At 41.4% G+C, this 71270-nt stretch overlaps 6 protein-coding genes across 11 annotated transcripts; 4 read left to right on the top strand and 2 right to left on the bottom strand.

Moving 5' to 3' along the window:
• The first annotated feature begins 20514 nt into the window (after positions 1-20514).
• LOC141652685 (pentatricopeptide repeat-containing protein At3g20730) lies at positions 20515-28376 on the top strand. 2 transcript variants are annotated; one of them, XM_074460256.1, is made up of 3 exons: positions 20515-20608; positions 26222-26942; positions 27286-28376. In XM_074460256.1, exons 2-3 carry the CDS (start codon positions 26294-26296, stop codon positions 28374-28376), a joined length of 1740 nt encoding a protein of 579 aa, XP_074316357.1. In that variant the 5' UTR covers positions 20515-20608; positions 26222-26293. The 2 variants fall into 2 exon arrangements, with proteins under 2 accessions (XP_074316357.1, XP_074316356.1); XM_074460255.1 differs by lacking the exon at positions 20515-20608 and having other exon boundaries at positions 26211-26942.
• On the bottom strand, positions 20654-24598 carry LOC141650968 (uncharacterized). The gene has a single exon (XM_074458701.1). It carries the CDS (start codon positions 24596-24598, stop codon positions 20654-20656), a length of 3945 nt encoding a protein of 1314 aa, XP_074314802.1.
• A 1049-nt stretch (positions 28377-29425) lies between the features above and the next one.
• Positions 29426-41817, top strand: LOC141652684 (protein NRT1/ PTR FAMILY 4.6-like). 4 transcript variants are annotated; one of them, XM_074460254.1, is made up of 7 exons: positions 29426-29512; positions 35076-35205; positions 35631-35840; positions 37318-37423; positions 37880-38097; positions 39503-39943; positions 40677-41817. In XM_074460254.1, the coding sequence occupies exons 5-7, from the start codon at positions 37951-37953 to the stop codon at positions 41628-41630; spliced, it is 1542 nt and encodes a 513-aa protein (XP_074316355.1). In that variant the 5' UTR covers positions 29426-29512; positions 35076-35205; positions 35631-35840; positions 37318-37423; positions 37880-37950; the 3' UTR covers positions 41631-41817. The 4 variants fall into 4 exon arrangements, with proteins under 4 accessions (XP_074316355.1, XP_074316353.1, XP_074316352.1 ...); XM_074460252.1 differs by lacking the exons at positions 29426-29512; positions 35076-35205 and having other exon boundaries at positions 35776-35855; XM_074460251.1 differs by lacking the exons at positions 29426-29512; positions 35076-35205; positions 35631-35840 and adding an exon at positions 36682-36749.
• A 2111-nt stretch (positions 41818-43928) lies between these two features.
• LOC141650970 (uncharacterized) lies at positions 43929-44863 on the top strand. The gene is made up of 2 exons (XM_074458702.1): positions 43929-44239; positions 44392-44863. Exons 1-2 carry the CDS (start codon positions 43929-43931, stop codon positions 44861-44863), a joined length of 783 nt encoding a protein of 260 aa, XP_074314803.1.
• A 1415-nt stretch (positions 44864-46278) lies between these two features.
• LOC141652686 (uncharacterized) lies at positions 46279-54568 on the top strand. Of its 2 annotated transcripts, none has more exons than XM_074460257.1 (13): positions 46279-47755; positions 48416-48590; positions 50247-50359; positions 50445-50540; positions 50692-50761; positions 51087-51142; positions 51831-51881; positions 52168-52272; positions 52372-52416; positions 52565-52661; positions 53252-53457; positions 53801-53887; positions 54156-54568. In XM_074460257.1, the coding sequence occupies exons 1-13, from the start codon at positions 46439-46441 to the stop codon at positions 54324-54326; spliced, it is 2589 nt and encodes an 862-aa protein (XP_074316358.1). In that variant the 5' UTR covers positions 46279-46438; the 3' UTR covers positions 54327-54568. The 2 variants fall into 2 exon arrangements, with proteins under 2 accessions (XP_074316358.1, XP_074316359.1); XM_074460258.1 differs by having other exon boundaries at positions 53252-53431.
• A 1451-nt stretch (positions 54569-56019) lies between these two features.
• LOC141652687 (pentatricopeptide repeat-containing protein At3g48250, chloroplastic-like) lies at positions 56020-58346 on the bottom strand. The gene is made up of 2 exons (XM_074460259.1): positions 58166-58346; positions 56020-57836 (listed from the first exon to the last, which is right to left on the bottom strand). Exon 2 carries the CDS (start codon positions 57782-57784, stop codon positions 56348-56350), a length of 1437 nt encoding a protein of 478 aa, XP_074316360.1. The 5' UTR covers positions 57785-57836; positions 58166-58346; the 3' UTR covers positions 56020-56347.
• Between the last annotated feature and the right edge of the window lie 12924 nt (positions 58347-71270).

The raw sequence follows: 71270 nt of genomic DNA on the forward strand, positions 1-71270 counted from the left end.
ATTCATATTAAGATTTGAGTAAAGTTGAAACAAATGAGCCAACTGATCGATGGATAGTGGCGGCAAAGGGACGAATGGTGGGGCATTTCCGAACTATCGTGACTATTTGAGAATAAGCTAGGAGAAACGAGGGAGTGGGGATGACGACGGGAGTAGACTCTCTAATGACTCCTCTAGACTCGACTCGACTCCGACTCGACTCGATTCGAACTCGTCGTCTTCGGTTCTTCTTTGAACATCTCTCCTTCTCCAAAGTGGTGAGCTTGAAGAGTCTTCCTTGATTGTTGGTCCATTTGATAGATTTCCTCCACCCATTCTGCTGCTTTGTGTCGATTTCCGTGATCAAGGCGGTGGGGTTGAAGCGATCGTCTTGAAGTATCGTAGTAATGATCTCATCCTGCGCGGCCCTAACAAATCGGTCCTCTCCAAATAGGAGGCTAACAGCTTGTTCGTCTAAGCAAGGTGCTTGACGGGTTTTGACGGTAGGAACCGTTTCTGGAGGGATGAAGTAGCAATCGTGAAAGATCTCGATTCCGGCTAGCTTCCTCTCAAGGTAATGCCAAGGTTCGGGAAATCCATGAAAGAGTTCCGAACTTCCTTCTTGAACGAAGTACCCATTCAAGGTGGGGAGATATGGCCTCATTTGGACTCCTACATACTTGCGATTTTGGACTTGGGCAAGCATTTCGAGGACTTCTTCTGTTGTGGGTTTGTACCCTAGTCCAAGTGGTATTCTCGATGAGTTGCCTTTCTTGTATGGCGCGAAGGTGTTCTTCCGAATTGGGTTCAAGGGCATTCCAGGGAAGTATCCCTGATTTTTGAGTATGTGGTTGACCACCAAGTTAGAGTAGGGATTATAGTACAAGGGTGCCAACTCACTTTCTATGACATTTACACTTTGGAAGCCCCCAAGTTCGTATATGGGATCCGCAAGGACTTGATTGTTTGATTGCTTCTCGATTATGGCTTTGATGGGTGACGAAGTGATCGTCACAACCTTGCCATTTAGTGGGATCTTGATCTTTTGATGAAGGGTGGATGTTACTGCTTTAGAAGCATGAATCCAAGGCCTTCCCAGAAGTATGTTGAATGAAGCTTCGATGTCCACTATTTGGAAGTTGACCTTTCGTTCGATTGGTCCCGTTGCTATGGTTAGGTTAGCAAGTCCTACCACTTTTCGTCGTGTACCATCATATGCACGTACACCTTGATTTGTAGGGGTCCAGTCTGACTCTTTCATGCCTAGCTTATATGCCGTTTTGAGGGGTATGACGTTGACCGCGGAGCCATCATCTACCAAGGTCATTGGCACATTCTTCTTTAGACAAATGACGGTGATGTATAGAGCAAGGTTGTGACTGGCGCCAAAAGGTGGCAAGTCTTCGTCTGAAAAAGTAATAGGGTTACTTAGCTTCGGTGATTCTTGGAAGACCAAGTTGACTACATCTTCGGGAGTAGAGTTATGTGCCACATTCAATTTGGCCAAAGCTTGCAGTAAAGCTTGGCGGTGTGGAAATGAGCTTGCCACTAGTTGCCGGTGAAAGATCGCCTTGGTTCTTTGTAATTGCTTGAGCAAATGATCAGTGGGGTCATCTTCGTTGTCATTTGGTGTGATGACATTGGTTGGACCGTTTTGAGTGGTGCTTTGGTATGGACGACCCGAGCGAGTTAGGTGATCCACATCTTGGTCTTCGCCATTTTGGACTATTTCCTTGACTAAGGAGTTTTCGATGAGATACTCGTCCTCGTCGTCATCGGCCCAAACCCCATTAACTGCAGCTAGTTCCCTCATTCTCATGATGTCACTTTCTAGTTGTATGATTTGATCGACTAGCTTGTCGACCATGGTGACTACTTCTTGCATAGTGGCATTTTGAGAGAAGATCAATGGTGCGCGCTTTTTAGGTGTTGCCTTGGGATCGCGTAAGGTCGTTACCATGTTTTCTAGTTCCCACACTTGTCTATCTACACTCCTTGCCCATGCGATGAAGTCGGAAATGGCAGGGGAGATGGTAGAGTAGAGTCTTTCCTTCTCAATCGCATGGATTTCATTTTCGGTGGGAGAAATGAGGTGTGAGCAATCTAAGGTAGATTCGTCACTTGTAATCACTAGAACTCCAAGAGGATTCTGAGTGTTGTTGGGCTTACCTCCTGGTGGAATTGGAAGTCGACCATCTTCAATCATATCTTGAAGCACGTGTTTCAACTTGTAGCATTTTTCTGTGTCATGCCCCTTGCCCCTATGGTATTCACAGTAGGAATTTTCATCCCGTAATTTGGACTTCCTTTCGGGTTCGGGAGTAGGCCCAATGGGTTGGAGTTTACCTTGCTTCATTAGCCTTTTTAGAGCGTTGGAGTACGTATCCCCAAGGTTTGTGAACTTCCTTGGTGGGCTAGTTTTCTTGGATGGCTCGAGAAGGTTAACTTCGTCGGTCTTGCTAGTAGAGCCGTATGAACGCCTCGTGGACCCTTGATATCCTCGACCTACCGTTTTGGACAAGAGTCCTTTACGGATGTCGTCTTCGATTCGTGTCCCTAGTACAGTTAAGTCCTTGAAGGTCTTGATGTTTTGATATCTCAAATGGTTGGCATATATGGGCTTGAGATTGTCCACAAACTTTTCCACAAGAGTAGCCTCATCCGGGCGTTCAACTAGTTGAGTACTAGTCTTCCTCCACCTGCTTAGAAAGTCGGTGAATCCTTCCTTGTCATTCTGGGTAAGAACCTCTAGAGTGCGCATGTTGACTTGGATCTCGGCATTATCCGCGTATTGTTTTGAGAACTCGATGGCGGCGTCCTCCCAAGTAGCGACCTTTTTGTGATCTAAAGTGTAGAACCATTGCTTTGGGATGGTGTCAAGAGATGAAGGAAAGATCCTTAAGAACATCTCGGGTTTGATACCTTTGATAGACATGTAGTCCTTGAAGGCGCGGATGTGGTTCAAAGGGTTCTCATGTCCTTTAAACTTAGGGATATCCGTCATGCTAAAGTTAGTGGGCAATTTGGAATTGACGGCTTCATACTTACGATTGTTCTCCCTGTAAATGTCATCCCCCTTAAGGTACATCAATTGCTCCTCTAGGTATTGGAGTCTTTTTCTCATTGCGGTTGTTCTAGGACAGGATTCTCACCTTTAGACTCGTCATCGGAAAATTGTAGTACTTCACCTTTAATGGGAGGTAGCTTTCCCTCTACATCAAAGATGCGGCCTTCGATAAGCTCAAGGCGGTCATAGGTTTGTTCTTGAGTGATTTGCATTTGGGCTATCGCGGCTAGGATTCGATCATTACTCTCTTGAATTTGCTGGAGGTTCGTATCATCACTTGACCCAGGCATCTTGAAAACTGGATAAGAGACCGGCGACGAATCAAAACACGATCGACCATTCTATCACACTTGCTAAAAGAGGAAAAGTTTTGACTCGTGAAGTGGGTGTGTGCCACTTGTGTTGAGTGAGTTTTGAAGAAAGACAAGGTCTTTGAAAAATGTGTGTCCTAGCCAACTGTAGTGTAGTTGTAGGAGTGGACTCGAAGTGAGGTTTTGAAATGGGCTTGTGGCCCGAATTTTGACTTGACAAACGGACAGAGTTTTGACCGGATTTTGTACTAATTAAAGGCCCTATTTTCGAAATTCTTGATTGAAAACGGGTTTTGATTTTTTTTTTGAAAACTCGTCATGGTTTTGTTTAGAAATGGTGATCACATAAGGTTTTACATATTTATACAAGCATTATAACGGGATGCTGAGTGCATTTAGAAGGGTTTTGGTTTAAAGGGTGGGTTGCCATACCGAACCATCAAACCCGAAGTCGTGGGAGAGGCTCGTGCCAAACAAGAGTAAGGCCGATTCTAGTCCATTTCCTCAAGTAGTGAAGGCCCTTGATACAAACAAGAGTAAGCATCATGGTATGGATGACGTCAATCGCTATTCATCCTTAGGCCCAAATAAGAATTAGGACCGTTTAGACGGGACGATTGGTCGAATGGGTTGGGTTGGGCCTAGGAAGGCCGAATTAAACGGTCTAGGAAGACCGAGTTATGAAAACCGACAATTGTCTTGTACAAACTTATTCCCTAACCTTGTTCAAGTTTCACCCTTGGCTACACGTAAGTGTATTATCCCCCGGAGTCGCCAAGCGTGGACGCGGGCCGCCACGGGGCGCTTGGATGAAGGGGCTCGAAAACAAGCGTTTGCATTTTGTATGGAGTCGCCACCAATTTTTATGGGAAATTGGAACCGTTCGAATACCTCGCGTCACGTCAAGACACAAAGTAGTGACATGAACACTAAGCAATCGTTACCCTTAGCATTCTATGTCTAGAATGACTCTCGTGGATGCCAATGAACACGGGTGCTCACGGAGATCTGGAGTAAGGGGTGAGGGTACGTATTAGGAAGCTCTTTTGATCGAACACCTAATCCCGCCCGCCTCGATAGCGGCCTCTACTAATGATTGGGGAAGTTATTCGTACTCGATATATCGTCGGCTATATGCATGAATGCAACATCCATAGATTAATCCTAACATGTGAAGATTAGACTAAGTCGGTGAAACACGTAATTAGCATACAATTGGGTCGAAGTAGGATTTAATGTATATTTACATGTGAGAACATACAAATGATGAAAGAAATGCAATAATTATAAACTACAATAAATATAAATTACAATAATTACATTGGATTAGGCGATTTATGTCGAAAATACCTTTAAAACGGATAATTTAGGAAAAAGGAAATAAAAGAATGAAAGAATAAAAATTACTTAACAGGAATTAGCGTGATAATACGGATATTAGTTAGTTAATACGTAATCTAAACAAACTAGGTCAAGGCAGAAAAGGGATTCGGGACAGATTCACTCGAACAGCGCAGCAGACATCGCGCCCTTTGGAAGAGGCGCACAATTCTTGCGTCTCGTTTCCAAGGGTGAGTTCAGGCCGTGAAGTTTTGAATCGCAAATCGTTAATATTAATTGGTAAATTTTAAGGATTGATTAGATTATTTACTCGGATGAAAGTTATTAATGAATTATTTACATATGATTGAGGTCATAAAAACAGTAAAACATGAGTGAGACGGAAACAAGACAGATTAATCATGTGAAGGGTCGATGTTAATGAACGATTAATTAGTGACATCGGTGAAACAAACTAAACAATGACGAAATATCAATGAATATGGATGCAAATATATCAATGACGAATCTCAGAAACTCAATATGGACAGATTGAATCCCTAAAAATCCGGGTTTGAACATTAATGACGAAAAACCCGTAAATATTGATTATCTAGGATTTAAGTCGGAACAACAATGAATAAAACATATTAATGATGAATGAATAATTTATTAATGATCATGTGAACGAATTAATGTAAAAACAAAACAAAAGAAATTAATTTGACACGAATTACGAGAGGACGGAGGAAGAAGAAAAGAAGGAGCTGAATCGGCCCCCTCACGAAGAGGCGCAGCAGATCTTCGCGCTCCTTTGAAGAGGCGCAGCGATTCTTTGCGTCTTTTCTCGACGTCTGTCTACTGGAAATCCGCAAAAAAGGGTTTTAAAGACGGTTTTAGAAATCGGTTTTAATGGTGTTTTTCGACATAAATCTTACAATTGTTATACGAAAAATCAAAAGTACAATAAAATAAAAGGATTAATACACCCTCAGACTTACATGTTGACGAAACGAGAAGAACTAAGAAGATCGATTAGTGATGCTCGACGCGAATGCAAGGAAAGAGTGCCCTCGAAAGAGGAAAACGATTTAACAAATTGATTAATTAGATTGATTGAGTGTAGTGGTCAAATTGGTCGGTCATGCAACGGAGAGGCTGGTACCCGGAAGGATCCGAGCTTACGTGGTCGAATGTTCAAGCACGTAGGCGCCAATTAGTAAGAACGAAGTCTAGAATGCAAAGGGAGAAGAGAAGGGCGGACACTCGCGTGAGAAATATGAGGAACGAAAGCTCCTATTTATACTAATCACGTGAAGGAATAGGGTTTCGGAGACTCTTTGGAAGTGAATCTCGGAAAGATAAAAAAAAAGATACGTAAATCATGCAAAGAAGGGCCTGGGAAGAGGCGCAGCAGCCACTGCGTCTCTTGGAAGAGGCGCAGCACCTGCTGCGTCTGTTCCCAGGAGGTTTCCTCCTGTTTAAGAAAGATTTCCGTGTTTAAGTTATGGTAGGACGGATTTAATTCGATTATCTTTTGAATATTACGGGATATTATTTGCCAAAAGATAAAATTTGTGAAATATGGAATAGAAATATCCGGAATATTCCAGAACATTCGACTGGATTTAACAAACTATCGGAAAATGGAGACGGTTTTTGACCCGGACTCGAATGTACTCTAATTCTTGCCAAAACGACCGTATCGGCACGTAGATGACAACTAAGAGGTTGACATTAATATTTGAGCAATCACTTGACGATAATCTTACGAACTGTCACTAATCGTTCCGCGAATCAAACATGCGGCCCAATCATCACCGGGTGGTTTGCGAGGGGTGCAGAAACGAGGTGTCTACACTTACCGATGAGACATGATTCACACGTGCCAAATGATTGAAAATCAAAGGCCGAGATAGCTCCATGTTTAATGAGCTGTTTTACGCGTTTCTCATTAATGTGTCCCATACGGCAGTGCCATAGATACGTTTGATCTTTGTCACCAACCTTTAACTTTTTATTCATTACGTGTAATATTTCCGTGGTCTGATCTAAAACATAAATTTCGTTCATGGAGACTGCCTTGCCATAAATCATATCGTGTAATGAGAAAATGCAAGTATTATTTTCTATTACAAATGAAAAACCAAGTTTATCAAGTGCGTAAACCGAAATAATGTTTTTCAAACACTAGGTACATAATAGCAAGTCATATAATGACAACTCAAATCCGCTAGGAAGCTCGGATCACATATGTCCCCTTTGAGATGGCAGCCACTCTTGCTCCATTCCCAACACGCAGTTCCACCTCACCCTTTACGAGGGGTTCGATGTTTCGGAGCCCCCGCACATGATTACACAGATGAGAGAACCACAACCAAGTATCAAGTACCCAAGTTCCGTAACTTGCGTGGTTAATCTCAATCATATGAATAAAAGTAGAAGAGAGAGAAGACATACCAACAGGTTTAACACGACCGGCCTTTAAGTCCTCATGATAAACAGGACATGTACGCCTCCAATGCCCATCTTGTGGCGGTGATGGCATTCCATGTTTTCATTCTTGCTCTTTGTCGTGCCCGATGAGGTGCTCGACTCACCAGGCCCACTCTTACCTGAACCCGACTTCTTGAACTTCGGTTTACCTCATCGCTAGGTTTGCTCGAGCTTTGCCCTTACCTTTCCCTTTGTTTGACACAACGAGAACATCCTGTTTCAAGCTCCCACTGAACTTCATGTCCTTCTCGGTGCACGAGAAGGAGTGCAGTTCATGTGGGGTTTTCTTCAAATCATTCATATAGTAATTCGCTCTAAATTGCGAAAAACCATCGTGGAGTGAATGAAGCATGCGGTCGATAACAATGTTCTCGCTGATGTTACAATTAAAGGTCTCGACTTCTCGACATTCTCAATCATTTGAGAATGTGTGGGCTAATGGTTGGCCCTTCCGGAGTCTCGCGTCAAAGAAGCGAGTGGTATGCTCATAGGTCACGATTCTCGGTGCTTTCGAGAATTCCTTAGTGAGCGTGGTGAAAATCTTGTTTGCACCATGGGTTATGAAGCGTTTCTGCAAATTGGATTCCATTGCAAAAATGAGTACGTTTTTAATCGCACCCGCTTCCATACGTAAAATCATTAAACTTGGTGATTTCAAAGACTCTAGCCGTGGGACCTGGGTTTGCGGGATGGGCTCCAAGAGATATTTGAGCTTCTGTCGCCAGCGGCAAAGATTCCGTAATGCCGCCTCCCGGTCGCGAAGTTTGATCCATCATTCTTGATCGAGTAGACCGATTCATCCGATTCATGAAGATCCGAAGCCAGGACTCACGGTCCAATGTGGCACTTGGCATTGGGTTATCGGTAGAACCAGCCATTTGATATTAGCAGTTTAAAAGTTCGTGATCTACACTGAAAAGAAAGAAAAACAAAACGAAATAAGCAACTCATCGAGGTGATTTAAGTCTATTTTAAAATTCATTTTAAACATGTAGACTCTCGCACTTGCATAATTGATCTCCCTCAAGAATGATACAAGTGATCCCAAGATTCAATTTGAAGAAATTGATAAGCCAACTGTTTAGCTAATTCTTCCGTAAGAACTCTTGGTCGATAGATTTCCGTAAATCCTATCTATAGTCCACCATAGTCACAGGATCGTACGAGTGACCATAGTGTTGAGATAAAATAGGTCAATCGGTTCCAACTTACCCGACGTAGAAGGGGTCATATTATGCCTACCGACGAAGAAGGGACTCATTGGAGTTTGACCTATAAAGACCGTTCTCAATTTTTGTTTATACGAGGAAGATCCCATCAACTAAATTATAATTCATATTAAGTGAACGAATAACTAGCGTCTGCGTGAATGAATTAATTTGGGTGATGGCTTAAAAATCGTGTGACATGAGAATGTCAATGAAAACTAACTCGTGACCTCTATATGTGTCAGTTTTCATATATTGGCGGAATATGATGCATACTATCGTAACGGAAAAATAAATAAAAGAATGCAATACGTAAATAAAAATTCCTAGTGTGGCCTATCCTAGTAAAATAAAACATAAAACAACTTTGGAATCCACCGTTGGACCCGAGAAGCTTGTCTTGATGTTCCATCTTGATCCAAGTAGCGGGAGTGAGCATCCGGTCTCCATCTTTGGTCTTCTCAAAAATTACAATTTAAAATTACAAATATAAACCTATTTACATTCTAATTAAAAACTGTAATTAAAAGAAATAAAATGGAGATACGAGATCTCAAAATACAACCAAGACCGTGTTCCATCATTACGGTAACACGTTCTACTAAGGCCACACTAAGTTACAACCGTTTGCAAAAATAAAAAAAATACGTAATAAAAGGCATTCAAGGCATTCAACAAAACGATAATTAAATGCATCAACTAAAAACAAATTCATTCGTGACATAATTCTGTAATTATGTTAAATTTATCCAAACCACCTTTTAATGATTAAAATTCATGTGATAAAACTACTTCTATCAATTTAATTTTAATCTAATACGATCCAGATTACTTTAAATACGCTTTAAAATAACTTAATGGTACGTGTGTGAACCGTTTCACAATCATAGCGAGTGTACAATATCCGTATAAAGTACATAATAAGGCCAAAAGAAAATTTAAAGCAAAAAGAATAAATTTTCAAAGTCGCTTAAGACAAAAATCCTCGATCCGGTGGACAAAAGTGTTCGATCGAGGAACTACAGGGCTCGATCGACTGAACTGCGAGTCGATCGAGGGGTATGCCAATCAGAAAGTACTCGATCGACAGTACTGGAGGTCGATCGAGAGCTTTTATCAGCAAATCTGCTCGATCGAGTACGAGGACAACTCGATCGAGCAGAGGGGTTTTGAAAGTGGTCGATCGAGTACAGCTAGGACTCGATCGAGTAAAAACATGACAGAAAACCTCTCGATCGAGTAAGAACATGCTCGATCGAGTGCAAAAATTTCTGGAAAAACAAAACCCTCGTGAAAACAGTTTTGACGAAACAAAACAACCTCAATTTTTGATCAAAACCGCATCAAATCAATTTAACAATTGACAAAACATGACATATTTTTATAATCTCCGTATAAAATAACAATATGCAAAAGAACAATATGAAAATTGAAACAAAAACAGCCGTGTAAAGCATGAAACGGCACACGGTTTTGAGACAAAACAACAACAAGTGCAACGTGTAAACGGACACGGTTCCCAAGACACAAAATTTCAAAACAAAGCCGTGTGCAAAAAAAAAAAATCACGAGAGGTCGCCGCACGGTTTTTATGACAAAAACAAAATCGTTTCAAATCGATTTATGAAAAATCACAATGAAAATTTACGTGGCCTCGCTCTGATACCTCTTGTAGGGTAATATCCGTATAAGACCCTTTAAATTTAGGACTATAACGTAAATTTAACATGTGAAATATTGTCATAAACGAAAAACAATAAAGAAACAATAAGGATTAAGAATCAACCTCGGGTCCTTTATAGTGCGGCGTAAAGAAGAGTAAATCAAACGAGATTCCTCCTAATTGTTGCACCCAAGACTTGTCCGAGAAATGCCCTTGTGCTAGAAGGTGTTCTCCGATTGCCTTGCAATATTGGGAGAACTTGATGTGAGTTTTTCTCGAGATGTGAGATCTCGGTTTCAGAGAAAGCTTGATCTCCAAAACCCTAGTTTTTCTGTAAATGAAAATCGCTAGGTCAAAAGGAGAGGGAGCCTCTCCTTTTGTTGCCTCGGTCCGCGGGTCATGAGAGGGGGGAGTGGGCTTTCCACTTTCTTCTCATTTAACTCGTGATCCGATTGAACCGACCCCACTCGCTAAAATGTATATGACGCGGTTTTTATTATAAATCGTCATCGGTTATCGGCTATTAAAACATCAACTAATAACACGGGTTAGTTGAAGTATTAACACATGTCCGACAAAGACGATATTGTATAATTAAATTCAATATACATTAATCAAATATAAAACGCTTATATTTAATTTTACGAATTAACTGGTTAATTCGCCTTAGCCCATAATATTTAATCCGTATTAAATATAATATCTCAACATCACATTTTGACTAATTACTAGTCAAATAACTCGGACTAACTGGTTAGTCAAATTTGGCATCTACATGACTGTATTTTCATACCGTCACATCTCTCGAACGTATCCTATAGGTGTGACTTTTAGGGATCAGTTGATCACCGCCATCTGTATGACAATAACGTCAAACTTATCTAGCAAGCCAACCGTTATTGATAAACGTGGATCAACTGATAATAATACCAAAAGTATGCCCTTTGATCCTTTTAGAGGTTTATAAGTCCTTGCACTAACTGTTAAGGACACCAACCCCAACATCTACCTCTTGGAGTGACTGCCGTAGCGTCTACTACTTGGGGTGACTGCGACGGCGCCTGCTTTTTGATGATGACTGCCGTGGCGTCTACCACTTGGAGTGACTGCTGCGGCGTCTGCTTCTTGATGATGACTGCCGTGGCGTCTACCACTTGGAGTGACCGCCGCGGCGTCTACCTCTTGGGGTGATCGCCGTAGCGTCTACTACTTGGGGTGACCGCGACGGCGTCTCGCTTCTTGATGATGATCGCCGTGGCGTCTACCACTTGAGTGACGCCGCGGCGTCTACCTCTTGGGGTGATCGCCGTAGCGTCTACTACTTGGGGTGACTGCGACGGCGCCGGCTTCTTGATGATGGCGCCGCTCTTGTCGGTATGACAGTGTGAGCTAAGACTGTTTCGATAGTGACTATTTGGGAAATGAACACTTTGATGGAGAACTTGGACGATTCCTCATTAGATATAAACATGTGTCGGGTACCCACGATTGTCTTGGGCACCTCCGCACTTTACAAGGTACTCTCGAGATCGTCGTGTTCTAACGGCTTATTAAAGGCACACCTTCCTAGTTAGCCGTCGGTTGCATCCATGAGGTCGCCCTCCTGTTGTAAGGATGGGCTTTTCCCATTCTCTGACTTCTTTGCCGCTTTGAGGGATTGCAAGTTGCATCCTCTCGCGGATATCGGACGTTGACCACCTCGTCCTTCTCGTCCTTGGAGACGAGCTTATGCGCTTCCCCCGGTCCGAGACATACATCGTGTCGTGGCCCGTATGGACATCACCGCGTCGGCCTCGCTCGCAGTGACTCGGCCGATAAGAACGTTGTAGGCGGACGAGCCGTCAATGACCACGAACTCGGCTAGGACATTCTTAGCCGTACTCCCTTCACCGAACATCACCGTGATCGATTGACCCCGGGGTACTAGGCCGGCCCTGGAGAAGCTGTACGGTGCTGGACTGGTGCAAGGGCTTAGGTCCTTGACTTTGCATCGAGGTTGAGGAAGCATTCCCCGAACATGATGTTCGTGTAGGCGCTGTGTCAATCGGCACCTCTTGACCAGTGTGGTTGGATATGTCCAAGTGGACTATAAGTGGGTCATTTGTGAGGGGCGATGACTCCTCGTAGTCCTTCTTCCCAATAGTTATATCGGGGATGTTGGAAGCGGGGGTCGCTGTGTTGGGCACAAAGTTGATGGCCTGATATAGCTCATTCAGATGCCGTTTGTGCCCATGAGCGGACCCACCGTTCTCGTTGCCCCCGATGACCACGTGGATGACCCCTATCCGTTCAAAGACGGATTTCTTGTTTGAGCCGCCAAATCGTTTTTGGCCTTTGGCAACATACTTACCGAGGCTCCCCTTAGGATCGCTCTTCAATGGCATTCTTCGATGCGGCAGCGATGGTTGTCGATAAGGTGACCGGTGTGGCCGTGGTACTCGCAAAGATCGCTCGTGTCACCGTCCCCCCAGCTTGGGGGCCTTTCCCATTTCTCGCCCTCGCCCTTGCTCGGGCGAAGATCTCGGCGCAGATACAACCAGGGGGTGTGATCACCGCATCGCCTTTGGTGGTACGTTCCCGAACTCCCCCGGGCGCCCGCCGAGCTCGCTTCCCGGGCAGATCTATCGACCGTGACCTATTATTGTCACGGCGTCTTTCATCCGGGTTGTCCTCCCGGTGGCTCTTCTTTCTCGAGTGCCCGGCCTCGTGTGCCGAGCCAGTCTTGTGATAGTCCTCTACCTTGATGGCTTGGTGGCCATCTTCCCGGCGGCGTCTAAGCCCGTGCCTCCGGACTTGATGAGCTCGTTTTTAAGTCTCCCCTTGGGAGGCCTTTCATCGCAAGGCCGCCACTCGGGATTAATCTCTCGAATCTGCCGAACCTTGGCATCGAACCTCTTCACATAGCTTCCAGAGACTCGCCCCTCCCCGCCTAATAGTTAGGAGGTCCGATGTCTCCACGGCCCTCCTCTTATTGCAAGAGTCTTTGGGCTAGGAAGGCGTCCCTTAGGTCGGCGTAATAAAGATACCGAGCCGTCGGGGGCAGCCCTTTGTACCAACTCCGAGCCATCCCATGCAAGGTCGTTGGGAAGACTCGGCACCGTGACTTCATCGGGTTGTTCCCACACCGACATGTACGATTCAAAGACCTCGGCATGGTCGGTGGGGTCGCTATCCCCTTTATATGTGAACGCCAGTTTTTAGTTTGGTTGGCACGGCGGTGTCAAGGACATAGGCACCGAGGGGTTTGCCCGACCACGTGTCGAATGACACGCGGCGATCGGCTCCTCGCGTTCCTAGTCCGACTCCTCTCCGCATCGGGTGGGGCTTCTCCTCCGACTATGGTAAGTCGGGCTTCTCCTCCGACTCTGACGAGTCGGACTTCTTTCACTTCTCTGAGGCAGGCCTCGTCGGTGCCGCGGCGAGCCGTCCTCCGCGGTGCGGGAAGGACTTAGGTCCACCACCGGCATCTTTGGGCTCCTCAAGGCGTCTTGAAGGGCCGACTTCTTCCGTGCTCCATTCAAGTCCCTTGGAGTCACGTTCGGGCCTGGTCTCCGGACGGGTTCCGCCGCTCTTGTCGGTGTGACGGTGTGAGCCGACGTACTACTAATGAGGTCCGGAGTAGCTCCGGTTTCGCTACATCAACCACATGTCCCATGATGGTGACCTGGTTGGCGAGGCGTGGCGTATCTGTATTATTGGCATCCGTACTCCGGTGAATTACGCGGCGGTGGAGGGCCTGTGCGACTCGAGTTATGGACGGTATCGTCTTGCGCGTAACTCGGTTTCGTCGATTCTGAATACCTCTTGTTGTTTTGACATCTTCTTACCTTTTGGGGTGGGTTTTTGTTTTGTTTCTTTTTTTTTTGTTTGGGAATGAATGTGACTAGCTTCTAGTACTTTTTTCCCACAGACGGCGCCAATTGTTCCGGGTGTAATCCAGAGCAGTTATTTGTTACCACCCGTGCTTGTAGAATGACGTCTTTGGTTGACTCCTCCTTGCGGTCTCCTGAAACAATGAGCAAGCGAGGCTCGGCTCGGGCCGAGCGAACTCACTCCGACGCTCAAGTCAGTAAACTTAGAAAGATAAGTTGTTGTTACTTGACGAAGTACGTATTGTAGAGAGATAAGGAAGATATTACCAGATGAATAGTGATTCTTAGGTTAAATTGTGGATCCCTTACTCAATGAGAGTTGAGGAGTATTTATAGGCTTTCACCTTTTGTCACGTAGTGGCCAAGTGGCCAAGTGGCTAGCAGGTGGAAAGACTGAGCTACCCTCGGCCGAGGAGCCATGGCAGGCCGGCGGGCCCTCTTGACTCGCCGCCGAGGGGTCTTGGATATGAGTTCGCGGATGTGTGCCCCCCGCAATGGTTGCCCGGGCGGGGCCCATCCGACAGCCGACAGTGCCTCGTGTTAGGGCCGCCTAAGCCGTTGACTTGCTGTGGATATCTTTGACCTTGCTCAATATGTTGACTGGTCAGCGGGTGCAGAATATGCCCCATAAACATCCATTGTTAATACTATTACGTTCACTATTTCTTCGGTTACTGTTGTTTATTTAACTACTCCTGCTATTTTTACGATTAACTTGTTAATTTTGTCAAAAATAAATTAACATTTTTCTAAAATCGAATTGTTAGTTAATTTTTCATACTCTCTCCGTTGTTTTTACCGTTACTTTTATTACATGTGTTATGACTGCAATTACTTTCACTTCTCAGCCGTCATTATTTTTTCTTTCACTACTCCTACATTTATTATTGTTAATTTCACTACTCCCGTTGCTGCTAGTATGACTTTCAGTATTACCGTTGCTATTATTGTTGCTTTTAGTACGCACATGGGTGGTTACTATCATATTAGTTTATTATCTAGTTGTATTAGAGTTACATATTTAAATAAATCTGAAATATTAGATTAGAATATTATTTAAAACCAACCATTATTATTTACTAATTAAATTACAAATCATAATGAATTATGGAGTATTATATTTTTTGAAAATATAGATTGTTTTATTTACCTTTTAATAGTTTCCAAAATATAACATACTTATATTATATTTGTGTAGGTTAAGTAATTAACATCTTTATACTAATTAATATCATATAAGTGGAGTCTATTTATTTTAAGGAAAATCACCATATTCTGGTATTTTCTAAATTTATACATCAATCAAAACTATATAATATTTACATTGAACTCCTTTATCAGACGCATCACACAACGCTACGATTTAAAACTATATAGTATAATTAATTTGTATAGATTTATTTAATTACATAGAAGTCCCTTGATTTTTGGATGATTTTTTTTATTATAATAATAAAATTGGTATTAAACTATAGATCATCAAGTTGCTAAATTTTTTTATAATGCAATAATTATTATTTAGAAAATAACTTGACACACACTTACTATTAGGTTCGTGACAAAAAAATTCAATAAAAAAATCGGAGAAAACTATAAAATGAAATCCGTAGTTTTATGGTAAAAAGATTATTTTCATAAATATTTCATAATTTTACTCAATTTTCTTTGATTAATTTTCATTTCAATCTCTTTCTTTTTTCATATCAAAATACAATGGAGTGAAATATTAAATATTAATGAGGTGCCGATTTGAGTAATACTCTAAAAAATAAAAAACCTATAAACACCGCGCATTTATTACGTGGGATCTATACAAGTTATAATAAATATGGAAACTCTCAAATGGTGAAGAGGTGACAATTAAAAAGCTCGCAAGAAACTCTAAACAAGGGATAGATGAATTCAAAAATGAAGGCGCGTTACTCGCGAGTCTACAACATAAGAATTTGGTGAAGCAATCTAACACCGACAGAATCGCAGGGACTCCGTAAGCATTGACATTTTTTTAGGGTTTGATAAATATTTTCTTGAATTTGATTAATTAATAATATTTAACAGTTTTTTACTTGTTTGCAGAGGCTACATGGATCCGGAGTACACAAGAGAAGGCAATATCTTAGCGAAATCTTATGTATATAGTGTGGGGATCGTGATTCTCGAAATAATATGTAGTCAAATAAACGACTTCTTTGACTAACAATCTAACGAGGAAGGTCTAATATACCCCGCATGAGCAAGGTCGAATTTTACCCAATGCAGCATGTGCGGTTAGCCGGTTACACTGAGCCCAAAAACAAAAGGGGCCCGTAGGAAAAAAGTTTCATTATTTATATGTATATTCAATTGCCACAATATATATTGTCACAGTATATATAGACACAATATATATACAATATATATTCCCATTTTACTAAAATATATATTAATCTTATGCCACAACTATCGTTATTATTGTTATTGTCGACGTTTTTCTTTTTCTCTTTCTTTTTCTTCGTTCTATTATTATAGTTATTAATAACATAAATAAATTCCCGCACTGGGTCTCTTAATTACAAGATTCGATTCCGCCAGTGAGTAATCTTAACTCGTCCAACAACGTTATTCTGTAGAGATTTTGACATGGAAATCGCTTTAAAAAATATTGTTCACCCTAACTTGTATTGGATTATTGTAATTTTTATTTTATTAGCTCATCATCGTCATTAAAAGGATTATATAACCATAACATAAATAATCCATCATAAAAGTCTACAAACATAATAAAGAGTTTAAAAATACACAACATAGTCCATAAATGACAAATACGACAATTCTCCTCATAACTCTCATTAGGACTATCATAACCATCGACTCTACGCTGCACTCGATTGATTACCAGGTGTTGGGCCTTTACCCGGGTTTCGCCTGTTTTGACGAGTATCGATTAATGGGCATATGCTTTTCATCATGTTGCGTAAGAACTGAAGTTGTTATCTGTCATTCGAAATCTTTTTAGCGGTAATAAATTGGTCAAGTAAGTGTAGATTGCTAAAATGAAAAGGTAAAGGAGACATTGAGAAGTGACAGTAAAATAATAAATGAAATGACATTTATAAAACATTTACCTCAACTCTGACATCTGCATCGTCATGTGGTAAGGAGGTATCTCGATTATCGGGGTCAATGATGAGCGAGTGAGTAACGCCTCAATACCAACCCTCGTAGTCTCGTACAGGCTCCCCGGGAAAGAAGCTGGGCTCGATCTCTCACAAAGGTGGACTCGGTGATCCTTCAAAGTGTCCCATAGATGATCGCCTAACAGACGGGCCTATGTCTATCTCATACGGTCATACCTTATTACATAAGATGGCCTTTCCTCTTAACAACGGGCCCCGTGTAACACCCCAAGTTATTGAGATTAAAGTTGTCCTAAATCGGGAAATTGAGAGGCTTGTGATATGTTTATAAAGGATTCCACCCACCACTTAGTAACAAGACCTTGTGCTTTTAGGCTTAAGTGAGGAAAAATAATGGTCCAAAAGTGCACATCTCATCTTATTGGGGTTGTGCTACGACGGTAGCGTATCAAGTTATTATAAATGGTATCAAAGCAACCCTGCAACCGTGTTGTGAGCCTGTGGTCAGGAGTACTCGAGTCACCCACTTAGCGGGGGAGGATTTTGAGGTTGGTTGTGGTCAGCTTTAAGTGTAATATTCCACTGAAACGAATACATTATTCGGGTGGGGTATCCTCTTGAATGGGTCTATTAATAGGCTTAAAATCTGACTAGTGCTTAAAGGAATTGAAAGTACTACTCATATCAACAAAGTGAACTCTCTTTTATGGTTATCCATGCGAAAGAACTCCAAAGTTAAGCGTGCTTGTCTGGGAGTAGTCTTAGGATGGACGACTTCCTGGGAAGGTTCCCAAGATGCGCATGAGTGAGGATAAAATGCGCTGAAAATGATCTATGTTGATTTGTGGGCCACATGTACACAGTCCGACGAGCTATCGTGAGTGACCGCTCCCGACCCAGGGTTTGGGCCGGGGTGTTACATTAAGGCACAACGAGGACGTTTTGTTCTTTAAGTGAGGAGTTTTCAACACCCAAGTTATTGAAAGTAAAATTGTCCCACATCGTGAAATTGAGATGCTTGTGATATGTTTATAAAAAATTTCATCCACCAGTTAGTAACTAGGCCATATATTTCTGGGTTTAAGTGAGGACAAATAATGACCCAAAAATGCACATCTCATCTTAATGGGGTTGTGTTACAATGGTGGCGGGTCGGGTTGTTAACCCGGAATCACCTGCTTGTACCCAAACTGACGTACACCGATCGGGTTACTATGTCTCCTGGATGTTCATGAACCGTACACAACTGGAAAAAAGAATACGAGGGTACAAGTGTACAACTTCTCCTAACCCGGATCAAACGGCTCCCACCTAACAGAAGCCGTCATAAGACCGTCTAGCAACCTCCGATACTCCAATAACTTCTTCGGAGTCTGAAGAAAAGGACCAACAGATTGCCAACAATGAGCCATACTATTGAAGTATTATTCACAATTTTATGAAATATCCTTCAAACATATATCTAAATTATAAATGTGGTAATTAAACAAATCAACATAATTAGTTAATACATGTTTTTAGCATTGAGCACAAAATATTTTAAATGCTTAATGCTAAAATATCCTACATGTAGCTCTTGAGTAAGTTTATGTACAGACTGAAAAATGGATTGGATTGGACTATTTGGTATGAACCGAACCCGAACATGATTAATTTAAATCCAATCCTTGGTGCACACTTTTTGAAGTTTTGGTTTTTGGTCAAGTCCGATCCAGGACCGGTTAATTTTGGTCCAGACCGAATGCACGGAAATTTAGGTGTTTTGTAACCAATTTTCGTAACTTTATAATAAAGTAATCAACTATTTTATCTTTAGCACACTATTAAAAACTTAATAGGGTAGTGCTCATTCATGTACGAGTTTTACTCATTCATGAACGTAAATGACCATAATACTCTTTTATTTTAATACACTTTTTCAGTCTCTCTCTTCTTCATTTACTCTTTACACTCTCTAACTACAGCCATTAATAACCACTACCCGACAGCCACCATCCACCATCCACCACCCACCATCCACCACCCTCACCGTCGTCTCCCTTGCGCCACCGGCCGGTCTTGGCGACCTCCTCAGACCGGCCATCAGATGATCACACGGATCCGCCTCCCAACGAGGATCCGCCACCCTAATTTAATTAGCGAAAAAACTTGAAAATTGAAATAACATAATTAACAGAATTAAGAATTGGAATTATTACTTGATCAATACGAGAATTAGCATCCATAATTGTGTTATTTGACGGAATTTGATTAATTTTTTAGATTTGATTAATTTTGTAAGGGAGAGAATTAGAGAGACCTAAAAGAGAATTAAAGAGAATCAAAGAGAATTAAGCAAAAGGTATATTATGGAAAAATAATGAAAAAAAGTCATAAAAGAGTAAAATCCGTCCATAAATGAACAGCTTCGTCGCTACAAACTTAATATTGGTGATTATTTATACTAAAATATCCAACTAGTGTATTTATTTTAAGGAAATTATATTTTAATTATCATATACTCCCTCCTATTCAGAATAAGTGTCCCATTTGGATAATGACACGAAAATTAAGGAATATAGTTAAAATAATGAAAATTATTGTATATGGGTAAGAATATAAGAGTTAAATAATGAAAATGATTGAATATGATGGGTTATTGGTGGTTGGGGTGGTAAATAAAGAAAATAGCCAAGGGTAGGAAAGTAAAAAAACCATGTCCAAATATGGCAAATGAGATAGTTATATGAATTGACGGAAATGACAAATGGGACAGTTATTTAGAATAGGAGGGAGTACTAGAGGTGATCATGGGCCGGGCCAGTGCGGGCTTGGGCCGGGCCTTTCTATCCAAAATGGCCCATTTGTGTGGGCTGGGCTGGGCCGGGCCAGATGCGTGGGCTTATTTGACAAGCCCAAACCCGGCCCTTATGGGCTAATTTGGGCTTTTGGGCCTAAATGGGCTTTTCGGGCCCTAAAATTTATGACTTACCTTAGAAAATAATTAGCATAATACCTTCAATTACTACTTTGAAAACATACGTAGTTTATAAAATTGTACAAAATATGATGAAATGCTTATGAATTGCTCTCCAAAATAAAATAAAGACAAACACCCCCACTTTAGAATGTTTAATCATGCATTCGTGATATGATTTATGTTATATACACATTGTTTTATAAATCTAAAAAAATATACTTGAGTTTTTAAAAAGGTGTTTATAACTTAAATACTATTTTAATAGGTTTTATAAAAAAAATATTCATTTATTAATAAATATGGGCCGGGCCGGGCCAAAATTTGGGCCGAATGCTTGGCCCAAACCCGGCCCAAAAATATGTTGGGCCTTTTTGGGCCAGGCCATGGGCTTTTTTGGCCCAAAACAAAAGGCCCAAGCCCTTCTAAAAAGCGGGCCGGGCCGGGTAGGGCCAATGGGCTTGGGCCATTTGATCAGCTCTAGGGAGTACATAAAAACGAAAAATTATCATTTCAGTCCAAGGCTGGCCGGATCGGAAAAAAACGGGTTCGGTCCAGTCCGAAACTTGCCACACAACCGTCTTTCAAGTGCCCCGATTTGCATGAACTTAATTCAAATAGTATGCAGTTTCTTTTTTTTTTTTGAAGGGAAAAACGTTAGCATTTTATTCAATTAAATCAAGGTCCGCCAAACGAATGACGGAAAGCGGGAAATCATTTACAAGGATTTGTTCCTCACCAGCACTCGAACAGAGTCTAGCACACCAATGAGCCACCGTATTACCCCCCCTCTTAACATGAGAAAAGCTTCTACAGCCTATCGACTTTGCGAGGTTACCCACTTCCCGAACACATAACCCAAACGGACTACGCAAAACGACTTCTTTACGAACAGCTCGTACCACATTCAGAGCATCGGTCTCCAAGCTAACATTGCCCAATCCCATCCGCTGCACCACCTCAATGCCAAAGAGCAAGGCTTTTGCCTCCGCCATCTCCGCAGTCCACCTTGCCCTCACCCTCCGGCAGGTCACCACCTTCACCGTCCCTGCACAATCTCTGCCCACCACCCCCAAGCCCACAGTTGAGTCCTCCATGATTGCCGCATCCGTGTTAATTTTAAGAGCTCCCTCACTCGGTGGTTCCCACCTGTCTCTGCCCACCCCTTCCACGGTCCCCATATGCTCCTTCGTCATACTAGCAAGGCCCTGGTAATCCGCCACCATACGCTCAAAACCCATGATCACCACTTCTGGTTTGCACGGTTCCTCCTCGAAAGTACGAGAATTCCGTATCGTCCACATTGCCCAAACAAGTGCCAGGAACCTCCCCCTTGCATCCCCATTAATATGCTGCAGCGCCCATATTAACCATTCTCGGAACGAAGATTGAGGTGCCTCACTCATTATCTCATCAAAGCCACTCGCAGCCCAGAAGACTCGTGTCCAACTACACAAGAACACCGCATGGATGTCCGTTTCCACCCCTTCCTCACATAACGCGCACAGCTCACTTGGGCAACAATGACGACGGAATAAATTTGCCTTGACCGCAAGCATACCCACACACCCCCTCCAGAGGAAATGTATAAGTTTTGGTGGTACCTGCAAACCCCATAGCACTTTCCACAACCCACCCCCCTCCTCCACAGCCTGATACGAAGCTCTCATTGGCTCCATTCCCAGCCAATAACCCGTCTTGACCGTATAATCCCCACTACGACTCGGCCACCAATAAGCAGAATCAGCCGGCATATCTCTGCTTAACGGAATTGTTTGGACCCTTCTAACCTCAGCCTCCGAGAGTAGAGCATGTAGAGCATCTTCCCTCCAAGAACCCGTATCCCTATCAATAAAGGCAGCCACGCACAAGGATGGATCAGCTTCGATATTTGGTAATGGGACCCTTTCACCCCGCTCCCCTGGAAGCCACGGGTCCTCCCACACCCTTACTGATTTCCCATCCCCAATCCGCCACATTAGACCCTCCATCAACAGAGATTTCGCCCCCCATAAGCTCCTCCAAGCAAAGCTCGGATCATGTCCCCTTCTTGCATCAATAACCGAGTCATTCTTAAAATACCGAGCCTTCAAAACTCTCCCTACCAGAGACCCCGGATTCGTCAATAAGCGCCATATCTGTTTTGCGAGTAATGCTTGATTAAATACGCGCAAATCCCTAAAACCCATTCCTCCCATCGCCTTTGGTTTGCACAACTTTTCCCACCTCCACCAATGTATTTTCCGTTGACTCTCCGTAGAACCCCACCAAAACCTCGCCATCGTCATATGAAGTTCCTCTATGAGCCCCTCCGGTATCGCAAACATACTCATCATATATGTCGGGATAGCTTGAGCTACGGCTTTGATAAGAATTTCTTTGCCTGGTTTCGACAACATCTTCTCCTTCCACCCCTGCATTTTTTTCCACACTCTCTCCTTGAGGCACGCAAAAATGGATTTTTTCGACCTCCCAATAATCGTAGGAAGTCCCAAATATTTCTCATGTCTATCCACCTCCCGGACACCTAGAGCCTCGCATAAACTTGTTCGCATAGCAGGTAGGACTTTCTTGCTAAAGACAACTTCCGACTTTGAATAATTAATTTTCTGCCCGGATGCTCGTTCATATTTGCTGATAATTTCAGCGATTTTCGAGCATTCTCTCAAGTTTGCCCTTGCAAAAAGAATACTATCGTCTGCGAAAAAGAGATGTGAAACCCTCGGCGCACCTCGACACACTCTTGCCCCATGTAAACTACCCCTCCTCACGGCCTCATTGAGCATATGAGAGAAGGCGTCCGCGCAAAGGAGAAAAAGATAGGGCGAAATTGGGTCTCCCTGGCGCAGACCCCTACTCGGCCTAACCAACCCCGAAGCCTTCCCGTTAATAAGAAAGGAATGAGCGACCGTGGTGATACAGTTCATCACCCTATTCCTCCACATCGACGAGAATCCCATCCGTTTCATGACCTCATCAAGAAACACCCATTCCACTCTATCATATGCTTTACTCATATCGAGTTTCAATGCTACTGTCCCATGCCTTCCTTCACCACCACGCTTGATTCTCCGTCCCGGAGTGAAGGCACTTTGATTCTCCGTAATAAAATCATTCAAGAAACCCTTCAACCTGTTCGCCAGAGTCTTTGATATAACCTTATAATTTACATTACATAGGCTAATGGGGCGGTACTCCGTAATCTTCTTTGGCGAATCGCATTTCGGGATGAGGACAACATTAGTCATATTTACTCGGTCAATATCCCCTCTTCCTTCCCACCACTGCCGGGTAAAAGTGCATAAGTCCGGACCAATTATCTCCCAGTATCGTTGATAAAATAAAGCATGCATTCCGTCCGGGCCGGGAGCTTTGTTTGGGTGCATACTAAACAGAGCCGACTTTACCTCATCATCACACAGTGGGCGGTCCAAAACCGCATTCATCTCGGGAGATATCACCTCAGGTATGCAACGTAACACATCCTCTAACCCCGACGGGTTACTGGAGCAGAAAAGTTGGTTAAAATATTCCTCAATGACATTTGTAATTTCCCCTTCATCCGTACGCCATTGCCCTCCATTATCCTCGATCCCCTTAATAGCATTACGTCTCTTTCTTTGCTTCGCCTTGTGATGAAAGTAGCTAGTGTTCTTATCCCCGTCACGCAACTCGCATTTTCGTGCCCTTGTGTACCAGTAAGTCTCAACCTGCCTCCTTAAAACATCGAGCTCATTCACTATCTCCCGACACTTGGACAACATGTCTGCAGAAGGGGGTTGTCGTTGCCAAAAGGTTAAATCAGCTTCTCTCTCTCGTAGCTTTCTCTTCACATCACCAAAGCGTTGTCGTGCCCATTCTGCCAGCTTTACCGAGCACGCTTTTACTTTCCCCGGAACGTCCTCACCAATCTCCCCTTCCCAAGCCTCCTTCACCACCCCTCTACACTGCTCGTCAGCCGCCCAAAAGGGTTCAAATTTGAACCCCCTTCTCCCCCCACCACGGAACTGCCCCTCCTCTTCCTTAATAATAATGGCCGAGTGATCAGAAGAATAAATCGGGAAATGTTGGACAAAAGCCCTAGGGAACAGGTAGCTCCATTCCGTCGTAGCGATAGCTCTATCAAGTCGTTCTCGAATCATCGTCTCAAAAGTAAGTCCTCTCTGCCAAGTGAAAACGTTCCCTCTATATCCCAAATCATGAAGCGCACAGTCATCAATTGCTCCTCTAAACGCATCCATTTGACTCTCCCTCCGAACCGCACCACCCTCCTTTTCATTGCCACTTAGGATCTCATTAAAATCACCAAATAAAACAATAGGTACACGGCTCCCACCGCAAAGACTCCGCATCAAATCCCACGTTCTAAACTTATTGCTTGTCTCCGGCCATCCGTAAATCCCTCCTGCCCTCCACACCGGTGCATTGTGTGCATCAAGGATCTCCACCAAAATGTGATTATTATTATAAGAAATCAACTGTACATTAATATCTCTCCACCACAACCCTAAACCACCCGCTCTCCCCCTACTACTTACACAAATACCCGACGAAAAACCACAACTATTACGTATCTTTTCCAACTCTCTCGCACTCACCATTGTCTCCATTACGAAGACAATGTTTGGGCACTCCCTCCAACACCAATCCCGGAGGGTCCCAACTGTCAAAGGATTGCCCAACCCTTGACAGTTCCAACTGAAGATTTTCATTGTTGTTCGCGGTGCTGGTCATCGCCAGTCACCGCTACTGTCATAAGAACGTCATCAACTTCGTGCTCAACTCGACACCTCTTATTCACTCCCCTTTCTATCACCCTTCCTTCCTCCTCCTGCTCCAATTCCTTCCTTTTCCCACTGCCTGCCACCTTCGTACCCTTCATGCCACCCCCATCGCTTTTATCCCTTCCCATGCTCCGCCTCACTTTGATCACCCTCCTGCCAGCCCCCTCCACACTTTGTATCCCCCTCTGTACCACCAAACCCCCAACCTTATTTTGCATTGGTACATCAGCACTTGACGCCCCATCAGAGAGGTTTTCATCCCCACCCTCCTTTCTCCCCTCCTTCGCACCCACTGTTTCCTCTCCTGACCCCCCTGTTTTAGTACCATCCTCAGAGATTGATACCCCCCTAAGTAGCTCAACCATCCGGCTAAGCTCCTTCTCCTCCTCCCCATCACTGTCGTCCTCCCCAAAGCATAACTTCCTGCCACACATACCCTGCGTGCTATCTTTGGTAACACCCCTGCTAGCAACTCTCCACGGAGACGCCTTCAGCCACTCCCCATACTTTCTCCCCTCCCCTACTTGGCCCTTCCTCTCTCCGCAGTCTTTCTCCCCATGCCCCACCCTGCCACACACAAAAACAAAAGAGTGGAAGTTGTTCATAGCTTATGCGTACTCTCCATTGCTTACCCCCCTTCAACTTCATAAGGAGCGAATCAGTTAACGGCTTACGCACATCCATCACAACTCGCATTCTCATCGACCTATTAATGGTAGGGTTAACAGAATTGTCCACCTCAACAAACGACCCTATCGCATTTCCTATGTTCACCGCATTTTCCAAGTTCTGTCTACCCAAAATAGGGAGGTCGTAAACCCTAACCCACATAGGAGAAAAAAAGAGAGGTACCTCAGTAGGAATTGCCTCCCCCTGTAAGTCAGAGAGAATAAGCACATGTCTATCGAAATGCCACGGCTGCTCTGACAGGACCCGCCACTTATCTGCCTCATTCTTAAATTCGAACGTGAAAATCTTCTTTTGTCTATCCACCACTTCCCCAACCACGGTCTCCTTAGCCTTCCACGCAGTTATCATAGTGTCGATCAAGGCTTTTGGATTGACATTGCGTTCCGTCCATAGTCGCCCAACCACACATAAACGGGCCGCATTCAACCCCTCCTCACCTTCAGCCACCCACTCAACCTCGACAGCAGAGGTTGTCCCCGAGTCACCACTTTGTGCGGCATACGGAATATTCAGGTTAATATTTGGTTCATTATCTTCTGACGCCATAATTACGAACTGAAACAAGAAAACCGCCAAAAAAAAACTAACAAAGAGAGATGTTTTGTGAACAGGAAGAAGATATTCTGTGAAAAGGAAGAGAGAGAGAAGAAAAGGATGAAAGAAACTGTCAGAAAGCCCTGCAAACTGCAAGGTTTCAGTCCTAGGAAACCCTAGGGGCGCACACCCTCCCAAGAGAAAACCCTAGAGGGAACTTGTTAGTATGCAGTTTCTTTATAACTCTTCAATTCATTTTCACTGATTACAATTGATTTGAATTCATTTTTAACAATTATGGGTAGTTTATCTAGAGCTCTTCAATTCGTTTTCAGGAACCCAGTTCCTTCAGACCCATCATTTTACATGAACTTAATTCAAATGTGTATCGATGCAAAAGCTAGTATAGAAGGTCGTTTGATTCACAAATATCTCTTCTTTAATGGGTTGGATTCAAACACGACTTTAAATACCAAAATGATCATATTTTATGGTAAAATCGGCGACATGGGTAGTGCACGCAAAGTGTTTGATAAAATGCCTGAACGAAATATTGTATCTTGGACTGCTTTGTTATCTGGGTACTCCCAAAATGGGTTTTTTAAGGATTCCCTGATGGTTTTTTCGGAGCTGCGTTGCGCGGGAGTGAAGGGTAATCAGTTTACTTATGGTAGTGCATTGAGGGCTTGTACCAAGTTAATGTGTTTAAGGAGTGGGATGCAAATCCAGGGGTGTTTGCAAAAGAGTAGGTTTGTTGGGAATGTGTTTGTGCAGAGTGCATTGGTGGATATGCATTCGAAATGTGGGGATATTGAGGATGCGAGTTGTGTGTTTCAGTCGATGACTGAGAGGGATTTGGTCTGTTGGAATACTATGATTGGCGGATATTCAGCTCAGGGCTTTGTGAATGATTCATTTTGTATGTTTCAGTCAATGCTGAGTGAAGGTGAGCCTATAGTGACTTGATACTTGCTTGGTGCTATCGTTGTGATGCTGTCGTAATGCTTATAATCACTCGAAGCAGGTCTTGGTTAAGAGTTTAAGACAGACATATCGGTTTTTTTGGGCAAGTCCTAGGCAACTTATCTTGTCAAATGATTTGACCCGTTTCTTATTTACTCGGTACTTGATGTTGTCATCGTGATATCCTGTTTATTATGCACTTGTTGCGGTTAGATTAGAACAATGGCGTGAGAGTTGGTAATGCATTCAAATGTGAGATTGTCTTTATACTTTGACATTGCTTTTGTGAAACTTGACATGTTATGTTTTCCTCTGATGTTTCCTAGGTATGACACCAGATTGCTTTACTTTCGGAAGTTTATTGACTGCTTGTGCTCAACGAATCCATCTTCCTAGGGTCAGTCAACTACATTGCTTAATCTTGCAACATGGTTATGAATCAAATCAACTGTTAAGCAGACTATTAATTGATGCATACACAAAATGTGGCAGCATCAAGTGTGCTTACAATGTATTTAACTGCGTGACGGTGAAAGATGTAATGCTGTACACAGCTTTGATTGCTGGATTTGCACGTGAAGGTGACCATTATATAGATGCTTTTCATCTCTTTCTTCAATTATATCGAAGTGGCAGGGCACTGGATGATTATATATTTTGCACTGTGCTCAGTACTTGTGCCAATTCATCCTCTTTGATGTTGGGAAGGCAAGTTCATGGTCTTGCCTATAAGTGTGTGGCGATGTATGATGTTGCTATGGGCAATGTTCTCATTGATATGTACGCCAAATGTGGAGAGATTGAAGAAGCTAACCGTGCTTTTGACCAAATGATAGAGAAGAATGTAATTTCGTGGTCATCTATAATTGATGGATATGCCAAACACGGCAACGGACACAAGGCAATGACATTGTACAATAAGATGGAAAACGAAGGCCTCAAGCCAAATGATGTTACGTTCTTGTCTCTTCTGTTTGCTTGTAGCCATGCGGGATTGACTCAGGAAGGGTTGAAAGCCTTCACTATTATGATTGAAAAGCACAACATCTCCCCATCCGAAAAGCACTATTCATGCATGGTAGATATTCTTGCACGAGGAGGTCAATTAGAGGAAGCTTTAAGTTTAATGCAGAAGATGAAAATTCAGCCAAGTCCCTCTCTTTTGGGTGCAATTGCTGGTGCCTCCAATCTCTATGGAGATATATCCTCTGCGAAAATAGCAGCTAAGAAACTCTCTGACCTTGATGCTGAAGATCCTGCTAATTATGTTGCTCTGGCCAGTTTATATGCTACTTCCGGTTCGTGGGATGACTCTAATAGTATGCATAAACTAATCGGGGATAAAAACTTAAGGAAGACTCCTGGCTACAGCCTTGTACCATTCCATGGGAAGCATACAAGACTTCTGCAGAATTGAAAACAATTTCAGATTAAGATGCTCGTTTTAGAATATTTGATGATATGCTATGTTACGGGTGTTGCACATGGATAACTTATTTACCTAACTGTTGGACTTGCCAGGCCTCAATTTACATACACGTGGAATCTCTCCACAAACGAGGAGAGTGGTAACACTGCTAAGATTGGATGCATTTTCAGAGTTTATATTTAATTTAATTTGAACTATTTTGAGTCTTTTTATGTGACCTCAAAATGATGTTTGAGGAATACGAATCTAGAATCATTAAAAATCTGAGTTGTCTTGGGAGCTAGGATAAGTGTCAATCCAGAAAGAGTGGGAAACACATTCCTTATCATTTGTTGAGTGTCGTGTTGGACACATATGTGATCCTAGTAGTAAAAACCCGAACCAGCATAGTTGATAGGTTTGGTGTGGATCGTCTGTTGATTGGTGAAAATATTAATTCAAGGGATGCATTTTTACAGAGGTTAAGTACTTGAAAAATCATTAGGTAAATTCCTTATGATGGGAGTCCTGTGTTTTTCAGAAAATTAGAGTTGCAGTTCTGCATATATTGTCATTGCCTGTTTTGGGTGCCTGTTCTGTTTACTCCAATAGCATTGTCGATATTGTATATGATACCCGTAAATCTTTATAGTAGAGCAAGAGCTAGTTTAGAGATTTGTTTTAAGAATGCATTTTCAAGTTTAGAAAATGGGGGTAGAAGGTGCAAAAATGTTGCAATATATCTGTGGCACATGATCCAAAGTAGTTTGCATGAATAAAGAGCTTATGACTTGTCTACAAGTATCCAACACGTATATCTCAGCAGTAACATTCGCAACATTAATTTTTATTTAAGTTTTACATATTGGCCTTTTAGACAGCTATGAAATAAACATTCACATGATAAGATTTTCCTTTAGTCTTCCTACTTTCTTCTTGTTATTTCAAGGAATTTGGGACTACATGTCTAATGTGGAAATTCATTCATAATTCCATTGACTTGCAGGAGGCAAGTAATGTGCGCTATGCAGATCCTTGCGTGAAAGTTTAATGCTTTTAAAGTCTCATGCTATGGGCTAGTTCAGGGTTGCAAACATGCAACTGAAGAATCTTTTTCAGATCAGTCGAAGATGATCCAGCTAAAAGTGAGTTTCCTTACAAACATAATTTTCAGAACTCGATGCAGTTGTATGCAATTACTGTCCATATCGTAGTTGAGCAGTGCTTCTTCATAGTCCTTGCTATTCTTGCATTGCATTATCAAATGGATAAGGTAATTCAGTCTAAAAGAGATTTTTGAATAATTTAAGTTCGAAATTATGAAGCTAAACCTAATGTGTTGGAAGTTGTAGAGGCAGCTACAAGTTGCATTTACATTGCCATATCTTGAAGACTTTCAAGTGTGAAACTGAATAATTGGAAGGGATAAATTGAATCAAGCCTTATTAGATAGAGACTTCTCTTAAGAAGCTTTGTGTATTGTGAATGTAATAGAAACCTGAATTGGTAAAGATTTTAACTTAGCCTACAATCATTTACTCCTATGGAATTTGAAATAAGTGAACCTAGCTTGACTTTAGCTTATTTCGAATGTATGAGTTCAGTGGCAAGAGCTAGGATTTGAAGTGAGGGGATCTAAAATAGATCGAAATTTCAAGGGGATGGAAGTGATGTTTTTATGAAATAGTCACTTAAAAAAATCAACTAAAAATAATTCAGATGTGTCATTTTCAGGGAGGAGGCAGCCTCGGCTAACCCCCTCGTTCCACCAAGTGATTAGGGCTTCTATCATGTAGTTCTATACCATAGTTAATTACATTTTTGAAGCTAGTATAGTTTCACATTTTTTTTTTGTTTTTTAGTTTTTCTCTAAGATTTGCTTCTTTCAGTGACTATCTCCATTGTACAGAAGTTTTCTTGATTTCATAGAGATCTATGTTCTTGAATGCCTTGCTATGCTGTCTCCGCCTCTTTACTAGGGATGTCAATAAGTCGGGGAGTGATAGGATCCTTGATAGGATATAGGCTCTCTGAACCCGCCTCACTACTAATCAAAACTAAAGTTTCCAAAGCAACATACTCTCCACTGGTAGAGGTTTGAAATCTAACTCACAATTCCTACCTACTAGTCTACTACCCATCTAAGTATCTAACCTATAACCATTTTTATCCCCATACAGTGTCTGAGATGTTTGCAGTTTTATGTTGTAGTAACTTGTAATCTAACTTTACAAAAAATGAATATTTTTCGAAAAAATTGTATTACGCCCTTTGATTTGTTTGACATATCATGACTCAAAAGTTTAGGATAAAACAAATAATTTTTTTTTGAGTGGATGTGGGTTGGCTAACTATAGAGTCATTTAGAAAAATATTTGAGAGTTTTAACTAAAATTATTGCTTTAAGGCGAACTGCTAACCCCTTGAACTAGTTATTGAAATTAATTTAAACAAGCAGCTCATAAAAAGGTACATTTATCATTATCTTTTGAAAGTTGAATAAATATATTTGAAAAACAGTCTCATCTTGGAAAATTTATGCAATGTTTTGGTATAAATTTTTTGGGATGATTCACTAATAGAGAGACTAATGATCTCAGACAAACCTTGTCATACTAATATAGACAGACTGTATAATTTATCTTAAGATGGCTAATAAGATATTGTTTACACAACTTATACTCCAGTAAAATTATTTATAAATCTGTATTCTAACTACATATATACCCTAGATATTCAAGAATCAAGATGCTATGTGGCTACAACTCCATGTAAATAAATTGCCCTTAGAGTCGTAATAACCATTGAAAACTTGACTGCGGCTACAAATTAGAATTTTATTAATGGAAGAGACTACACTGCCAATGCCGTAAAAATGGGAAAAACCTAGTAAAATAACCAAAGTAAAAAGTGTAAAGAATGCTCTAAAATAGAAGAATATTAAGGCTTTGTGGTGGGAAGTTGAATTGCATAAATGATGGAGAACAGAGGTACTAGGAAAATCAGTACTGAACATTGATTGAAATGACTGATGAGGGAATGATTGTTCTAGAGAGATGTACAGCACTGTTAATGGCCCAAAATAGAGGATACAATACAGGGCACTTAAATAAAGTAGGACAGCACTGTAACATTGTACTAGTTCTGGGTTTGGTACTGATAACCGATTAATATCCAGAAAAAAACAGCATCTTCTAAATGGTGTTTCTCATAATCACAGACCACATATCAACATCTTTGGAGTTTGGTTACTAGAACATTCTTCCTCTCGAGTATTGTCGGTGGTGTGTTTGTGTCGTACATGAGAAACAAATACGAATACAATCTTATTATACCACTTGCTCAAATGTCTTGGACCTTAAGTTCGTGCTTTGGTGGTTTGTATGTAGCCATGTAGGTAAGTGGTTTTGGAACTTGGACTATTCACAACTTTGGGAAAATGCTTTAGTAAGTTCTTAGATTAAGAAAACACACTTCAAGTTCGCCTAAGCCCTAGGCTTAGTGAGACACTAGCTAAACAACTTTGATGGCCTTAAGTGCGTCTTGTAGATAAAGCGTGATTTACAAAATGCTCTACTACACAATTTTTATATTCTTTTTCTCCTTCTAGTTCTTTTATGTAGCCGTTCTCTTTATAAGTTATCTCTTGTTATTGTTTTGTATGTTGGCCCTCTTAAGAATCCACAAATGGGTATTGTTGAGGGAAAGTTTTAACTTTTAAAATACATTTTTTTTCTTCAAAATAATAGGCCTTCACCTTTCCCTTCGTTGCCATGGCTCCTTGTCGTTTAACTGCGCCTTGGCCCTTTTAGAACTAAGGATTAATTTTGGAGTTTGTTTCTGAAAAACGCCATAAAACTTCAAAGTGCGCTCTATAGCTTTAGATATTACTCTCTGTATGTTTTTACCACTTCTTTTGGGCATTACTATAAAAAAAACAAGCAGGAACGCCATTGAGACTAAACATAAATATACTTTTAGTGTAATTTCACCCTCTTTGCCACACAATACCACCCTCAATGGCCTCAACAACTGCATAACGCCATCCTCACATCTACATCAGCACAACGCCACCCACACAACAAAACAAGTGGTGAGATAGATGCATGGGTCTGGATGGATAGATTGTGTGGGTCTTGGATAAGGGAGGTCGTCACTCATCAGGGCTTTAAGGGCATGAGGTTGAGGCTATGGGGATTTCGAAGGAGGTCGTCGATTCTATGTCGAAGAGTCTCAGTTGTCTTGGGGAGAGGATAAAATCATCTGTTGTGTGGGGAGGAGGGTGGTAAGGGGAGAGGGGACACCGGGTTGGTTAATTACTACTTTGTGTTAGGTTAGTGGTTACTAATTTATGTTTTATGGGAAACTAAAGCTATGTTTAGTCATGTTATTTTTTTGGGGGAAATTCTACGTGTTATCCTTGTGTTTTCAGGTTTTTTTGCAGTTGTACACTTTAATTTGTACCTCTAATTGCACGAGTTCTGGATTTGTTGAATTCTTTTTTTTTTTTTTTTTTTTTTGGTTGAAGATCTCGTAAAACTATTTGAAAAAAAATCGTCACTTTCTGAACTTGCAGCCAAGAGAACAGTAAAAGTTTATTTGGCTTAAAAAGGTTTGACTGAGAAAGCTACGCTTTTATTTTTCTTTCCCAAAACGAAAATTAGCGAACACATTCAATCTCTAAAAAAATGTCGCTTTCAAAACTCGCGACATAAAATTATTGCCACTCAGAGTTTATTTTTTTATTTTTTTTTCCCAAAAGAAGGGATAAAACTTAGAATACGTAATGTAAATTTTCCATTCTTTTTACCCGAGTTGGTTGGTGTGAATGGTAGCTCTCATATCTCATACAAGTTGTCATGGGTTCGATTCCTTAACCCTTGGGAAATGAAAAAGCCAAACTTGAGAAAAGTTTACCCATTAAGTTGTCTTCAATACCCTAAGGAGATTGCCCCAATTGTCGATCGAGGATATCCCTGGTCTACACCAAAAGAAAAATGTGTGTGTGTGTGTGTTTTTTTTAAAATTGTCCAATAGTTATAATGACCACTTGGCAGCTTTGACAAAAAGACATACGGGAATGTGAATGACAATGGAAAACATCTAAAAGAAATGTGGGAAGACATTCCAATATTCCATGACGGAAAGAGTATACTGTTTGTTCAAATGTTATGGTAAGGGTCTTATTTAAGTGGCTAAGTTATCTCTTTGATCAATCATCCATATTGGAAAGCAGTTTTGAGTTGCATATTAGCTTAATTAATACGGAGTAATACTTATAATAAAAACGAGAACAGCATTTGAATGAATTTAGTGGCTACAGTTTAGCATTTTGAACTATATTACCTACAATTCTACAAAAGCAATTAAAATACCATGTTAAAACGGTAATTTTAATTCTGTTTTCCTTTTGAAGGTCCTTAGGAGGCTTCATTAGATGAATACTTGTAGTATAGTTTGAAGAAGCTGTTTAGTGGTGCTGCCAAATTGTGTGGCTTGAAGCTGTCTTATCACAAGAAGGAAACTTTTACTTGAGCAATGTTTTGCAGGAGATGGAAATTCCCCTTCTGTTAATCAACTCTAATATGGACCGCTTTGCAGGAAAAATGACCCAAATCTGATAAACTATTGGTGATTCTGTTCCATGTTAGTTATGGAACAGACTGATGTGGTTTGAAACCTTACTGTACTTTAGTCGGTGCAATTTGGAAATGATATGTACCTTTACCATAACATGGTATGAAACATTGTTCTTAGTCGTGATTGCGGAATTGGTCGTGTATGCATTGCACAATAAATATTTTTAAATTTTTTTACTGGACATAGTTAACAAATTTCAGAGATCGACCACTAATCTTGTGATCTTGATGATGGTTTTTTTCACCTGAAATAGCGCCTCAGAATGTAGTGATGTCCTCAAATTTGATTCCATGACAATAAGTATAATTTATAAGGTTGTTTTATATGAGGGAGACCCAGAAAGAGTAACTAAGCCCATACCATGATGCTGAGGAGCGTATCATATTTACCATGATGCTACGCGTACTTAATCTGGTCATATCCCACATGTCCAAGATAGAAAGGAGCTAAATGGCCTCCATTGGCGCAAGGGATTAACTAACCAACTGTGGCTGATCTTAGAAGAGTTAGGCTGTAGCCTGACTTTTGCATATGTAATAATTGGTTATACATGCAATAGTTTGTGGCCTTTTAGGTACAACCTGGAGGCGTAGGGAAGCGGCTAGTTCTCAATCCGTATACACATAAGGCAATATATAGTGGTGAAGGGAGTGTAAATAAATTTAGGAATTGAGAAAAACAAGGTAGTTATTGTGAACCAAATTATTAAGAGAAAAGATGAAGTTAAAATCATCACAACAATTTTGAGATAAAATGTAGGACTTAATAATGGAATAGTAAAAGCTTCTTCTGGAGCCCTTTATCCAGCATTATTACGCGGGTTCAAATCCTCTCCAAGGTCGGCTTTTTGTCAAGTTCTGCCTTTCCAGGTAGGGCTCCATTAGGGTCCCGTTCATATGATATAGAATGTAAACTAATTTCGATAATTCTATGTGTGGTTGACAAATTTGATTATAACCGATTTCACTTGTTTAAAGCCAAAACACTATTTTGTATTTGTGTTCTTTTTCCTTGTGTGCTTTTTAAAATTGTACAAAAATGAGTCTCTCAAATTTAATGTTGTGAAAGGTACAAGAACAAGGAAAGGGGAAATCGCCATGGTGCTACACCAATGCGGAATTTAACTTGCGGATTACGCCATCAATTGTTGTGCCGTAGAGTTCTCAGATCCATAGAAATGCAGCCAAGTCTTTATCAGGTGAAAAAACAGTTGGTTGTGGTCCGAATAACAGAGGAAAATTGTCATCTAGAGAATGTCCTTGTAGTGATGTTAACATTACTAATATGAGGTAAGAATAGGTCCTACCCACATGGAAGAAAAAAAAAAAAACAAACATTTTAAATATCTTAATGTGACTTTGTTAATTATCTTTGGTGGGTATGTTGTGCACATTCCGGTTCGTCTTTTAATAGATGATTTAGCATATTAGTAGTGTAAAGTTTAAGCATTATTCATTAGGTTGATGACCCTTATCTTTGGTAAATTATAAGAGTATGAGATCACTTTAGCTAGAAATTAGGTGATCACTCCATATTTATCTAAAGTAACTTCTGAAACCGTCGATGACCATTTTAGTTCATGACTATTTTTGATATTGTTAGTGATTATGTTGTTATTTACAGGTGTTCTTTTAATGAGCTAATGAAAAACTGGTTTGCGGGAGTGAAATATCCAACCAGGGATGGACTTGATAGAAAAATGGTGAGGTGATGGTGGTGGTGGGTTTGAACCTCTGGGTTATCCTGGAAACCAACAGATGAAACTAATTTTGACGAGCTTGCGCGTGGGAGGTGTGTGCTGTGAATCTATAATCCGTCCTTGTTTATCTAAAGGTAATGACAGAAGGGGTAAGGATTAAGGATCAATTTTCTTATGGCCAGACATCTAAGCTTTTTAGTTTTTTCATTGATAATTATTGGAAAATACAAGAAATTTGTTTGTTTTCCTGCTAGATTCGGAAATGTGTCTTTTCTAACTTAACCATCTCCCCAAGAGGAGGATGTAGAGCCACGAAGGATACTAGAACAGTATAACTTTGATGATTATCTGAACAGTTGCTTTAGACTAAGTGGCCGTAGCACTAGGAAGGTGTGAGGGGGATGAAAACAATGTGAAAGTAGGTGATGAAAAAAACCAATGTAGGACATAGCATCAAACTGATACAACCTCTTAACTTGTAACCTGAAACTTTTTGAGAATTTTAGATCACATGGCCACTTGCATTTGTCCCTCCACACATTACATCCTGAAACCTTTTGAGCATTTAATCTCACATACCCACAAGCCACAATTAACAACCTAATTGAAAGCCTAAACTAAACTATACTGTACCAGTATCTGTTCTTCTGTTAATCTACGGCCCTTAGAATAATCGATAATCAACTATGTCAATATTACCCCTGATTCCCGGTGCCAAAAAAGGGCGTCTACAAGCACAAAAGCTCCTAACTTTTTGTCTTACCCGTCCCAGGAACTTGTAAACTTTATATCGTTTTTATTAAATTCACTTGAAATTCGTGTTTCATTTCTTTGCCCATGCAACAATCTAACGTAGGGGGTATTTGTGTGCACGACGAAACCTATAGGTTGATTACTTTCTCTAGATGGTTCGAAGGACGCGTCACTGATGGCTAATGGGTTTTTGAATTTTGTGTTGTCTAATCAGATTCATTATTTCTTTATCTAGTAAGCCAACTTATCCATAAATGGATAAAGTTCAGTTGATATACTCCTCATTAGTGGTAAGATGTGATCTCCACTAGACAGTAACAATCATTAACTTTATGGTTTCTGGTATAAATAGAGAACCTGTTCTTGTCTGTTTGTCTCACACTAATAGCTATGTTACTTTGACACTTTACTTTGGTTGGATATTATCTGTTAACATGACACTTCTTCCAACATGATCTTCCATGTAATAATTAATAACTTCGGTTAGACTGAAAATGCGCATACTAGTCTGACACTTGCAGTCGAGTCTGAGTAAGATAGCTGATAGAGACTCCTGGAGATCAAACATTGGTCGAGCGAAAAGGTCCAAGGGGATGTCTAGTCATTTTCATGGAAGTCTAGACCATTCTCTGTGGCTAATAACCTTCAGTCTCACGCTACTATAAATACCGAGTCACCATGAGCCTGTGTTTGCAGCAAGAAAAAAAAGCTACTTTAAACTAAGTTGTACAACAGTTTCTTTAAACTAGAGAAAATGGTTAGTTTGCTGATCACGTGTCCTTCGCAAAACTGTAACTTTTTCAGGCTTTGCTATAGTTTCTTGCTCTTTTTACTGATCTGTTACATGAACTTGCGCAGGATGAAACACAACGGCTAAGCAAATGGGAAGGCTATGTTGATTGGAGAAACAGACCTGCATTGAGGGGTCGTCATGGTGGAGTTCTTGCAGCATTTTTTGTCTTAGGTTAGTGTTAATACATCTATTCTCTATACTCTTATCTTGCATTATTTTATCGGTGTGACTCCAGTCCATATGATAAATGTATTGCCTACTATTTAGAGTACCTGTAAAAAAGCTTGTCACTTTCAATACCCCTTACAAATTCTGGTATCAAATAACACAGTTACCGTCAATATAATAACCTCATGTCCAGAGACGGAGGCACTTTAAATGCAGCGGATTCTTAAGACCCATAGTTTTTAATGCAATAATGTAAAAATATTATAAACGTAAGTCAAACTATAACTATTTTGTTATATAAGACTCCACTAATTTATACGGGGAGTGCTATAGGTCCACTTTTGACCCATCTATGAGAGTCTAATGCAAGAATAGTTGCGACTTATAAGATCAACATGAAGCTAATGTGTTAAAGAATAAAGACAACCGAGTGATTGTGTCCTTGTTTATTATGATCAGTTGTGGAGGTACTGGAGAACCTTGCATACTTGGCGAATGCGAGCAATCTTGTGCTGTACTTATCAAAGTACATGCATTTCTCTCCATCAAGATCAGCCATTATGGTCACGAATTTCATGGGAACTGCCTTCTTACTGGCACTGCTTGGAGGTTTTTTCTCTGATGCCTTCTTCACCACATACCACATATTTTGTATCAGCGCGGTTATAGAATTCATGGTAAGTAATTTAAGAGATGCATATTAATATTCCCGACTCCACGTGTCATTCTCAACTTACTATGTTTTCCAATATACGACCTCTATCTGGTGAAAAGGGTGCCACAAGGGCAGTTATGATGTTGACAGGTCGAACCCATTTCATGAGTACCACGGCTCAATGATATTACCAGCTAAGCTAGCTAAACTCTCCTCTCACATTTGACTTTAACATCAACACTTACCTGGGTCTGTAACTAACTTCAGTATATAGCTTTACCATCAATAGTGACCTTACTCTGTAACTAACTTAACTGTCAAATTAATTTTCTAAATAATTAAGAAAGGCCGACAACAAGTCATCAAGTAAATATCCTTGCAAGTGGTTTGATGAGGACGTGGTAGGATTTTGGGGAATTCTTACCAGACCGGGGATAGATCTGTCATACGGGTCGGGCTAGGGTCATAATACGGGCCAAAAAATAATTTTTAACGCCTTTTTTTCCGATTTTTTGATCAAAAAATTGTAAAACATGTTTAAAATTAATATTTTAATCATACTCATTGTTTAGATTAGTTATATTGACATAATTATAAAATTCGAGTTTTTTTAATAATTATTTTATTATTAAATCTTATAAAAGTTATATAAAATGATTTTTAATTGTGTGTGTAATTTAAAGTACTAAAAATAATAATTTTTAACTATTATTTCAAATACTCCGTATAACATATAAATATAAATATAAATGTTTATTATTCAATAAAATTCTTAATTTACCTTTGACCAAATGGGTCGGGTTTCGACCCTAAAATAACGGGTCATTTCGGGTTAGGATCGAACGGATTGTTGGGTCGAAATTTTCAGGTCTTGACCCTAGAAAAACGGATGGGCCAGGTTTCGGATCGAGACAGAATTTGACAGGTCTACCAGCCTACCAGGGGAGCCTAGTGTATTTTTTAATAGCATGATATCTTGATGAGTTGAACTTGCAATTTGAAATAAATGCTGATAAGATAACATACTGTTCACCAAGGCGATATTATATCCAGCATCTAAAGTAGTAGTTCTCTGATGATTGGCAATCCATTTTTATGTCCATTTCTATTGAGATACCAAAGCCACTATTATTTGACTTTGATATATGATGGAATAAAAATGTGGCACAAATATGCGCGCTGCTTATGTTGTGAGAAGCTGCTGATCAATGTTATTTTTGATGTTTATTGTGGCTCCTCCGAAACCACCTCTTTATCCTGTTACTCCGTCATAGGCAGTGGCCTTTAAGGCATAGTGTTATGTTGTTATTGATAGTCTAGAGCACAACTCATATACATACTCCTAATTTTTTTCCCTGAGGAAGCCCCTTATATTAGATTAATTACATTAGTTTTGGATTAATGAAATTTGGGAAATTAATCTACAGGGTCTCTTGATACTCACGATACAAGCACAGAAGCCTTCATTGCAGCCGTCACCCTGTTCACCGAACATCACAAACAATGTGTGTGATGAAGTCCCAGGTGTGAAAGCTGCAGTGCTATTCACCGGCCTATATCTGGTGGCACTTGGTGTTGGAGGCATCAAAGGTTCCCTGCCTCCACATGGGGCTAATCAATTTGATGAAAATAGTACAGATGGGAGGAAAAGGAGGTCCAGTTTCTTCAACTATTATGTCTTCTGCCTCTCCTGTGGCGCTTTAATCGCAGTCACATTTGTGGTATGGATTGAGGATAATGTAGGTTGGCAGTGGGGTTTTGGGGTTTCCACTCTTACCATATTGCTTTCTGTACCTGTCTTTCTCCTGGGATCTTTCAGTTACAGGATCAAAGTTCCTGCTGGAAGTCCAATCACAACCATTTTCAAGGTAACTCCTTTACTAGTTAATAATTTCAGATCTTGTAGAAGGAATTTTGTAGGAATGAACCACCAAATAGAGGCCTTTAATTTAAACTAACACATCAGTTTACATAACCTTATCGAGAATCCAACGGAAAAACCATATATCTCAACCTGTTTACTTAAATGCTTCACTTTGGTTGGCTAGTCGTGTGTCGCTTAAACATGAGTACATGATACGTAGACCATCGTAGGCCAAATATATGAATAAATTGTTGCCAGACACGGTTATAACTATCTGATTAAGTGCGTGTCCTGGTGTCAGGCTCGGTAAATTTTTGAAAATTCTCCTGTTCTCGGCTTGAAATAAAGTGTCCATTATCCATTTAGCGGGGAATCCCTTTATTAAGAGAAAAAAAATGTTCCCTTTATTTGTAAGAACGGACTATTAGGGTCAGCTATCCAGCTAACTTTCAAAATGAAATACCGTTACTGTATAGGTGAATCTAATTGTGAAAGACCCGTTACTGGATAATTCATGGGTAGAGCTAAAAAAAGTTTTTTACATGTTCGGTCTAGATTTTATGACACTGGTACGCAAGTTGGTATGAAACGTCGAAAAGCATAGTGAATATATATAACCATTTTTCTCAACATAAATGCCCTATATGTTACTCTCAGAAGCACCCGTGTCGGTCACTTACCTTCAAATCTAACATTGATTTAAGCAGCTCAAGTGAATATCTCTACCTTCTAAACAGGTTTTGATGGCAGCAATTTGCAAAAAGTTCTTCCCCAAGAAGCGTAGCAATGCTATTAGGAGCATGGGTACTAGTCCTCCATCTGTACCCGATGACGCACCCCAAACAAATGCAACATCAAGAGAAACAAATTCCATGAATCCCCTAAACAAAGCAATGACAAGCAATCCTACCATCCACCAACAGCTAGAATGTACCCCAAATCAAGTGGAAGATGTTAAAATCGTCATTAAAACGATTCCAATATTTGCATCCACCATAATGTTAAACTCCTGCCTTGCTCAACTCTCCACCTTCTCAGTCCAACAAGCAGCCTCCATGAACACAGAACTCGGCTCCTTGAAAGTCCCTCCGGCGTCACTCCCTGTATTTCCCGTCATCTTCATCATGGTTCTCGCCCCTGTATACGACCACATTGTCCTTCCATTTGCAAGACGAGTAACACAATCCGAGATGGGCATTACTCACTTGCAAAGAATAGGGACTGGTCTATTCATGTCAATTGTAGCGATGGCAGTAGCCGCTCTAGTGGAGATTAAAAGAAAGACTGTTGCAGCCCACCACAACCTTTTAAACTCCACGGAGCCACTTCCAATTACGTTTCTATGGATTGCGATTCAGTACTTGTTTCTTGGCTCAGCTGACCTGTTTAGCCTAGCCGGGTTATTGGAGTTTTTCTATACTGAAGCACCTACAAGTATGAGATCATTAGCTACTTCATTCTCCTGGGCATCATTGGCAGTTGGGTACTACCTCAGTTCAGTGCTTGTATCCGTGGTTAACCGTGTCACTGGGTTATCCGGCCACAACCCATGGCTCATGGGCAGCAACCTGAACCATTACCAATTGGACAGGTTTTACTGGCTCATGTGTGTGTTAAGTGGATTGAACTTTCTGAACTATCTCTTCTGGGCTAGACGATACAACTACCGATCTGTAAATCAGGGATACTAAATAACTAAATAAGTATTTGCAGAAGATATAGCATGCATCTAAAACTTAATGGCAACATTAGTAGTTGTAAGTATTAAAAGAGCTTTTATCTAGAGATTTCATGCCATGTTAAGTGCCACTCTGTTGTAGTTATGGAGTACTTGTTTTAATTTATACGTAATTTTGCGGAATTATGAACTTTCTAACATTCTCTTGCTCAACTCGTCAGTATCAAAATTGTCTTTTTTTTTTGTGCAGAAAAAGGAAAAGGAAAAACAAAAAGCGTTTCAGCTTCTCGATAATAGAAGCCTACATTCAAATTGTAAATCATAGGTTTGAGATAAACAATCAAGTTAAGAATTTAATCGTAAATACAAAATCTCAACCGTTGATTTTCACAAAATACGACATTTTGCGCTAAATTATATGGAACACTATAGTAGTCCTATATATCATGCATGAATTCTCCATTGGCGCGCTATAGTTCATTATATATCAACTCTACAATAATCCTATATATCATGCATGAATTCTCATATTACAAGACTCGGCTAGACCTAGCCATAGCAGCCACCATTACAAAATAAAGAAACTTAAAGAAAGGAACTTTGTACAACTGTGTACAACTACGAAACTCTGATATGTAATAGTGGTGTACAACTACCCGAGCTTTATTGAAAAGTCACTTTTTTTAAATTCTTTTATGGATTTTATATATCCTGCATGAATTCTCAAATTATTATTTTGCAGATCTACACAAATCTGTTGCTACAATAACATTTACAACTAACAAAATATTATACCATGATGCATGATATCCTAGTTTTTCTTAGTCTTGTTTTACAGTAGGATGATCTCCCTTCTTAGGACTAACTCCATTTTTCTCCGCTTCTTGAATAAGCTTCAAAATTTCCTCCCTTTTAACCGCCAAATCCTGCATCTTCCCATCGAGTTTCTCCAACTTAAGCTTGAGTTTTGCTGGATCATTCTTATCCTCCGGATTCTTAACCTTTTTCGCCTTCTTTTCCTTTCCTTCCCCTTTTTCTTTCCCTTCATTATTATCGTCTTCGCTGCTCTTTTCTTTATCCTTCTTCTTCTTCTCCTTAACTTTCTCCTCTCCTTTTCCGCTTTCTTTTCCCTCCCCATCTTTGTGCTTTTGTTTCACTTCCTCCTCCGTTCCTCCCATAATAATCCGATACTACGAAAATATTTAAAATTTGGACAATTGAGTTTTATGAATTATAACAAATTGTTAGGAGAAACTTTTGTTTATGTAGAAATGTTAATTACTATAATTAGCAACAATATTTTTAGTGTTCTATCATTACAAAATTATCAATGGATTAAACAAGATTTGCTCCTAGATTTATGAAAAGCCTCTAATGCAAAATTGTAAATAACATCCAATTTAATATGGTGAATGGATAGAAAAAAAATGTTGTATCTTGGCCAAAGTGATCATGTCAATTTGTCATGAACATGGACTACTAACAGTACTTCGTATTAAACATTACATTATTTATGTGAGAATAAAAAAAAGGACATTTTGTTGTTTTACTCTAAGTCAATAGTATAAAAGTATAAAACAAAGGAACTTAAAGAACGTGACGTTTCAACAAAGCTCAGATAACTGTACATCACTATTCCATATCACAGTTTTGTAATTGTACATCCGAGAAATCATTGACGAAGATAGAATGGTCACATCGACTATTGATAGTACTTGTAAACAAATGATTCATGGGATGTGAAACTACAAAACTCTGGTATGGAATAGTGGTGTACAACTACCTGAGCTAAGCATGCTTGGAGGATTGTTTCGAAGGACAGTTCTTTCTTCAGTTTAACTTTCAGAGAGAAAATCTTTGGGGAATCTCTCTGGTCAGGTGCAATCAATCCGCGACCCCCAAGACGTAGGGGGTGAAGAGTGTGTTGCATGGGCTGCAGTTCATTTTTGATAACATAAGCTGGCAGCCTAGCTATTCTTCTGACCTGAATGTCTGGACTTTTAGATGGGTTAACGGGAAGTGTCCGGAACCAAAGGGCGAACTCTTAGGACTGGAATTCCACTTCCTAAAAGATCTCAGAATCAGAGATCTATGTTTCAATTCGGGTGGATGGAATCAACAGCTGATCGAATTGCTTTTTGAAGAGGAAACCACTAATAGGATCTTAGCCATTCCATTGAGGTCTAACTAGGGTGCGGATGAGCTCATATGGCCTTTTACCCATAATGGATCGTACTCGGTGAAAAGCGGGTATGAGATTCTTTTCAGTGAATTATTTTCCAGGAATGCCTCGGTGCTGGATAAATCGAGGATGAATGTTAGGAGAAAAGAATTTTGTGGTTCTCGTTTATGGCATCTACCTGGACCACAGTCGTGGAAGATTTTAGTGTGGAAGATCCTTTCAAATTCGCTTCCGGTGGGAGGGGAATTTGCTAAGCGTCAAATGACATGGAATGCCTCATGCCGCTTATGCCACAACTCCTGTGATATAATTGAAACAGTGGACCACCTTTTCAAGGACTATGACGTGACGACACGGATTTGGGCGGGTTCACCATTGGGTATTAACACTAGACATGCAAGTAACATCAGTGCTGGGGATTGGATTGTTAATTGGCTACAGTACTTACGAACAGTCGATGATTGACAGTTGCGAACAATTCAGTTCTTGGCAATCATTGTGTCTTTATGGAACCTGCGTAACAATGTTATATTTAGTGGAGAAGGTTTCATTCCTAAGATTTCCTTTTTGGGTTATAACCACTTGGTGGGAGTGGGGTTGAGGCTAAAAATGAGACTGAGAAGGCTCTTGATCGGGGATCTAGTGCGGATCATGATAATGGTAGTGCCGAATTGGTTCTTGGAATGAATATGCTCCGTGAGGGTAACCCAGTTTATGTTACGGGGGGCATGGGTTCATGTACTATGGTCAGACTGATGGTTGATGCAAGTTGGAAGAAATCATGTGAGGCAGCGTGGGGATGGATTGCGTTGGATTTAGTTGGGCATGTGATTTGTAAGGGCAGCGGAAGGGGTTACTCGGAATCTCCCTTACAAGCTGAGGTTCTGAGGGTTATGAAGGCCCTTAAATGGGCTTGCGATTGTGGATTCCTTCATCTGGAAGTTTCATCAGATTGCCTCTCACTCCTGACTCAATGGGCGGGCATTGGATCAAGGCATCATCAAATTGCAGGAACTCTCGATGACATTACTTACTTATCGGCTAACTTTCACTATTTATGTTGATGGGGCATATTCTGCACCCGCTGACCGAGTCAACATATTGAGCAAGGTCAAAGATATCCACAGCAAGTCAACGACTTAGACAGCCTAACCGACGCAGCCTGTCGGCCTGTCTCTTGGGTCTCGGCTGGGACAACTAGCCGGTAGGGGCACATATCCGCGTACTCATATCCAAGACCCCTCGGCATGGAGTCAACAGGGCCCGCCGGCCTGCCATGGGTCCCTCGGCCGAGGGTAGATCAGTCTTTCCACCTGCTAGCCACTTGGCCACTTGGCCACTACGTGACAAAAGGTGAAAGTCTATAAATACTCCTCAACCCTCATTGAGGAAAGGATCCACAATCTAACCTAAAACTCACTATTCATCTGGTATAAACTCCCTTATCTCTCTACAATATACTTTGTCAAGTAACATACAACTTAATCCCTTTAAGTTCACTGACTTGAGCGTCGGAGTGAGTACGCTCGGTACAAAGCCGAGCCCTCAGTTTGTTCATCGTTTCAGGAGAGACCGAGAGGAAGAGTCAAGGCAAGGAAGGACATCCATTCACCAAGCTTGCGTGGTAAACAACACTGCTCTGGAATTACACCCGGAACATATGTTTTAGTTATGTTTGTAGGGAACGCAATGTCGCGGCTCATCGTTTAGCGCGGAGGGTCATGACAATGGCTTAGGAATCTTTCTGAGCTTTGTTGAAATGTCACTTTCTTTAAGTTCCTTTGTTTTATATTATTGACTTAGAGTAAAATAACAAAATGTCGCTTTTTATTTTGTCACATAAATAATATACGGGGTAATGTTTAATACTAAGTACAATTAGTAGTAGCCAACTGCCAATGATGCCCACTTGCCCAGGAGAATGAAGTAGCTAATGATCTCATACTAACATACTTGTGGTGTTTCAGTATATGTATATCAGTATAGAAAAACTTCAATGACCGGCTAGGCTAAATAGGTCAGCTGATCCAAGAAAAAAGTACTGGACCGCGATCATAGAAACGTAATTGGAAGTGGCTCCGTGGAGCCTTGAAGAGTTGAAGGTTGTGTTGGGCTGCAACCACCTTTCTTTTGGTCTCCACTAGAGCGACTATTGCCATCGCTACAATTGACATGACTAGTCCAGTCCCTGCTAGTCTTTGCAAGGAAGCTTGGACAAAATTTTAACGCAAAATGATTGATAGTTGAAATTCCAAGATCGGTTTTATACGTAACGCGCCCGCTCACATGAATGTTCGTTGGGCTTGGTGTCCATGCAACTGCCACTTTCCCTTGCCCGGTGCTTAATATTACACTTTAGAATTGAGGGGGTGAGATTCGAAACCGTGACCTTTTGATCAAAATAATAAATATCCGTTTTAGATAAGATGGTTTTATATAAGTATTTAAGGACTTTTAAGACATGAGTGTTGACTGTTGAGTCCTAAACCATTAATTAATCAACTTTTTTCTTTATTCATCCTTTACCTCCATCATTCATAAAACACCTGAGACAAAATCCCCAGAAAACCCTAGAAAACCTAATTCAAATCAAATTCAATTGAAATAATCAAATCACCTTTCAATTGAAATCTCACTCAATGGATCATTCATGGCGTCCGCGCCCAATTCAAGGTAATAATATTTGTCCAACTTGTTCAATTTCTCATTTCCCATTTTGCCCTTCTCTTCCCCATCCCTCTAGATACCCTGGGCCCAATATTGAGCCCAATAGAGGCTCAATTAACATGGGTCGACCCGTTTATGTGAATAATCCAGACCCATATCATGATCCGGGTTATTGGAATAGGAACCCGAATCCGAATCCGAATCCCCCAATTCAGGTGTGTCCTCCTGGAACTGTTGATAATAGTAATGGTGGTGCATATGCAATGCAAGGTTATGGATATGATTATAATAATAGTTATAGTAATGTGAATAATGATGATAGGAGTAGTAAAAGATTGAGAGTTGATGGGGGGTATCCCGGATCGTATGGGGGCGAAAGCGGTCCTAATGTGGTGAATTCAGGGATTGGGTATGATAGGATGGCGAATAAGGTGGGTATGGGGCATGGGGGTGATTATCAAAAGGAAGGATTTGAATACGGGTCGAGGTATGGATCGGGGAATGATATGAATAGGAGTGTGTCGGATGTGGAACATGGTCGTTTGGGGAGTGAATATCAGAGTCATGATCATCAGATTGGTATGTATGGGAATGTGGCTAAGCCGGTTAATTCTGGGAGTTTTAGTCAGGGAGGGTTTAGACCTGATAATAATAGCCATAGCCAGTCGTATGGATATCGTCCTCCGAATTATGGAAGCAATTTTGAGCATATGCAGTCTAATGGGGCTGCCATGCACTATGATAATAGAAATAGTATTGTGAGGCCAGATCAGTACTCGAGCACCCACCCACCGGTTCAACCTGGTCCCTTGGGATATCAACCTGGTCACATGGGATATGATCATAATTCTCCTCGCCACTTTGGCGGTGAAAGGCGGCCAGTTGATTCCAGGTCATCCTTTGTTGAAGGTTACCAAAGTCTTGGGAATCAACATGTTCCAATGCAGGCTCCTTTTGAACCTCCCCATATGAGTAGGCAAATTGAATATGGGAACTCGGTTCCAGAACATGTGGGTCACTTGCATCCTTCGCAAAGAGCGGATTTTCAGCCTCCGCTTCCATTGTCTCCTCCTCCTCCTCTGCCTATGGAGCCGCCGGTTCAGTGGTCAACAGATCACCAGCCTTCATTATCACCTAAAAAAGAATCACCATCATTATTTCCAGTTCACAGTAGATCCTCTGCTGCTTTGCACTATTCACATTCCCCTACCACTGATTCTCATATACGGGGAAATCCTCATTTGGACAACTCTAAGATTGGCCATGGCTCTCGTGGAACATTTCAAGGGGTGAGTAGTATTCTGACTTTTTTGTTGTTCTCTATGTTTGGGTTTGCAGTGACACCAATTAAGTGTACCTTGGTGCCGACAGTTGGTTGATGCCGTTGAGAGGACAAAACATAGATATGTGTGAATCTTGATTCATCTCTACTAGGTTGCTTGTATTTATTGTATTTTTGTACAAATAATGTGTCATACGAGTTACGAAATATATTGTAATGAGGGATAATGTTTAAACACATGGTTATTAACTAATTATTGCTCTTCCATCTGCTCACTTGTCTATGATGTCTTTAAATCCTTCATTGTTTTTGTTGTTGTATATGTCCGTTTCATTGGTTTGGGTGGTAGCTGTATATAAAATTAACCTGTATCTTGCCCTTCTAAGTACACTGGGGATCTAGGGAGGAATCAGAAAACATAATCAGTTTTGGAAGATATTTTTGATTGCCTAGCTCTACATCTCTACATCAAAGGATACTCACTTTCTGACACTTTCCTGCTCATGGACCTGTCTCTTTGGACGTGAATCTTATTATTTCATATAAATAGATTGCCTGTATCAGGCCTGTCATTTCTTCAATGAAGCGTGACTAAGCTTCAAGCACATTGCTGCAAATGTAGTGAAAACTACCTTAACTCAATTTTATAATTCTTGACAATCTTCAGGATTCTCAAGGCATGTTGACAACATTCGGACAGTATTCCAGAGGAAACCAAGCATTTCCGTCAAACAATAACCTTCCTGATAAACCAAGAACTGTTGACATTGCTCACTTATTTAGACAACCGCATCGAACTTCTCGTCCAGATCATTTTGTGATCATACTTCGAGGGTTACCGGGTAACTATTCTGTGCCATTCTAATCCTACTTTGGACTTCTTTCCTTCCATGAAACAGCTTCTTAAGTCTATACTGACAGCGTGTGCTGTTACTGGGCTGTTATTTTGTGGTCCATATTGGCCCCGCTTCGTGATTCGATTGTGTGTTCCCAAATATTCTCTACCGTGTAGTTTCCTAAACAATTATCTTCATGTTTCTCACACTTCTCTGCCACTCATAGGTTCTTACGAGTATCCCATTTAAATTGCTTGTGCAAACATGGTTAGGTAGCCATTATAGGATGTGTCTCGTTTGATCTCTCCATTCACATAGGTTTCTTTTGTTAAGAGTCACTTCATGCTAAATGCTACGCATGTGTGATGTGTCCTATGATGCCCCTTTTTTTCCAGAAATAAAAAATATAGTACTGTAGTAGCTAACTAGTTTGTACTATAATATCATGATTAGTAAGTTTTGGCCTAAATTACAGGAGTGCTGCCACAAATTAGTATAAACATGATTAGTAAGATGGGAATCACTATGTACCAAAAGTCTGAAACATTATTCTATTTTCAGGCATTCAAAACTACCGGAGTGGAGATTTTTTTTTTTTTTTTTGCATTGCCTCTTGCTATTCTTCACCATAAGAGTCCCATCCTTTTTTAGGACATTTTTTGCATTGTCTCTAGCTATTCTTCATCATATTAGTCTCATCCTTTTTTATAAGACAGTGATTCTGCTAACTATAAGACAATCAGCTGGCATATTTGCATGTTGCCTGTAGTTAATTATCTGTTATTTAATGTCTTCAGTCGAACGTCTTGAGATAAGTTTGTTTATCTCATATGATGTATACACATTCAAGTAATTACAATTTTTTTCATCCTTGTCTTTGTTAATGTGTGTTGGCATCGCCATTACCCACTATCTGAGAGGCTGAACCTATTTAAAGGTTAGGAGTTTTGGTGGATGTAACCTTACCCTTTCGCTCGAAATACATAGAGAATATTTCCGGATGACCCATAGGCCATAACCCTAAATTAAGCTTGGGGGACTTTTGGTTGGAGCCTGGGAAGGTTATAGGAAAGGGAAAGTGAATGAAAATTTCTTATTCGTACTTGATGTCTGTTTACTCCCAGTTTCTTACTCTTCACACCCATTTTCCATGTTAGGATTACCCTTATTCCACCACTCTCCCAAGGGTTTCCCATACCTTTATCCTATTACCTACGCTCACCACCAACATCCACCACTTCAAGTCTTAAACCACCTACACCCACCAACACCTCCCCCACTCGCAAGTCGCATCACCATCATCTTCGTGCCCTCTCCCTCTTCAGCCCCCACTGGCGCCCCTTCCCCACCCCACCCACTTTCTTAGACACTACTGCTTACCCGTGTTGACCTCCCCACCCCGTCCACTTCCACCCCCACCCCCACCTCCTAACCCCAACCCTAGATGGACGGGGGAGAGTTTTTAAGGGTTGAGGGTGGGGTATAGTGGGAGGTGACAGGGGCTCCGAAAGAGCTGTGCGGCCGCTTCGGACGTGATTGTAGGGGGTGTCGTCGGCGATAGGATCCCGGTGTGGGTGTTGCTTACCCCCGTTGAACGCTCTCTTCTTGTTATCTTTGAATTACTTTTCTAACTAGTAAGTAGTAACATATGCCTTATTTCAGGAAGTGGAAAGAGCTACTTTGCCAAAATGCTACGTGACTTGGAGCTTGAGCATGGTGGCAATGCACCTCGAATTCATTCAATGGATGATTATTTTATGACTGAAGTTGAGAAGGTTTGCTTATAGCTTTTCAAAGCATTTATTTGGCTATCTCGCTCTATTTTTTACTTGGTGCTTATCTACTTATACTTTTATGTAGACTGAAGAAAATGATGCTTCAAAACCTTCGGCAAGAGGAAAGAAACCTGTGACTAAAACCGTTATAGAATATTGCTATGAACCTGAAATGGAAGAGGTAATGAATTTCATTGAATTTTTTGAACTTTGTCCATAATGTGACTGTCATGTATTGCTGTATAATACATATTTTATTATTTATAGATATCCTTGATATGCTCTGGCTTCCAATATTTTCTTCAAACATTGCCATTTTGTTCCTGTGACAGGCCTACAGATTAAGCATGCTAAAAGCATTCAAAAAGACGCTTGAAGAGGGTGTCTACACCTTTGTTATTGGTATGAGTTGTTATGCTACTGAAACTCTGTATTTAATGTTCAATTCTTCATATCGGAAAATAATCAAATGGCATGTTTTTTCTTGTTGGATGAAAATAGTACTACGTGTTTGATTTTCTGTGATTGGGAGTGGTCTCTTATACTGTTGAGACTATTATTGGCGTAATATAGGAAGCATAGATATTTACCTTTTTCAGTTGTTGAGTTAGTTGTGGAATTAAGTGGTTGTGCAGTGCTGTTGCACTGTGGTCATCTTCACTGACATCAGATGCAGTTTTCATTGGAAATTGACCCATTTGTCGCTGATATGTTTTGCCTCTCTTAGTGGATGACCGCAATCTGCGGGTAGCTGATTTTGCTCAGTTTTGGGCAACTGCAAAGGTATATTCTTTCTCCTTATAGAATGTTCTGTGAACTTTGTGTTCTCTGTTGCTTCATCATGGGGCCTGGTAATGCTTTCTGCTAATGGATTCTCACCAAGTTCACTCCGATTATTATTATGTGATTTGGATTGTTATGATTGTGGTGGCTTCTCTGTGCCTGTCTTTTGGCTTGCACTTCTTGTGATTTGTCATCTATCAGTATTTTCTTGTGATCTGATAGTGCAACATAAGTAAATACAAGAAGTTAGGCTTGACCTACTATATTTGTGGGCAATTGCGGCAATTTGATACACCCTAAGATTCTGTCATTGGTGATTCACGTGGTTATCTAGTTTTGAAGTTGGAGGCATGTGCATAATGGTTTATCTTTGTGATTTCTGAATTGTTTTCTACAACGATATCATCATTATTACTCTAGTGCAAGGCTCCCACCTATAGCAGAGCAAGCAGGGGTCATATGTACACAGTCTAACCCTTGTGTTGAAAACACAATGATTAATCAGGCATGGGTGCTGATAGAAAGTGCGTATCGTGTATGCGTATTACATATTCGTATTGGAGCGTACTACGGATTAGGCAACCATGGTTTCAGGATGACCTATTATGGAAATACCGTCTAATTTTATTCTCTCTTTCAGAAAATTGATTTTGACGTTCATTCATGATGGTTTTATTGTTTGTTGCAGAGGTCGGGCTATGAAGTTTATGTGCTTGAAGCTCCATACAAGGACCCAGCAGTAAGTAGTTCACTTTATTTATTTCTTTTAGGTTTTATCCCATAGCATGTTCTTTATAAATGTTTAGGTGCATTCTGGATTTTTGGTTACATTGTGGAACCATTGCTTCCATTTGCTACATGTTCTTTATCAATAATAACGGGAAAACTATCCTTTTCTTTCTAAAGGAAAGATATCCTGCCTAATGTTCTTTTTCCCTATTAGTATAAGGTGATGAAATATCTTCAAGGGTTAAGGTATCTGTTGTATGCTAGAAAAAGTTGATTTTCCTGTTTGGAACTTGTAGGGTTGCACCGCTAGGAATGTTCATGGTTTCTCTCAAGACGAAGTAGAAAAGATGGCTGCACTGTGGGAAGAAGCTCCATCACTATACTTACAATTGGATGTTAAGGTTAATTATTGTGTCTCTGTTGGCTATTTTGAGAATATACCTCCTATTTCACTGTTAACTTAAAGGGTGTAAGATGATAATTTGATATTTCTCTGACAGTCCTTACTCCATGGAGATGATTTGAAGGAGGGGAATATAGAAGAGGTATATACTTTACTGCGTTTGTTTCAATTATGTATTGTATGCTCTAATATCTTGTTCACCACCGAGGTTTTCTTTCTGCAAGATATAGAAAGGTATTTCTTTCATTAAAATGTTTGATCTCATATGATTGTTGTGTTGTATAATCCAGGTTGATATGGACACAGAAGATGGGGATAGTGATCCAAGTTTGTCTAGTGAGAAACAAGCGGAAAGAGTATCTTTGGCTGAAAACTCAAGCCCCGATGGTATGATTGAGACCCCTTTTAGTCTCACGCTATTCGGTTGCACAATTTATTCCCGACGTGATTTGAGTTTCCATTCATAAAAAACGAAGGAGTAGTGTCTTCTTTTCCTCTATATATATGAATATGCAACATTTAATATGTGATCTGCTATTAATATAATGTTTGATATATTCCCTTCGTTTCATCCATTTGTTTATCTTAAAATACCACTCACAGAGAATAAAAAAGGTAAACAAATGATTGAGACGTAGGGAGTGTATATTTTAAGGCAGTATCCATACAAATGACCTTGTGGGTTTTTCTTTTGAACATATGCCTACAGCCTTACCTACCCTTAGTGCCTGCTTGACAAAAACAATATTTGTAAACAAAGTGCCGGCTTTTTTGAAGAGCAAAGGGGGATCTTTATACTTTCTTCTGTTTTTCAGTGTCTTCTGATCTCCATGTACAGTCTAAAAGTCCATTTTGAAACTATCTTGTAATTGGAATAAAGATAGTCATCTGTTTGGATGTATCCATTTTATTTTTCGACTGTTAATTCGAGTTATAGAGGCCATGTGGTTGATCTCTTTTTATTTCTGGCTATACAGCTTCACCCAAGGATAAAAGGAATTTAGATGCGGAGGCATGCAATCGGACAGAAAAAGTAAAAGATTTAGGACAGAGTAAGTGGTCAGACAATTTGGATGATGACGATGTCGAAAAAAGTGAGCTGTTTAAGGGAAAGACGAATGTTCTATCGGGGTTGCTTGGAACATACGGAAAAGAAGGTAAATCTGTACACTGGGGTGATCAGGTAAGATATATTTTCTGATTAGCCAGCGCATTCATTTTTGTTTTCAAGATCAAGTCTCAAACCGATTTTTTCATACCATGCATGAATGTGGTTCCTTCTGAGAGTGCCTGTGTGACAGTTTGACTATGAAGGATGTTTAATTACGTTCACAAAATATAACGTGGTGTGCTGTTAGATGCTTATTAAGTACGACCTCCCCATACAGAAAAAGATCACCGAGTATCTTAAAAATTTTTATACACACATTCAGCAGCATTTTACTTCATACCATGTGTAAATACTATCTGCTTGCATTTTATTAAACACAATTGATTTGTTATGACCAAATGTTGTGATCATTCAGGCTGGCCGTTCGGGTTTTTCAATTGGGGCCGTCAAGAAGGCAAAAATGGCATCTTTAGTCATAGGCCCTGGGGCAGGGTACAACATGGTACGTTTTCCTGCTCTTTCTAGCAAAAATGATCTAACCTGAATACCTGATCCAACAATAACCTGATCTGAAATAACCCGAAATAAGTAATTTGAAACAAAACATTGTTGGTCATGGCCCAAAAATTACCCAAAAGACCTATACCAAGTGACTCGATTACAACGGACGCGAAATGACCCAAACTTGTGATGACCCGACCCGAATAACTCATCTGCTAGTTAAACATTGTTGGTCATGCTAGTCTCTTTTTTTCTGGCTAAACTTGCAGAAATCCAACCCATTACCTGAGGAGGATACAATGCCTGGAAAATCCAAGGAAACGAAGAAGCATAGTGCTTTTAAAGAGAGGTTACAAGCTGAGCAAGAGTCTTTCAGAGCTGTTTTTGATAGAAGACGACACCGTATTGGATTTGGCAGTGTTCTTACAGAAGAAGAATGATGTGCTCTACAAACTTTTGCTGTTTAATTAGCATCTCATAAACATAAAAAGAATAATGCTAATTGGTACGGAGTACTAAATTTTGTTATTTTGGCTGTAATCATTTGTAGTAAACACAATTTCAAGTCCACGGAAAATATCATTGCAGTTGCCTAGAAAGAGCTGTGCATGAGGCTGAAGCTCTAATTCTGTAGTAATACTGTCAAAAACATTGTAAAAAGTGCAATATATACAAATTGTTCCATAATCGATACTTCCTCTGTTTCGCATAGCGCTCTAGCACAAATGATGTTTTGATTTAGTTACTTTAGCAGTTGTAGTTAAACAGTTACTCCATATAGCTATGTTCTGTGTTACGGAAGCTTGCTTCTTGTTACTCAAGCGCAATCACTCAAAAAATCATGTTATAGCGCTTCTACTATATGCTGCTCCTGCTACTTCTACTATCCACCCACACAAATAAAATCTAAAAAAAGAAGGAAAAAAAAGCAACTGAGCAGTGCCTAACAACTAACTGAGCAAAAGAAGGGCATTATGACAACCAAAAGCTCCTTTATAAACATATGTTTCATCAATGATAACAAAACTATTTGATGAATGGGGAATCGCGCTTTACAAACGTAGGGGAAAAAACTTGGAGAGCACGGTGAATAAAGAACCCAAAACAGATGATCAAAACATTAGAATGAAGAAACGGAAATAAAACCGATTGAATTTAGACAACTAATAAGAAAATAACCAACAATATTTACTTTAGATTTGACAAAATTCGTTGAAATTTTACATAAAATGGCAAGATGGACAAGGGAAGCATATCTGGAATGGTGATCAACTGCAACCGGTATAAGACGGCAATCAGTATACCATTCGGGCATTAACAAGCCTACACACCAGTTATAGTACAGTGGCTAGAATCTTACTAAATCTTTGTAATACCAATCTAGCATGAACATGAAGCCAGTTCCTCTGTGCAGACTAAGACGGGTAGCAAAGCGATTTCCCAGTGGAAGTCATGGTGGCCACAACATTTTTGCCACACATGAACCTTAATAGGCTCGACCTGCACAAATAAAAAATATAACTATAGAAGTTACTAATTTTAGTATTTACCCGTTGTAAGCATTAGGACAGCTGGACAGGACCAGAAGCCATGGCTTATAGCTTAGTTATTATTCCTAAAGCATTTCGAGCAAACTTTGTATTAGCTGATAGCTCATTCGGGATCTCAGTCAAGTCTTCTACTCCGGCATTGATTTCTTCAACAGACTATCTGCACCAAATACCAAAGCATGTAACACCATTCATCAAATCTCAGTCATAGAGCCAAATACGCAGCCATATCGCCTCATGTACGATTGCAGTAATTTTCAAAACATTATAGCTAGGTTGTTAAGTGGTGTTGCAGGGTAGATTTAACACCATTCGTCAAATCTCTTGAACCTTAATTACTGAGTATGACCAATAGTTTTCATTTCACTTGCTAAACTACAGAGAGGATGAATTTGAAAATCAAAAATCATAATGTAAAGGCAATGAAGTAGAAAGAACACGTTGTCGAAATTATCAAAGCAAAAGTTAAACTCAGAAAATACCTGTCCTTTAGATCCCAAGTCTTTCTTAAGATGTTCAAGCATTGACAGGACAACAGCTTAGAATAGCTACATCCCAAAATTAACTCGCAATCAACATCGGCAGATCCCAACATCATCATATATGACAGAGCTTCTGTATATCTAATCTACACGAATTTGAACTCAACCGAATGTTGTAGACAAACCAGATTACAACTTCAAGACATACAAACAAGATAGAGGATGCACCCTTTGTTCTGGTGATGATCAACAAAGGTTTATACCTCCCATTACCCCAAATGAGAAGTTGGATATATTAACACAACCAAAATCCATTTTTTTACGGAAAAAAAGGAGATCAGGTTCATAATAGTGATAAACTAAAGTAGGGGTATTTTAGAACATGGTCGCAAGTCTTTCGCTCAACAACTACAGACTTCATCATGACTATCACCTCTTTGCAACCTCTTCCGATGGGGTAGCTTGGCATGAGGCATACATCTCGCGAATTGCCTCATGTTCACGGACACAGAGAGGGCTTGCATTAATCAAATCGTTGACCTCTGAATATCTACCTTGTTCATAGAAAGCTTGAATGATATTCTTATAACCTGGAATATAAGAAGTGTCATTTGGAGACAGTACCATAAGTAATCTCTTGGCATCATCAACTAATCCACACTTAGCAATGTATCGGATAATTGGCCCAGGCAAAACCCTGATTTTACTCTCCTTCATTACACCAAGAACCTGGAATGCTTCTTCGAGTTTTCCAGCTTCCATTAGCTTTTCAATCATAAGGTTATACGTATCATGTGAAGGTTGTGCTCGCCTTTCAGTCTTGATGAACTCAGTAAAGAATTTATAAGCATCAAGCACCTTATTTTCGGAGAGAAAACCATTTAGCAAAACTAACAATGTTTGAGGATCCGGTCTGAAATTTTTCTCCTTCATCTTTGCCAAACAGGATAATGCCTGAGCCATTTGAAGACCTTTACAATGGCCTTCGATTAACAAAGTCCACGTATTTACATTAGGAACACAACCCTCGACCTCCATTTGCTCAGGCACCTTACACGCTTCATCAAACCTGTTGCTTCTACAAAGGTCAATAATTTTTTGGTGGTAGGTAAAGTTGTCGGGCTTATACCCCAATTTCCTCATGTCCTCCACAATCTTTTTTGCTTCATCAAATTTCCCTAACTTACACAAAGCTCTATGTGCAACATCATAGAGGAATTTAGTGGGGGCATTTCCAGCACCAACAAACTTGTTAGCAACCCGATACACCAAATCCGGATTAGGATCCTCTTTATTCGAGATCCTACTCAACAAAGACTTTACCTGTGACAGCGAAGGCTTGTAAGGCCCATCCATCATTAACTCGAACAATTCAACTGCATCCTTGCGTGGTAGAGACTTACAAATCCTTAAGTATATATAGATATCAATATGATGCCCCTTAAGTCTCATTTCCTTCACAAAATCCCAAAACTCGCCAACTGTTTCAGCACGAGCTAAAACTTCGGTCATTGCATTATAAGTTACACTGCCATGTTCATATCCTCCGCAACTTCCAATCCATTCGAAGAACCTAAGTGCTTTCAATGGTTGTTCCCATAATCCAGCAATAATCCTTAACACAAAAATCTCAGTCAAAGGAAACTTAAGCTTCAGTTTCAACTCACACTCGACCTCCTCACTCCAATCAGACGACAAAATCACCTCCAACACCTCATTTGCAAAACCCTTTTCGACATCTGTTTCAACCATCTCTTGGTACCTTTTGCTCCATTCGACCGACTCCTCGTTCAATTTCTCACATGTTAATTTTATATTGATACCCTTAAAAACCCTATCATCCAAATAAAACCCTTTGCTCTTCATTTCTGAGAGAACATTCCAAAACTCCCTTATAAACCTTCTACAAGCCAAACACCTAAGCAATATAATATACGGCGTAAAACTTGGATTAAATCCTTTTTTAACGCATACCCATTTGAAAAAATCCAAACTTTTTCGTGGGTTTAAACTTAAATTTATCAAAACATAAACTACAGATTCATGGGTCAATTTAGGGTTCAATTTTTCCAATTCATTCTCAATTTGTTCTGACCATTGATTATTTGATAATACTAATTGAATGAATGATTCCGGCTTCGACGAAAAGAAGAGATTTTGCTGGAAATTAAAGGAATTAAAACAATTGTATGTCATTTTTGGGATTGAAATAGGATCAAATTGAGGGAAATTTGAGAAACGATTCACCTGAGTTGAGTTGATCATCCGGTAGTAGTGACCGTAACGCCGAGTTGAGGAGACCGAGTTGGCGAGTGCAGTTGACAGCTTCAATAACTTGGATCTGTTCATGGTTTTTGTCTTTTGAGAGTTGAGAGTTGAGACTTGAGAGAAAAGGGGACAGGGTTTAAGAGTTAACAAAGAGTTTAGAGTTAACGGTTTGTGTTTATATACTTGGATCTCAGGTAGATGGATAGATATATCCGTATCTGTTTAAAGTGAAAGATGAGTATATCCGTTTCAAGTAAAAGATAGGTTAAATATGTTTAAAGTGGTGATATTTTTGGACCCCACCATGCAACTTGTTGCTTGTTTTATTCAAGTGGGTAGATATTTGGCTCGTCTATGTACTATAGACGGATATCTCTCGTGTATAATGAGAATTTGTGTTTACAATGTAAGACGATTCACTATTGTAAAAAGTTAAACTTTTCATTTATCGCTAAATCCGTAATAAATGGGTTAGTTTTCTATACGATGGGAAGTAAAGCGGTCTTCGGGTCGAGCTCTTCTGGTCAACAGGCCAGGGGTAGGAGCGGGCTGGGTCAGGCCGGGCTCTTCTGGTCAGGCCCTGAACCGGCCAGGGATAGGGTCGGGCATGCCTTGCTGGGAGTATGTTCGATCCGGGTCAGGTCTGTGATGGGTGGAGGGTGGACTGGGGGGCCTATGTAAATTTTTTTACTAAAATGTGGGGCCAAGGGCTGGTCGGGCTGGAAATTTAGGTTGCGGGCCAAGAACGACTAGGTCGGGCTAGATTGTCTAACATAACAGGCCAAGGATGGGTCGGGGCTTGGTCAGCTCGTGCTAATGGTCAACTCAAATTGGAAGTAAAAATTTATTCTTTATATTAGTCTCCTCTTTAAGTTTACTTAACTTTACTATGTCAATATATCTAAGTTAATGGTAATGGTGATGATGGGGCATATTCTGCACCGCTGACCAAGTCAACATATTGAGCAAGGTCAAAGATATCCACAGCAAGTCAACGGCTTAGACAGCCTAGCCGTGCGACCCCATCTACTGTCAACCTGGTCTCGGCTGGCAACTTTGCCAAGGGGCACATACCCGCGTACTCATATTCAAGACCCTCGGCGGTGAGTCAACGGGGCCCGCCGGCCTGCCATAGGTCCCTCGGCCGAGGGGTAGATCAGTCTTTCCACCTGCTAGCCACTTGGCCACTACGTGACAAAAGGTGAAAGTCTATAAATACTCCTCAACCTTCATTGAGGAAAGGATCCACAACTTAACCCAAGAAACACTATTCATCTGGTATTATCTTCCTTATCTCTCTACAATATACATTCAGCCAAGTAACAACTTATCCCTTAAGTTTACTGACTTGAGCGTCGGAGTGAGTACGCTTGGCACAAAGCCAAGCCCTCAGTTCGTTCATTGTTGCAGGAGAGGCCGAGAGGAACAATTAAGGAAAGAAGGATTCAACCAAAGACGACATTCTACTAGCTACGAGTGGTAACGAATATCTGCTCTGGAATTACACCCGGAACAATTGGCGCCGTCTGTGGGAAATCGCTACTAGAAGCTAGTCACATTCATTCCCAAACAAAAAAAAAAACACAAACCCACCCCAAAAGCTAAGATGTCGAAACAACAAGACGCAGTCGTGACCGACGAAACCGCATTCTACCAAGATGATACCTTCAACAATTGCGAGTCGTGCGGCCCTCCACCGCGGAGTAATCCACCGGAGTTCGGGATGCCAATAATACCAGACACGCACGCGCCACCAACCAGGTCACCATCATGGGACATGTGGTTGACGTAGCAAACCTGAAAATGCTCCTGGACCTAATTAGTAATACGCCCTGCTCACTTTGTCACGCCGACAAGAGAGCGAAACCGTCCGGGAGACCAGGGCCCAAAATGTGACTCGAGAAATTTGAACGGAGCACTAGGAGAAGCCGACCCGGTCAAGTCGCGGGGAGCCCAAAGTGGGTGTGGTAGACCTAAGTCCTTCCCGTACTCAGGGGAGGACAGCGGCCCCGCGCAAAGACGAACGAGGCTTACCCCAAAGGAGGAGCGGAGGAGTCCGACTCAGCAGAGTTGGAGAAGAAGTCCGAGTCGAAGAAGGAGTCCTTCCCGTTACGAGGGGAGGAGCCGGATTAGGAACGCGAGGAGCCGATCGCCACGTGTCGTTCGACACGTGGTCAGACAGCCCCTCAACACCTACGTCCTAGAAGTCCAGGTGCCAACTAAGCTCAAGTTGCCACCCATATCATACAAAGGGGAAAGTGATCCAGCCGACCACGCTGAGGCTTTCGAGTCTTACATGTCGGTATGGGAGCAGCCCGATGAGGTCTGGTGCCGAGTTTTCCCAACAAATTTGCATAGGATGGCTCAAAGTTGGTACAAGGGGCTTCCCGACGGCTCGGTATACTATTACGCCGACCTAAGGGACGCCTTTCTAGCCCAGTACTCTTGCAACAAGAGAAGGGCCGTGGAGACATCGGACCTCCTAACTATCAAACAGGAGGGGGGCGAGTCTCTACGAAGCTATGTGAAGAGGTTCGATGGAAAGGTCCAGCAGATTCGAGAAATTAATCCCGAACTGGCGGCCTTCGCGCTGATGAAGGGCCTCCCAATGGGAGACTTAAAAAATGAGCTCATCAAGTGCGGAGGCCTGGGCTTGGATGCCGCCAGGAAGATGGCCGACCAGGCCATCAAGGTAGAGGACTATCACAAGACCTGGGTAGGCCCCAGCGAGGCCGAGCACTCAGAAAAGAAGAGCCGCCAGGAGGACAACCCGGATGTAAGACGCCGTGAGAATAATAGGTCACGGTCGGACAAATCTGCCAGGAAACAGGACTCGACGGGCGCCGGGTGGAGTGCGGGAACGTACCACCAGAGGCGGTATAATGATAAAACCCCTCTCGTCGTATCGCCCGCCGAGGTTTTCGCCCGAGCAAAACGAGGGCCGAAGTGGGAGAGACCCCCAAGCCAAAAAGTGACGGTGACACGAGCCGATCGTGAGTACCACGGCCACACCGCCATTTAACCAACGATCGCCGGCATCCGAAGAATGCCATTGAAGAGCGATCCGGAAGGGGAGCCTCGGCAAGTATGTTGCCAAAGGCCAAAAGACCGACGCCGACGATTCGGGTAAGAAATCCGTCTTGAACGGATAAGAGTGATCCATGTTGTCATCGGGGGCAACGAGAACGGAGGGTCCGCTCATGGGCACAAACGGCACCTGAACGAGCTATATCAGGCCATCAACTTTGTGCCCAACACAGCGGTCCCCGCTTCCAACATCCCCGATATAACCATTGGAAGGAAGGACTACGAAGGAGTCTTCGCTCCTCACAGCGACCCACTTGTAGTCAATTTAGACATATCCAACCACCTGGTCAAGAGGTGCCTGATTGACACAGGCGCGTACACGAACATCATGTTCGGGAGTGCTTCCTCGACCTCGGCCCGAAAGTCAAGGACTTGAGCCCCCGCACCAACCCACTATACGACTTTCTGGGGGCGGCCTGGTACCACTGGGATCAATCGGACTCCGGTGACGTTCGCGAAAAGAATGCGGCTAAGAATGTCCTAGCCGAGTTCGTGGTCATCGACGGCTCGTCCGCCTACAACGTTCTCATAGGCCGAGTCACCCGAGCGAGGCGACGCAGTGATGTCCATCCGGGCCCTAACACTGATGTATGTCTCGGACCGGGGGGAAGCGCATAAGCGCGTCTCCAAAGACGAGAATGACGAGGTGGTCAACGTCCAGATAGCTGCCAGAGGATGCAACATGCAATCCCTCAAAGTGGCAAAGAAATCAGAGAAAGGGAAAAGTCTATCCTTACAACAGGAGGGCGACCTCATGGATGTAGCTAGCGGTTGACCGGGAAGGCGTGCCTTTGATAAACCGTTAGGACACTGGTAATCTCGGGAAAACTCTGTGTAGCGGCGGAGGTGTCCAAAAATTTGTGGGCACCCGACGCATGTTTTTATCTAATGAAAAATCGTCCAAGTCTTCCATCAAAATGTCATTTTCCCCATAGTCACTAGGAAGCGTGACGCCGGCTCGACTTGTCATACCGACAAGAGCGGCAGTCTCTCTATCGAAGCAGCGACGTCGGCTCACACCTGTCATACCGACAAGAGCGGCGATCTCTATCGATAGCGACGTCGGCTCACACACTGTCATACCGACAAAGAGCGATCTCCATCAAGAAGTAGGCGCCGCAGTCACCCCAAGTAGTAGACGCCACGGCAGATCACCCCAAGAGGTTTGACGCCGTCATCGCATCACTCCAAGTGGTAGACGCCACAGCGATCTCCATCAAGAAGTAGCGCCGTCGCATCACCCCAAGTAGTAGACGCCACGGCAGTCACCCCAAGAGGTTTGACGCCGTCGTAGTCACTCTAAGTGGTAGACGCCACGGCAGTCTCCATCAAGCGAGGCGCCGTCGCGATCACCCCAGTAGTAGACGCCACAGTCACCCCAAGAGGTTGACGCCGTCGCATCCACTCCAAGTGGTAGACGCCACGGCAGCGATCTCCATCAAGAAGTAGGCGCCGTCGCAGTCACCCCAGTAGTAGACGCCACGGCGATCACCCCAAGAGGTTTGACGCCGTCGCAGTCACTCCAGTGGTAGACGCCACGGCGATCTCCATCAAAAGTAGGCGCGTCGCAGTCACCCCAAGTAGTAGACGCCACGGCGATCACCCCCAGAGGTTTGACGCCGTCGCGATCACTCCAAGTGGCAGACGCCACGGCAGATCAATAACAAGGAGCACTCGCCGTCGACACCACACACCGGCAAGAATGGCAATCACCCTCGGGAAACAAACACCTCGACGGTCACGACCGGCGCAGTTGATACTCGCAAAGCGATCAAAACGCCTTAGAAGCGTTACACGCGGTTGAGGAACGTACTCTAGATCGCCTCGGCCAAGCCAAGGCGGAAACAAAGGAGACGCCCAATTAATAACATGAGAAAAACTCAGACAAGGACGAGAAAAGACCTCGGCCGAGCGCAGACAAAGTGAAAACGTTAAGTACAGATTGAGACGCTCAACTATTAGCACAAGAAAAAGGAATGAGGTAAAGACCTCGGCCAAGCCGGGAGGCGAAGAAACGAGCTCTTATTAAATATGTTCAACAAATTACAAGAAATACAAACGACGGCCGTCCCCATAAGGGTCGACCAAAAGACAACCTACCAAAGTTGTACAAAATGCAAAGACAGAAAGGCAAAGGGTGCAGATATCATCTCCTATGTCTGCGTTTCTTGCTCGCCATCGCAATATGTAGCAAAGCATCTCCTTCGATGGGCAACCCAACGGTTTTCCTGGCAGCCTCAGCTTCAGCGGCCTCAGCCTTTGCCTCGGCAGCCTCAGCTTCCCTCATTCTCTTGGCCTCCTCATTGGCCGTCTTAGCCTTCTCAGCAAGGGCTGCTGCCTCCTCGGCCGCCTCTTTCTCTATCTTCACCCTCACCGCCTCCTTGGCTCTCTCCTCCACGGCATTCTCCTTAGCTTCGAGCTTGTCGTCAAACAGCTCGTTAAATCTGCCCCACGGGAAGGAACCTTCAAGAGGGAAGAGTTCCCCAATCACTTCCCTGGCAGCGTCTTCGGCTAGATCCCGGAATTCGGCGCACATGTTAGGGAGCATGTCGGTTTGGAGCATCTCAATGTCGTCCTCCTTTTGCCTGATGATGGCCTCCTTGCTCCGAATCACCTTCCCCTGGATCTGAAACCGTTCCCTGAATTCATTCCTCTCTTTGGAGATAAAGGTCGGCGTGCCCTCGAACAAGGTCACACTTCGCCGGCGTGACTTTTCAACTTCGGCCGCAGCGGCCTCGGCATTGGCTCTCTCAGCAAGGACCTCCTTTTCAGCGTCCTCCCTTAGTTTTCTCTCAGCCAAGAGCGCTTTCTCAGCCTCCCCCCTAAGCCTCTGCTCATTGAGAAGATCCAGCTTCGCCTTCGCGGCCACCTTCTTAGTGGCATTAAGCTCAAAAGCGGATTGAGCCACGGCCTTCTCCTGCTCCATGATACGAGCACCGGTCAGCTCGTTCCACCTCGCCAGTCTCTTGATCAACCTCGCGCTTTCCGCTACAAGGTCGGGAGGGGAAGCCTTTGGGATGAAGAACCGGTGGCGGCGTTTCGATCACCACTGCGGTCGGGAAAGGGAAAACGGGATGAAGAGTCAATGGCGACGTTATGATCACCAGCCTGCGCGGGGTTCTCCTCCACTTGCTGCTCAACAAGAGCGGCGGTCGACAGCGGCTGATCTACAAAATTAAAAAAAAAAAAAGAGCATCAGTATCAACATGCATAGGCATGCCGAAGAGCCTATCATCAGCAGCGCCTGATGAACAGAAGCTAAATCGAGCCACCGGATAGATCAATACCGTGCTTGGCCTTCTTGGCGAAGGGCGCATTTCCTCGTCAGCAAGAAAGTAACGGCGCAGAAGGGCTGTCGCTTTCTTTTTACGGACAAGGGGCGACCCCTCCACCTCATCGAGTCATCCCCATTGGAGATATAAACGATCTCCACCGTCTCCTTCGAACGGGGGATGGAAGGCGGAGCCGATGTCGACGCCATCACCGCCGAAGGCTTTGTTTTTCGCGTATGGCGCGACATGTTACTAACAACCTTCGCCTGGGCCTCCACCACATTCAAGCTTTTCACTTTGGTCCATAAGATCATTCGGCGACGTCCTGCGGTCATGGGTCAGAGCCTTGGGATGCAAGTTAGCAACGGTTTTGTCTTTGTGCGGCCCATTCTCCGGAGGATATCCTCGAGACAAATCCGGTCCAAAGTAGTCTGCGAAGGAAATAAAGCAAGAATTAAGTAGAAGAAATAAATCGAAGTTCGAAAAACAGGAACATTGAGAGCGGTGATGGGCCTCATACCGACCCCACTCACCCGTGCTAAGGTAGGTATGAGGCCGACACGGGTGAGCGGCTCATCACGAAGAATGATGTGCGCCGGGGAATCCATCTTTCGACACCCCACTCTTGTCCGCCTCAAAAGCCTCATCGCCGACTTCTCGTCCTCTTTAAGAAGGACCTTGCTGGCATCCATCTTGAGCTTTTTCGGGTGACCCATCCGTCATGTTCCGCCTTAGTCTCACACCGCAAGTTAACTTGGTCTTTGAAAAAGGGGGGCGTGGATAGTCATCCAAGCACCTTAACGTACACCCACCGATCTCTCCAGTCTTTGCAAGAAGTAAGTTTGTCAACAGAGACATAACCCTTCTCCATGTGCACACTGTACCAACCGACACGGCCAGAGATTGTGGTGGAGATAATGAAGCCGGCGGAATAAATTCACCGTCGGGCCTCCCCTTGAAGAGACAAAGCCACACAAAGCCGACTATCGTCCTCATGGCCAACGGATGCAGTTGGGCCACAGCGACGTTCATAGCTTTGATGATGGCCATGACGTACTCATTCAGCGGAAACCGGAGCCCGTACTCCAAGTGTCGCATGTATACGCCGGTATGGCCCGGTGGAGGGCAACAGACGGCCTGACCCTCCTCAGGGATAACAATCTTGTATCCCCTGCCAAAGAAGAAATGGCCCTCGAAAAACGTCTCACCGGAACAACTGGCTAACTTATGGGTCCAAGCTCGGTCAACGCGTACCTTACAGGCGTCACCGTGATCCATAACGTACTGCCTCCCCTCTTTGGGACGAGCCTCTTCAGCATCATCACCAAAATCGTCTGCGTCATCATCAACATCATCGTCATCCTCCCATTCCTCCAAAATTCAAGGATCAACTTCAGGAGAAGGTGACCTAGGGCCCCCAGGCCTTATCAGGAGGGCGTCCAACTTCTCCTCCTCATCAAGACGCGACGGGGAACCCCCCCGCGCCGGTTTGCTAGGCCCGGCATCAGCAGAAGACATGTTTACAATAAAAACTTACAAAAGAAATTGGAAAGTTTGTTTACCTTGAAGAAAAACACTCGCCGGAGTAACAACTCTGAAAATTAGAAGACAAAGAAGCCCTTGAAAGTTTAGAGAGAAGAAAAATTTTGGAGAATGAAATTGGTGGCCAATTTCACGGAATAACTGCCTTATTTATAGGGAAAAGCCCATAAAGAAGGACCAATAAAACGACCCATGAAGCGTCAACCAATCAGCGTGCAGACACGTGTCGGACATGCAACCACGGGATGTCAATCGTTGCAACAGTTGGACATCAATCAATGCAACAGTGACCAAGCGTCTTCAACACGCCCACTCATATCTCTCCGCCTATTCACCTTCCTCAACAAATTCCCACGCATCTGTTTTCCGCCGGCCACATGATCAACCAAGCTAAGTAGCGCCGGCCGGGGGCAATCAAAAACAACTAAAGACACTCAACCCCTGGTCTCGGCGGCGTCACTTTCTTTTCCACATCGGATGCCCTTTACACATCCATGTGGAGGGGGGATATGGTACGGCCTAAGAAAGACCAGGCCGAGGTAAAAGAAGCCGCCGCAGAAGAAGCCGATGCAGGAAATTTTTCACAGATTACTTACGCAGAATATACGCTCAGACATACATCGGAGCCCATACCACGGCATAGACTACGCTGGGGGCAAATTGATGGGGCATATTCTGCACCGCTGACCAAGTCAACATATTGAGCAAGGTCAAAGATATCCACAGCAAGTCAACGGCTTAGACGGCTTTTAGCCGATGCGACCCATCTACTGTCAACTGGGTCTCGGCTTAACCCACTGCCGGGGGCACATACCCGCGTACTCATATTCAAGACCCCTCGGCGGTGAGTCAACAGGGCCCGCCGGCCTGCCATAGGTCCCTCGGCCGAGGGGTAGATCAGTCTTTCCACCTGCTAGCCACTTGGCCACTTGGCCACTACGTGACAAAAGGTGAAAGTCTATAAATACTCCCCAACCTTCATTGAGGAAAGGATCCACAACTTAACCCAAGAAACACTATTCATCTGGTATTATCTTCCTTATCTCTCTACAATATACATTCAGCCAAGTAACAACTTATCCCTTAAGTTTACTGACTTGAGCGTCGGAGTGAGTACGCTTGGCACAAAGCCAAGCCCTCAGTTCGTTCATTGTTGCAGGAGAGGCCGAGAGGAACAATTAAGGAAAGAAGGATTCAACCAAAGACGACATTCTACTAGCTACGAGTGGTAACGAATATCTGCTCCTGAATTACACCCGGAACAGGTGATATTAAAGACCGGAAAAAGGGGTTATGTGGTTTCATATTGAAGATGACTAATATATGGAATACACTGTCTGGCTAAAGTTATATAATTATATATAACGAATATTTTCCTTAATAATATTACTTCCTTCATTCCATAATTATATATGGCCGCCTTCTATTTCGAAACATTTAAGGAAACTTGGCGAAATGTGAAATGCATATTCTACCCCAAGAATTATAAAAATTTGACACAATAATATTGTAGTGGGAACTGGGAACGAGATAGTCAATAATTTAGGAGTAACATTGGGCGTTCAAATTTTTCATTCACAAATTTTAAAAAGGGGTAATTATATTGTCATAAATTTTGAGAAAAAATGGACAATAAAAATGGGATAGAGATAGTAATAGACTACGGTCGGGACTCGGGAGCTAAGAGATCAGTGGAACTAGAGCACAAAAGAGTGAGTGTGAGTGTCAAACATAGGACAAAAGATTTTTATTCTCTTTATTTTTTTTATCAAAAGTCTAAACAAATATTTTGTTAGACTATAAAATCAATCTTGGAATTCTAACCATCTGTTTAAAGTTTTGGTTGAGATAATTTCTTGGCATTATATCAGATTCTTCATCAATTTAGCTTGTTTAATTAGTTGAATCAATTTAGAGTATGATCAGACGATTTCAATTATTATAGCAATCATAATCTAATACTATATGATGATCAGAGATGATTTCAATTTTTAAAACCCTAACTAAACACAATGTCCTATGCAATGAAACTTGGAAACTTTTAGTAATAATTTGATTGACCAAAAACTTGCACAAATAGGATTATACATTCAGTTGTATATAAGCATTGTACAACCAAGCTAAGGTATAAAAATTCTAGGTTATATGTATTCTTTCTGAGCTAATTAAAAGTTCATATTTTTAATGTGTAATTGGATGAGTTCAGAAATTATTTAGCTTTTAAGCTCGGATACTTTATTACAAAACTCAGATTCTACACCGTACAATTGGTACAACTGGTTGTATAGTCCATGAATTGAAAAACTTGTATTATTACAATAGAACTCAAAATCAACAATTAATTGGAATCTTCAATAGGTAACTCGAAACGACAAAGAGGACAAACATGATTACTACTAAACCATTCAACAATACAATCCTCATGGAACTCATGCTTGCATGGCAACTTAACTATCTTCTTCTCCTTCACCAAAAGCCTTTCTAAACACACAACACAATTATCCTCCTTCGTCAACACGTCACTATCCGCTGCCATGTCCACCCTCTCGAGCTCATCAACAGCTGACTTTGCAGCCGGGTAGGGCCTTGGCGTTAGTTCGCTAACGTCAAGCCATCCAGCATCCAAGGCCTGTGACAAGAAACCCTCCAGCTCTTCCAAACAAGAGAAAGGTATGTCATAGTGCCATGTTACTTCAACCTCGAGATTGACAATTCTACCCGTCTCTTCACCTCCATGCTTCGTCCTCTCGAGCTTACTTTGTTTCATGCTTTCGGCTTTTTCATTAAGCTTTGTACGAAGGTCTCCGAATATCCTGTCAATTCGTCGACTCGACCTGCGCATGGACGTGAGTTTATCTCTAATGGCGGAATTGCAATTAGGGCAGAAGGGATCTATAGGGTTTGATGTCCATGTGAATGCCCTAAGACGAATTTCTGTATCTTGGTACACTGCTATTGGGATAGCTTTACATATTAATCTAAGAAATATACGATCATATGATTGTGGAATGTTTGCAAAATAATTGTTGTGCCTGCAGGCGGTTAGCACCATTTTTATGTAATTTGGGTATTGATTATGGAAGTAAGGATGTAGAGAATGGATTTGACGATGACGATGACGATGACAATGACGATATATATATTAAGGTAAGTAATAGTTAGTTTTTTTTTTTTGGGTTGTATAGAGTAATTATGTGTGTATATATAATAACAACGTGTGCCCTAGCTATGACATAAAATTATTTCCTTAAAGGATAAGAGTAGAGAAAAGAAAAAAAAAATAATATTGGTTGATGGCTTAATTTTAGGAAAGTTTTGTAATTATCCGTTAATTTAAGTTGTACGAGAAGAACCCAACCAAATAGAGGAAACTATTTCCTTAATTAAACAGAAGTGTGTAAAAGAAAAACAAACGAAAATACCATGGAATTAAGGAAACTTGGGTAGCTATCTAGATCTATGTTGCATTGTTGTTATTCCCGTTGTGATGTTCGGGCGTCTCAAACGCGCATTATCATAACTACGTTACTCCTTAAAGAATACGAGAACTATTTAAAGTTAATTATTCTCCTATAATGAGTGGCCTTTTGTAAAAATTTACTAATATCGCCCAAAATTAGACTTTATTTGACTATCAAAATCTACCCTTAATTATTTCTATATCCTCTATCTCTTTTATTTATTATCTTCCAATTTTAAACTCAGTTACGTACATAACTTATAAACACCACATATAAAAAATAATGGATGGATTATTATTATTATTATTATTATTTTTATATAAAAAAATGCAAACTTTTATTAGTCAATCAAAAGTTTAAAAAAAAAATTAGAAACACAAACTATTATTATTATTATTATTATTATTATTATTATTATTATTATTATTATTATTATTATTATTATTTTCGAATTCATACTATTAACTAATCTCACAAATTTATTTATTGTATAGTGTCATTATCATATCCTAAAAGTTAACATGAGTCGACAAAAATGCTAAATTATGACTATAAATATACAAGTACACAAATTTTGGTTAAGACCGTCCGTACTCCTTAGGCAACAATACAACGGTACATATAACCTTTCTAAATACTCCATAGGTAAAAAGAAAAAAAGACTAGGGGTTTTAGCAAAGTTACAAAACTCTTGCGGTCAATATTCGAACGGTACCCTATTGATACTTAATCGCTTCATATTTCAACTAATACAGATCTCGCACATGCATGCGCGGTATATATAGAGTCGTCAATTATTTTTCATATGTCACCCCTTTTATTATAATATTAGAAAAAAAATATTGAATTCGATAAAATACTAATAAAGAGAACTAAGTGAAGCCATGAAATGTGTATTTAAATGAAAATATAATTTCTAGCCGATGTGCGTTAATTTCTAACATCTTTTAATTGGTTTAATGCAATGAAAGATCGAAATGTAGTTGGTTTTTAGTAGAATTTGAGAGAAAATTGTTTAGAAAGAGAAAATAGTATAATTATGCAAAGGGCATTATCGTCTTTTGGAATGAAAGCGTCGACGATATTTACTAAAACGTCGACGATATTTACAAATCGGGTTTTTTTTAATACAAAACTAATGATGTTAATTTATAAATTTTCTTAAATAATTTTGATGAATTTTTTTTATCCTGAAACTAATAATATCACTCAATAGTTTTTTATACGAATTAAGTACGTGCGAAGCATTCTTTACATATAATAAGGGTTTTTCTAAATACCGCACCTTTATTGTGCGGGATCTGCACTACTGTTACATTTATTTTAGGACTATGGTCAGTTACTCAACTAGTATAGTTACCGCGTTATCCAGCTCCTACTTTACAAACTTTCCATAAAATAACACCTCATCAATTTCTGATTTTCTTATTTCCAAATTCCATAAGTCGGTTACTTATTCCCCAAGAAATCAATCCCTTTATAAATACCCACTCAACCATACTTATCTTCCCTCACAAATTCACATACATACCCTACCCAACAACAACAACAACAACAACAACAACAACAAATTAAAAACCCTTAATTAATAATCATCATAATAAAAATGGAGTTAATTGCATGCGAGCACAATGATCGAGCCATATTTCCAGAATCGTCGTACGATCTTATATATTTTAGAGTGGAATTTGAAGAAAATACACGTATAGTTTACGAAGATAC

The sequence above is a fragment of the Silene latifolia genome, chromosome 4 (genome assembly GCF_048544455.1).
Source record: "Silene latifolia isolate original U9 population chromosome 4, ASM4854445v1, whole genome shotgun sequence".
Classification (NCBI taxonomy): domain Eukaryota; kingdom Viridiplantae; phylum Streptophyta; class Magnoliopsida; order Caryophyllales; family Caryophyllaceae; genus Silene; species Silene latifolia.

Excerpts from the sequence above, each read along its gene's own strand:
- LOC141650968 (XM_074458701.1), bottom strand. The coding sequence starts at position 24,598 with ATGGAGACAATGGTGAGTGCGAGAGAGTTGGAAAAGATACGTAATAGT.
- LOC141652685 (XM_074460256.1), top strand. The coding sequence starts at position 26,294 with ATGGGTAGTTTATCTAGAGCTCTTCAATTCGTTTTCAGGAACCCAGTT. Across the intron at positions 26,943-27,285 it reads TCAGTCAATGCTGAGTGAAG|GTATGACACCAGATTGCTTT; the intron begins GTGAGCCTATAG and ends GATGTTTCCTAG.
- LOC141652684 (XM_074460251.1), top strand. The coding sequence starts at position 36,714 with ATGGATAAAGTTCAGTTGATATACTCCTCATTAGTG. Across the intron at positions 37,424-37,879 it reads TGCAGCATTTTTTGTCTTAG|TTGTGGAGGTACTGGAGAAC; the intron begins GTTAGTGTTAAT and ends TATTATGATCAG. Across the intron at positions 38,098-39,502 it reads GCGCGGTTATAGAATTCATG|GGTCTCTTGATACTCACGAT; the intron begins GTAAGTAATTTA and ends ATTAATCTACAG.
- LOC141650970 (XM_074458702.1), top strand. The coding sequence starts at position 43,929 with ATGAATGTTAGGAGAAAAGAATTTTGTGGTTCTCGTTTATGGCATCTA. Across the intron at positions 44,240-44,391 it reads TGGATTGTTAATTGGCTACA|TGGGGTTGAGGCTAAAAATG; the intron begins GTACTTACGAAC and ends ACTTGGTGGGAG.
- LOC141652686 (XM_074460257.1), top strand. The coding sequence starts at position 46,439 with ATGGATCATTCATGGCGTCCGCGCCCAATTCAAGGTAATAATATTTGT. Across the intron at positions 50,762-51,086 it reads TGTCTACACCTTTGTTATTG|TGGATGACCGCAATCTGCGG; the intron begins GTATGAGTTGTT and ends TGCCTCTCTTAG. Across the intron at positions 51,882-52,167 it reads CTCCATACAAGGACCCAGCA|GGTTGCACCGCTAGGAATGT; the intron begins GTAAGTAGTTCA and ends TGGAACTTGTAG.
- LOC141652687 (XM_074460259.1), bottom strand. The coding sequence starts at position 57,784 with ATGAAGAGCAAAGGGTTTTATTTGGATGATAGGGTTTTTAAGGGTATC.